General features: G+C 35.2%; 1 protein-coding gene across 1 annotated transcript; it reads left to right on the forward strand.

Moving 5' to 3' along the window:
• The first annotated feature begins 26473 nt into the window (after positions 1–26473).
• On the forward strand, positions 26474–46879 carry LOC149166179 (F-box/kelch-repeat protein At2g44130-like). Its single transcript, XM_089430084.1, has 4 exons — positions 26474–26593; positions 26720–26836; positions 27036–27071; positions 45770–46879. The coding sequence occupies exons 1-4, from the start codon at positions 26474–26476 to the stop codon at positions 46877–46879; spliced, it is 1383 nt and encodes a 460-aa protein (XP_089286210.1).
• Positions 46880–72089: the final 25210 nt, after the last annotated feature.

Consider the following 72089-nt stretch of genomic DNA (forward strand, 5'->3'; position numbering starts at 1 on the left):
GGTTTGGGTCTTTCATGCCGAGTTTGGGTCGAATTAGAAGATGATTAGCTATGGAATTGGGGTAAAACTTGTAACAAACATAACTTTCTTAGTTTTTGGCCAAATGAGGTGTATAAAGAACCCCAGATGGGGGTTTTTAAAAGTTCTCGATCAATTGGAGACATTTTTTTCATTCTTAGAACTGTAAATTCATGTAAACACATATCTTTGAGCATCAAGAGGCCCTCCACTAGAAGCTGAACCAAGAGATGTAGCCTAAGAGAGGGGTCAAATCATTTATCATGTTTGTTGTTATGTGTTTACGATATCATTTATTGTATCTGTTTGGATGTTGATTGTGTTTAAAAATCACTTTTTTAATGTGTTTAGTAACTTGATCCTTTACCCAAAACACATATACATTTTCATTTGTAATTTATTCAAATTTTCAATTACAGATCATTTATTGTATTTTTTTCCATAGATGAGCAGAGTAGATGAGAGTTGATAGGGAGAGAGAAACTAAAGAGATTTTTTTCACTATAGTAGCCCACATACTATATGTCTCACTTCTTTGTACTTGCATCCATTTCTATTCAAGTAGAGGGTGAAGCAACCTCATCTTCTAGCTAGATTTTCTCATGAAAATGTTTCCCATGTCATATCTTGTGTTATTGTGGTTTTGAGTGATTTTTCTATTTGTTAATTATAATTTGCATGAATACACAGTAAAAAAATATAATAGATCTCAAAATCTATAAAGGTGTAAACCCTCAAAGTGTAGATTTTAGATTCTCCATTATAATTTAATAAATATACTATGGTCAAGTGTCTAATTGAATATCCATGGTAGCTTATGAATCAATGTATCATAAAGCTAAGGCATGATATATTAATATATGACTCTCTCATTCAAAATTCTAGTTTGATGGTAATAAAATTTAAATCTACTTTTGAAATCAATCCTATTACTAGATCTCTCAACTAAAACCATAACCATATATGTGTCAAGATAGAAAATTTAAATATACCTAACAACGATTCACTCTATGCAGATAGAGTATGATAATGAACAACGTTTAAGAAACGTGCACGCACGCACACAGACTTGAACTAAGGCACAAATAGTAAGATTTATGATTAGGCTTCTCAATAAATCTACCTAGAAATAATAGACTCATTTACAATGTATCTAAATGTTCATGTTAATCTATATTTAGAATTCATATCCATATTAAAACTAAACCACATATGCTTTCATTTCCGGAAATAAGTTGAATATATGACATTTTCTTTGATCTATATTTAAAGTCATATCCATATTAAAATTAAACCCATATGCTTTTATTTATAAAAATACAAGTTGAATATATGAAAATTTCTTTTAACAAATGAAATGCTAGACTAAACAAAGTGCAACTGAAATAAATATAAACATACAAAGCACATACAAAAATCCACACAAAACCATAACACATAGATTTAACGTGGTTCACCCAACCAATCTGGGCCACGTCCACTAGAACAAAGACATCGGCAATCTTATTATTCAAAGGAGATTACAACAAATCTAATAATTCACACATGCTCTCAGCTCTCCCCTGTTTTCTCTACTTTCTCTACACACTCTTACAATCCTCTACGGGATTACATTTCTATATAGCTGGAGGATAAAACTGAATCATAAATTCCCTCACAACAAATATAGGATGCATTAAATCCTCCTCAAAAAATACTGGAGCTAATACAACAACTAATCCTATTGTTGTCACATACATGAGATTTCTGCCCAATTTAATAAAACCGAAAATCTCAACAATATCCACCTTGACAACAATTAGCCTGATACCTTGTTCATTTATTATTTTTATATTTTCTGCAAGCCAAGAGAAGCCAGACACCAACATAACTTCTCTAACAAAACTGGTTTCGTGAACATGTCTGCACAGTTTTCCTTTGTATGCACCTTTTCAAGAGAAACACTCCTTTCAGTGATAACCTGTCTTACAAAATGGTACTTGATTGGTATATGCTTTGATTTACTATGATAGGCTGGATTCTTAGCCAAATGAATTGCACTTTGACTATCAAAAAATAATTTTATGTTGTCTTGTAACCTCCCAAACTCACCAATCAAACCTTTCAACCAAATCGCTTCTTTGCAAGCATGTTAAGTAGCTATGTATTCTGCTTCAGTAGTAGATAAAGCAACAATATTTTGTAGCTTGGACATCCAACTAATAGCTCCGCCTGCAAGAGTAAATACATACCCTGAAGTTGACCTCCTCTTATCCAAATCCCCTGCAAAATCGGAATGAACATATCCGCAAACAAATTCACTACTTTTATTATAAGTGATACAATAATCACCTGTGCCTCTTAAATACTGAAGCACCCATTTCACTGCTGACCAGTGTTCTTTACTTGGAATTGCCATATACCTACTGACAACCCCAACTGCATGTGAAATATCTGGTCGAGTACAAACCATCGCATACATCAAACATCCTACTACATTGGCATATGGAATTCGAGACATATATTCCTTTTCTTCATCTGTATTAGGACATAAACTGGAAGAAAGCTTAAAATGGGAAGCTAAAGGGACTGACACAGGCTTCACATTGTTCATACCAAACCTCAAGAGTATTTTCTCAACATACTTCTGTTGTGATAGCCACAACTTACCATTGCTCCTGTCTCTGAAAATCTCCATGCCCAAAATCTGTCTTGCTGCTCCCAGATCTTTCATATCAAATGTCCTTGCCATCTGAGCCTTTAACCTATTGATTTCCACTATGCTTTTGCTTGATAAAAGCATATCATCAACATATAATACTAAGATAATGAACATGCCATCATTTAATTGCTTAAAATAAACACAATGATCATATTCACTTCTTATATATTTCTGACTCAACATGAAAGAATCAAACTTCTTGTACCATTGCCAAGGCGACTGCTTCAGACCATTCAATGATTTCTTGAGCCCATAGACAAATTTCTTATTGCAATGCTAAACAAACCCTTCAGGTTGTTCCATGCAAATTTCCTCATCTAAGTCTCCATGTAAAAATGTAGTCTTAACATCTAGTTGCTGCAATTCTAAATCAAGCAAAGTGACTAATGCTAACGCAATTCTAATTGAAACTATTTTAACAACTGGTGAAAAAATCTCATGAAAGGAAATGCCTGCTTTCTGAGAAAAACCTTTTGCGACCAGCCTAGCTTTGTACCTGTCCTCAGTATCATTCACACCCCGTTTCAACTTGAAAACCCATTCACATACCACAATTTTCCTGTCTTTTGGAATTTCAACCAAATCCCATGTGCCATTCTTGTGTAATTCCATCATCTCATCCTTCATAGCTTCATTCCACTTTTCACTTTTAGAACCTTCTACTACTTCCTGATAACGCAAAGGTTCATCATCATTAGCGGTTAAAGCAACTGAAGTAACATAATCATCATACCTTCTAGGAGGACGTTTAATTCTCGTGGACCTCCTTAAAGATGTTTCTGGTGCTTCCACAATTGGCTGACTACCATCTGTAGGAACTTCTTCATGATCAGCGTCTGAGACCTGTTCATGATCTACATCTGAACCCTATTCATGATGGACATCTGAACCCTGTTCATGATCTGATTCTGAAACCTGTTCATGACTAGTATCTGAACTATGGTCATCATGGCTATCATCAGAAGTGCTTTCAAACTAAATGTGCTGAAAATCAGATACATCATCCAGTTTCAATCTATTATCTACATCTAATTGTACAAGAGAGGATTCATTAAACTTTACATCTCCGTTGATGATGATCTTGCGGGTAGTAGGATCCCACAATCTATATCCCTTTGTTCCATCACCATATCCAATCAAGATATACCGTTTTGACTTTGGATCTAATTTAGTTCGTTGATGTTTAGGGACTAGAGCATATGCATCACAACCAAACACTCTGAGTTTAGAATAATCACAAGGGTGACCTTTCCATACCTCTTGAGGAATCTTGCAACATATCACCATGGATGGTGATTGATTTATCACATAACAAGTTGTAGCCCATGCTTCTGTCCACAATTCCTTCTGCAAACTGGCGTTACTCAACATACTCCTTGTTCTCTCTAAAAGAGTCATATTCATGCGTTCAACAACTCCATTTTGCTGAGCAGTATAAACAGTGGTCTTATGTCTCTCGATCCCTACATCCTTGCAATAGTTTTCAAACTCCTTGGAAGTAAACTCACCACCATTGTCAGTTTTTAAACATTTTATAGTTCTACCAGTGATGTTTTCTACCAATGCTCTAAATTGTTTGAAAACTATATACACATCAGACTTCTTATTTAACATGTAGACCCACACTTTCCTAGAGAAATCATCAATAAACGATACAAAATATGGTGAGCCACCATATGAAGTTGTAGGGGCTGGACCCCAAACATCTGAATGGATATAATCAAGTATTTCTCTACTAGTATGTTTGCCTGTTTTAAACTTTTTTCTTACTTTGTTTTCCAAACAGACAATGTTTACAGAAATCTAACTGTCTAGACTTTAGATCTGGAAGTAACTAGCGATCAGCCAAACATTTTAACCCTCTTTCGTTCATATGGCCAAACCTTTGATGCCATAAGCGAATGGAACTATTGTCATGTTCAGACACCATAGACACATGATCTGACCCTGTTCTTCCTTTTAACTGAAATAGATTTCCTACCTTCTTAGCTTTCATTACTAGTAAAATACCTTTGTAAATTTTCATAACTCCACCTTGAATTACAGTTTTATATCCATTTATGTCAAGTGCTCCTAGTAAAATTGGATTTTTCCTTAAATATGGTACATTTCTAACATCAGTTAACATTTTGTTGTCCCATCAAACATTTGCAGCTGTATACTTCCTATTCCCACAATATTACACGCGACATCATTACCCATGTACACAACTCCATCATTAATTGATCTATACGTCTTAAACCATTACCTATGAATACACATGTGGTTTGATGCACTAGAATCTAATAGCCAATGTTGATCATGATTTGACAAATTAACTGATAACACTTCATCACTCATACCTGAACCAGATGCCGAACCTGTATCTGTCGTGATTGCTACCAGCTTCGCTGTCAAAGAGTCTTCTTTGGATGCTTGTTGTCTCTTCCAACAGTCCTTCTTCAAATGTCTCGATTTGCCACAAAACCAGCACTTTACCTTACTCTTCTTCCCTTTTGATTTTGATCGTGAGTCGCTGTGCTTACTAGAGTGTCTTTCTCTCAAACGACCTCTAGCCAACATCGCTTCTGATGTAGATGTGTTGGAATTTGACCTCTTCGTTGTCTCTTCGGACAACAAAGCTCCAACAATATCATCAAATTCAAGGGTTTCTGATATACTTAGACTGATAGAAGTAACAAAATGATCCCATGACTCGAGCAATGAGTACAATAAATTTATAGCTTTATCTTTTGATTCAAATTTTACTTCTATACTTTCTAATTGCACCATGAGAGTATTAAAGACATTCAGATGATCAGTAATAGTTGTACCTTCCTTCATACACAGACTGTATAATTGTTTCTTAAGAAGAATCCTATTGGTCGAGGATATTTTTTTGTACAGCTTCTCCAGCTTTGTCCACAAACCAACAACAGTTTTCTCCGACACGATGTTAAACAAAACATCATCCGCCAAACACAGTCAAATACCGCTCAGAGCTCTTCCATCCAATTCATTTCATTCATCATCTGTCATGGGATAAGGTTGTTTGGATCTTCCCAACAACGCCTTCGCCATGCCTTGTTGCACAACTAGATCGCGCATCTTCACTTTCTAGATCTCGAAGTTATTTTTTCCATTAAACTTCTCGGTCTCAAAACGAGCACTTTGAGTTTTTTCCATGTTGTATCAAACAAACAATCTCCGATTTTTGAATTAAAAAATTCCTCTGTCTACCGTGTAATCACAATTTTAAAAGAAAAAAACCAAAATTGCAAGTTTACCAGAGGGAAAGTCTGCCAGAAGCTCCTAGACAGTGAAAAAACCACGCCTAAAACACACCCACTGCCTAGCGCTTTGCTGACAGCCGATCAACCACGCTAGAGGAAAATTCATATAAGTGTCGCAAAAATGGCGCGCTTAATCCCATCGATTTCGCGCCAATCTGAACATTGGATCTCTGGCGCGAGTATTAGACTCAGATCTGCGCCAATTGGTGTGCCTGTTCAAAAATAAAACATGCCAACCCGTTCTGCTAGAAATTGGTGCAACCGTCTCTACTAAAACCGCGCCAATCGCTGAAACTCCACCTTCAGTCGGTCTCTCACGTGCACCAGCTCCACAACCAGAGACTTGTAGGTTATGTTCCCTCCACGCTCCGCTGCGCCACTCTGATACCACTTGTTAGACTAAACAAAGCGTAGTTAAAATAAATATAAACATACACAGCACATACAAAAACCACACAAAACCATAACACAGAGATTTAACGTGGTTCACCCAACCAATCTGGGCTACGTCCACCAGAACAGAGGCATCAACAATCTTATTATTCAAAGGAGATTACAACAAATCTAATAATTCACACATGCTGTCAGCTCTCCCCTATTTTCTCTACTTTTTCTACACACTCTTACAATCCTCTACGAGATTACATTTCTATATAGCTGGAGCATAAATCTAAATCATAAATTCCCTCACAACAAATATAGGATGCATTAACTCCTCCTCAAAAAATACTGGAGCTAATATAGCAACTAATCCTATTGTTGTCACATACATGAGATTTCTACCCAATTTAATAAAACCGAAAATCTCAACATGAAAGTCGAATAAAATCTAAATGTGCTTCTACAACTCAACTTGGAAAAATGTTATCACCTAAATAAAGAATATGCCATCATATTTCTATATAAAATAAAATTCCATACACATAACAAATAATAGTAGAAACACTATATGTTACCCTAAGATGAGTTTCTAGAAACAGAGAACATTTAGAATGTAGGTGCAAGTCTAATGTTGGAAGCTAAAATTTGGATCCACATTTTCTAGAATTGTCCAATTAGAATGAAAAATTATATATATATATATATATATATATATATATATATATATATAATCTTAAACAAATTAAAAACTAATCGAGAACATCTTTACTCCAAAAATCAAGCTATAATATTCATATTACAATATATTATACTTCGTCATATTAATATGCTAATATCTATCCATTTAAATCAACATTATAACTCAGTTTGAGATGACAAAAACATATAAATAATACTATTATAAAAATGTTATATTAGTAAGTAGTAGTATTATATTTTTATAATAAAAATATATAGGAATCGATAATATGGTGGGTTGAGATTTATTTAAATAATTTTTATAATAAAATGTATGGCCATTTTATTTCTTTATTTTCATACTGTTATTTTAAATTAAAAAATAAAATAAATTAGGTGTTTGTTAGGATAAAAATATTTAGAGTAGTTTTCAAGTGTGATTTTTTAAGGTTTTTTAGGTTTTTAATTAAAAAATTGTTGCAAAATCTTGATTTATGTTATTTAAACTGGTTTTTTAATGTATATATGGATTCAACTCTCTCACAAAACCCGACAAGACGCTTAAATTATGAAGAATTAACTTATAAAACTTGTTATTTCAATAAATCTCTACAAAATCCTACCTAAAATCAAAAAATAAACCGAAAACCTTCCCAAAAAAACACTTGCAAGATTCACTTTTTTAACATCCACTCCATTAAAGCTTAGTGACTTTGCAAGTATAGGTGTTGAACTGTTTCGGTCTTTCTATATTCATCTCAACGCTCCTTGCGTTCCAACCAATTGATAATTACTCCGCGGCACCGTGTAAATCATTAAACCGCACGAACAACATTGTAACACAATGTAACCGGCGTCATATTTTGTTTCATTTCCGGTAAAACCCAAGAGCCCTCGTAGGTCAAGCAGTTTGGCACTGCTGAGACGGGACGGAACTATTCTTAATCTTCTCGACAACCTCATTCGATAGTGCTTGCTCAGAGTTCCATATAAATCGCACTCTGACCTCAAAGCCGTCTGCAAAAAATGGAAAGATATAGCGAGTAGTGCAGTGTTTTATAAGCACAATTGTGCTCTCGAATGAGTGAACATTTGATCTATATAAGATAACGAAAGATAAGATAAAGATAATATATATATATATATAATTTTACTATAGTAATAAATGAATTTAATAAAAATGTTAAGAATATATTTATTTATTTAAATTTGGTAACTATATAAAATTACTCATATATAATATTTTAATTGTTAGAGATTTTTGTAATAGTAGTATGTAATATGTGTGATCTCTATAATTACAAAGTGTTATTTTGGAAATATTTAACAATATAATCAATTTTGGAAGTTTTCAATCACTCAATTTTTTTATTTTTATTTTTAATTTTATTATTATCATAATTCCAAAGATAATCATTCTATCCCCTTATAAAAGTGGAATACCTATCTTGAAAAGTTATATGACTCCACGAAGCTATGGACAACATCATTAGCACTCATATTAAGGAAATCATATTTTCTCTTGAGGGCATTGAGTTTGGAATTAACAAAAATGCTAGCGGGAAAAACTAAAGATATTGAAGGACACCAAGCTAAGATCTTAAAGCTAGGAAAATTTATCCTCATTCCTCATCTCCATAAACTTCTCAGTTTGGCTGTAAAGCATGGCTTCCTCACGCTGTGGACGCAAAGCTTTATTGTGCCTATCATTAAAAATGGGGAGAAAATTGTTCCCTCTAACAACAGGACAATTATGGTTAGCCATATCTTAGCCAAACATTATGGTCTCATTCTAGATAAGAAGATTAGCCACTATCTTGAAAGTCATAGTAAAAGAGCTAAAGGGAAAACTAGTTTTAAAATATGCCACTCGACTATCAACCACCTTGTCACTCTTAGGATCATTGTCGAGGAATAACAATAAAATTGATATCTTTTGTTGCTTTGTGGACATTAGAAAAGCCCTTAAGATTGTTCCTCACGATAAGCTTTGGAAAAGACTTAATCAGATAATGATTCCTCTAAAGTTGAACACTGTCATGATTTTCCTCTACGAGATGGTTGTTTCCAAGCCTAAGATGAACCAAGGGTGGTGTAAATATATTAAATGCAATATCGAGGTTAAGCAAGGGTGTTCCCTTTCCCCTACCCTTTTCGGTATTTACATCAATAAGCTGGAGTGTTTGGAGATCGCGGAGTGTAAGGGGACCCAGCTTGCTGGTATTATCATTACTCTTCTTCTCTACATTGATGATATCCTTCCTCTTGATAGAATCCATGAGGAATGGACAAGCAACTCAAGACTCTTCATGACTATTGCTCCATGATGGGTATAACGGATAATATCGACAAGACTAAAATCACGATAATTAAATCCAAAAAGATCACCCATGGAAAGTTCGTCTATGATAACAATCACTTGGATCAGGTCTCTTCTTATAAATATTTGGGTATTTAAATTCCTCACAGGCTCAACTAGAATTACAACATTAAGAAAAGGATCATTGAAGGTTGGAAAACTTATTATGAGTTTGAAAATAATTGCAAGGCTATCGATCTTTATATTTGGAATAAAACAAGGTTCCTCTTTGAGACCCTCATCACCCCTATTGTCCTATACGATTGTGAAGTCTCGGGTTGCAGTATATCCAGAGAGTCATCGAGAAAGATTAAGATGCTTCAGAATCAGTTCATAACCTACATTCTCAAGATCAAAGCAAATACTCCCTATCTTATTGCCCTATCCAAAGATGGCCTCTCCCTTATTGAAAGGAGGGCTATGTTTAAGTATCTAATGTATAAGAAGAAGCTTTACAACATGGAATTCGAGAGGCTTCTAACTTTATTAAAAAACCCCACCCCACCTTCACTTCAAGCGTGGGTGGCATAAGGATGCCCACTCTTGGCTCAACCATTGTGGATAAATGACAAGATCATCTTCGGAAGCAAGGATAGTTTCAAAGATACTATCACCTCAAACTTTAAGAATAAGGTCTAGGACAATAAGGATATGGAGGGTAAAAGGAAGCTGAGATATTATAAGGAGGTAACCAAATCGACCCTTGAGAATCAGAATTATCTTTCTGTTTTGGCCATCTCGAAGAAAAAGACAAACATCGCTAATATTAAAACTAATTCTCATGAGCTTTGAAGTGAAATTTGGTAGTGGTCTAGTTCCAAGGCTCCATGGGACGATATAATTTTTCAGCTTTGCGATACTAAGATGGCAGAGGATGATAAACACTTTCTTTTAGATTTTCCGACCCTTACTCACATCCACTCTCATTTCCCTCACATATATAACACTTCCAATCCTCTTGACTTGTTAAGTCAACCCAACTATAGTTGTCTTGGTGTGCTTCTTTCCCTTTTTTTTTAGCATAGAAATAAGATTCTAAAGAATTACAATTAGATTGTTATTTTTCTTAAGGTCTAATAGACTGCATTGGTCTTAGTGGACATTAATCATCATCATGATCAATATTTATAAAATGTTAACTAGAATTTTCACCAAATGTTGCAAAGGAAACACCGTAAGGAATAAATTGAGGAACAAGGCATAAATTGAGTAACAATCACAAAATTGGAATGGGAAAATCTAAATAATATGTAGAGATGGTTAAGGTTTATTGTGTTTCTTCATATAGTCGATGCTAGCAATTTTTTATATCATGAATCTATTGCTAATAAAGCAAACATTAAATACCAAATGAGATACATGAAGCTAGAGATTTCTTATGAAAACATTAGAGCTCAAGAAATACATCAATTAACCAGACGATATCAACTATTTTTCCAAAAACACGCTCAAGAGATGCATCAATTAACCAGAAGATATCAACTGTATGAGTTAGTACTACATGGAAGGAAGATAAAAGATGAGAAAACATGGTATTGTCAGTAACTGTCACTTGTCGATCTTCTTGGCCAGCTCGTCAGAATTATTACATTAAAACCTTGGTGGCTACCTGGTTCTCATAAATTCTAAAATTTTAATTCATAGAAGAAAGCATAATAGATGGTCTGATTCACCATCAAGGACATCAAACAAGAACACATTTCTTGAAATTTGGAGCTTGGAGCATAGAATGAAACCTTTAGGTTTCAAACTACACTCCTTTCTCTCCAAAGTAATTTCGGTCCATGAACCCTTCGCCATGATCAACCGCCACAATCTCTTGGTTGATGATACCATGAATATTAGTGAGAATGACCAATAAGTGAAATTTGCGATATTGTGTAGAGAATCTGGATTTTGTCATATTACATATATGATTATTTTTATACCCAGTCATTAAGAATATAGGTAGAGAGACCAGCTTAGTTTCTATATACAAATGAAGCAAGCTATGGGTGGCTCCAAAGTGCAGAGGAGATATAAAATGGAGCACCCCTCTAATATCCCATATATTAAAAATAAACGTACACGACGGTAGATATTACATAACCAACTGAGCTAGCGCATTTGGATATGAGTTAGTACTACGTGGAAGGAAGATAAAAGATCAAAAAGCATGGCACTATGGGTAACTATCACTTGTCGATCTTCTTGGCTAGCTCGTCAAATGTCTTACATCAAAATCTTGGTAGCTACCTAGTTCTCATATATTTTAAAAATTTAATTCATAGAAGCAAGCATAATAGATGTTCTGATTCACCATCAAGGACATCAGACAAGAACACATTTCTTGAAACTCGAGGCATGGAGCATAGAATGAAATCTTTAGGTTTCAAACTAGGCTCCTGTCTTGGCAAAGTAATCTGTCAATGAACCCTTAGCCATGATCAACCCCCACAATCTCTTGCTTGATGTATGATTCAAGAAAAGAAAAAATCCATCCTTGAGCTTCTATTAATTTAGACAATAAGTTGGAAACCATATAAAATTCTATTAATTAAAATAGATTTATTTTATTTAGAAGAAATAATTCGTTTTTTCATATGTTTTTTCCAATAAACTATTTTCACCTTGTGCCATTTCAAAAGTTCAAAAAAATTAAAATATAAAACTACTCTTTTACAACTTCTTATCATTTAGTACATTAAGAAAGAATAACTCCACCTATTCATTAATAAAATGGATATCCTTTTTAGATTGAAAATACAACTAATAAGACTAATATCTATAAATAAAATTATAAAAAAATTTTAAAAATTAAGTTTTGATTCGTGAACTTTGATTCATGTTAATATCTTCTATGCTGGTTATGCTTTTATGTTCTTTTTGCTCAAAAAATCCCTAATTAAGGTGGTTCTATGCTTATGAAAACAACAGTAGTTGGACACTTAGTATCTATTTATCATAATTAACATATTTCAAAGTTCAAACTACATTTGATGAAGGATGTGTTGGTTGTGGGGAAGGATTTTGGAGTAGTTGTTGCATATTATTTAGATCTGTGTTATCCAGATCGAGTGAAAGGAATTGCAATGCTAGGTATACCTTACTTGAATCCTAGAGGACTAGATAAATGGGACTCAACTCTTAAAGGCATCTATTTTAGACATTGGCAGGTACGTTTTCTCCCCTCTGTGCTTAAAATATGCATTGAACAATGAAATTTGTATCATAATCCAGGTTCTTCTTTAAATAATGATAGCAACCCTCATGGAATTTTTTGAATGTCTCCTTTTGATTCATTATTATACGAACTCAGGAGAGGATTAGCAAATCTTGGGTGTTTTGATGTAAAAAAAGTGGTACGGAATATATACATACTCTTTTCTCCAATAGTGAAGTTCCCATGGCAGAAGATGGTAAGGTGGTAATGGATCTCTATGATCCTTCCAAATAATTGCCATCATGGTTCAGTGAGGATGACCTTCAAATGTATTCAATCCTGTATGATAAATATGGTTTTGAGTTCTCTATGCAAGTCCCATACCTTTGCAACAAAAGGTAAACCATTCTTTTCCCATTGCTTTCATTTCATTATAAGTCGCCATAAACTTATAGATACTCAAGTTTGATATTTGTTTTGAACATTTAATTTAATTTATAGAGATCCTAGGAGATTGACCCAATTCAGTGAATGCACTATTCAAGCTCCTTCCCTTGTGATTATGGGTACCAAGGATTATTTTATGAAAATGCTGGGAGTGGAGTATCATGTCAATAGTGAGATGCTAAAGTCTACTATGCCCAATCTAGAGATCATTTTTTTCCAGAAGGAAACCATTTTGTTGAGGAAAAGTTCCAGAGGAAGTGAATAAACTTCTCCTTGGCTTTCTGAATCGGGAGAGGCTTGGCAGATCTTGGGCGTTTTGATGTAAAAATAGCGGTAATGAATATATATACTCTTTTCTATAGTAGTGAACTGCCTGTGGTAGAAGAAGGTAAGGACGTAATGGATCTATATGATCCTTCGAAACCATTGCCACCATGGTTCACTGAGGATGATCTTCCGATGTATTCAAGCCTGTATGAGAAATTTGGTTTTGTGTTCCCTATGCAAGTCCCATACCTTTGCAGTAAAAGGTAAAGCTTGGTTTTCCTTTGCTTTCATTTCATTATAAATCACCATAAACTTACAGATACTCAAGTTTGATCTTCATTTTAAATGTTTAATTTACAAGGATCCTAAGAGATTAACCCTTTCAATGAACGCACTATTCAGGCTCCCTCCCTTTCGATCATGGGTACCAAGGATTATTTTTTAAGATTTCTAGGAGTGTAGTTTTATGTCAATAGTGAGATGCTAAAGTCTGTTGTGTCCAATCTAGAGATCTTTTTTTTTTCCCAAAAGGAAGCCATTTTGTCTAGGAACAATTTCCAGAGGAAGTGAATAAACTTCTCCTTGGCTTTTTGAAATAGCTTCCAGAGGAAGTGAATAAACTTCTTCTTACCTTTCTGAATCATCACCTATGAGTGGATATCAATCAAAGCAAAACATTTAAGGCACAGAGTATTAATATTGGAACATTGATATTAGAAAAGCATTCAAGGTACCAGGCTTCAAATAAGCATATAGATTCTCTCTGTAATTAGAGCATGGGCTTAATAATGTGCATTTTTTTTTCAAAATTTTATCTTATATTGTGTCTTTACTCTTATGAAATCACATAAAAAATACTTGTATGCATATCAGTTGGATGTCTAAATCACATCTGGAAATTTTATTATTTCGCATTACTTCATCTGAATCAGAAATAAATTGAATGCATAAAATAGAATAGCAATTTGTATGTAGTGTGTACAGAAGAACAGAAAATTGTATGGATATTCTCAGTTTAGGGTCACAGATGAGAAAAATGATAAATTTGTATTCATAGAATAAAATTTTTAATGTATATCCTCAGTTTTGGGTCACAATATGTTGCTTCTCAGTTGTGCATCACAATATGCTACTAAGTTGAGATTCAGCCCAGAAACCCGTTGAGTAATAACGAGATTAATAAAAGAAACAACAACATTTACACACAAAACAATTACCAAATTACTTAAATAGTTGAGGGGAGAATGGGATTTAGTCCATTTATGCATAGAACAACAACATACCTACCCTCATTGGATGCGGGTATTAACCTTTTTAGGGTTTCAACAAGAAAGCACAACCGAGCACTGAACTGTTTATTACAAAAACCAAAAATAATGGGATCTGCATGTGCTGGGCACTACAAGGCCAAAAGAACATTTCCCAAAGGGGTTTGGATTATATTTTCAAATTCTGGGTTTTTTCCAATCAGATCCGATCCAGAGGTCTGTGATTCCATCTTCTCTGCCAAAAGGCTTTGGTAATGCTCACATATATTCACATATATATAATCAGATCATGTTAGGAACTGCCATTATCTGATGGATAATATGAATGACACATAATTGAATCGCAAGACAAGAATAATATTAGCCCCTCAAAACTTTAGATGTCAGTATGGAAATGGAATGTGATTTGTTACAAAAACAACAAACTTGATATACACTTCTTCAGGCAACAACTAGTGTTTAGTTTCCAGCTCCTCACAAATTTTCATCTCCAACACAATTTCAAATTCTAAATTCAATTTCTCAACCATGCTCTGATGTTTATTGTCTGTTGCATGTTATTTTTGTCTTCTAGCTTTTCACAGAATGTGGTGTGGCTTAATTCCTAAATATTTCAAAGAAAGATTTGCTTAAATTTTTTTTACATAAAGATTCCTTGCGCCTTTTAGGAGGGAAAAAATAATACTGAATCCTAAAACATAAACTACATCTATTTACCCTGAATCGGTAGGGAGTGTGGAACTAAAATACCAATAATTTTCTTACCAAACAAATGAATGATTAGATTAATCACTTTGATATCCTCTCCTTAGTGCACTAATATTTTCAGTTTGGGTGGACACATGCACTATCAACTCCATAGTATCATTTATATTTGGACCAATATCAACATGTTCTAGATCAAGGTACAAACTAAGACAAAACATTGAATCCTCAATATGACTTTGGGGTGTGTGATGAGGATCAAGAGTATTTATTTAAGCTAAATTAGCTTCATCCCAGTCAAATTCATCATCACATGGTGGAATATGTCTTCTAACATGTTCTTGAGACACACGAGGGTAAATATCTAGATCACCATATTTTTCCTTTGCCTGTTGGATAAACATTCTATCAACTACCAAGCTTTTTTTCACTGAAGCAAGGCTTTGTTGTAATGAAGTCACATTATTCTACCATATTTTCTTAATGGAGGCTAGTTAAACATCATACATTGACCACCGAGTTTTTTATTGATGTATTTTTTCGCATAAGATAGCGTTTTCATGTTCTTTTTCTTTCAAAATTGTCTCTGCATCCAGGACACGACTTTCAAGATCTGAAATGAAATAAGGTTGACCCTTGAATATCTTCTTGTCTTCCAAATCATTCTCAGAGGATTGCGATAACAAAACAGATTTAAAAAAAAAAATCAAAGATCAAAACCATGATTTTCTATTAAATTGTATACCTTACTCGGAGCTTGAAATCCAGATATACCAAACTTTTGTAGTAACTAGAAAAGCCAACTCGTACCTACACTTCTAACGCCTGTAAATTTTGAGTTACTTTTGGTAGATATAGTACCCTTTCCATTTCTTTAACTTTGGTATCGATTTTTGTTTCCTAAATTCTCTATTTTCTAGTACAAACTTAAGCACTCTGCATCAGATGCCAAAGCTTGTGGGTACTAAAATTATTGAAAAAAAAACTGCCTTAAACTCCCATCTGTATTCCATTGATGATCCACTTTCTAATTTAGATTTCGCTAGCATTTTGGAAATGAGGACTTTATAAATAAGCTCCTTATGTGAAGCAGCAACCATGGACTCCTGTAATAAACAACAACAACAATGACAAGACCAACAATGCAGATAAATTTTCAGATTAATTCTGGAAATATTTAACAACATAAGAAGAAAATCAATACATCTAGTAACACAAGAGAGACATGACATAGATGAAATTCATTTTATAATTCCAATAAGATTACCAAAAATAATTCATTTTACAAGTGGATACGAAAACACTTAAGCAAGCAAGCATATCAGTGTTACAGACAATCAACCATTATGTAAAAATTACTTCTACTACATCTTTTATGCTTACTTACATCTACTGATGTTGGTTGTGTGTTTCATATACAAGACAATTTTCACCTTATTTGTGTCTTATAACTTCTCACAAAATGTGGTGTGTCTTGCTTCCCAAATACTGCAAAGAAAGACTCACCTAAAACAATTTTATTTAAAAATTCCTTGCACCTTTTAGGACGGAAAACTTAAGCACTCTACATCAAATGCCAAAACCTGTAAGTACTAAAATTATTGAAAAACAAAACTTCCTTAAACTTATATATCTATATTCCATTGATGATCCACTTTCTAATTTAGATTCCACCAAAATTTTGGAAATGAGAACTTTATAAATAGACTCCTTATGTGAAGAAGTAACCATGGACTCCTGCAATAAATAGCAACAACAATGACAAAACCAACAACGTAAATAACTTTTCAGATTATATCTAGAAATATTTAACACCAAAAGAAGAAAATTAATACATCTAGTAACATGAGAGAGACATGAAAGAGATAAAATCCATTTTATAAGTCCAAGAAGATGACCAAAAATAATTCATTTTACAAGTGGCTACCAGAACACTTAAGCAAGCAAGCATATCAATGTTCAAGCCAATCAACCATTATGTAAAAATTATTACTACTACAAATTTTATGCTTTCTTACATCTACTTTGAACCAAAAGAATTAGATTTCATGTCCCAACCTCTTTAAATGGGCACTGAACCAACTACAAACCAATTTATCTACATTTCGATGAAATGCACACACACCAACCTCTTTAAATGGGCACTAAACTAACTACAAACAACATTATCTATATTTTGATGATATGCACACCCACCACTCGACACTTCCCCTCATTCTGAGGATGGTAACCAAGTTTAACCAACCAATTGCAATTTTGGCAAACTAATCCAATAGAGACATCGAACGACACCCATGACATTTACAAAGGCAGTCAGCCTAGAGACTTGACTCTGCAACCTCACACTTGCGATTCATAGCACTTTAACCACATGAACTAACTCATTAGGTCAAAATCACCTATAATTGTTATTATTCTCTTTCATATTCTTTGTAATATTATGCTTATGCTAAAAATATATCTGCAATGATTGCTAATTTCAAGTGCACGTTGTCTCCATGTACTTATGGTCAAGAATTTATCTTCTCCCCTTACATTCATGCATTGCACTTCGTTGGTGCAAATTCTTCATCATGAAATTGTTCATGGAACACCTCCATGGATTCATAGAATAGCCCCACTGAAAATTTTACTCCAAAAATAAATATGATGTATTGGATACAAGGATGCATCGAAGTTCGATAGCTGAAAAGGTCAAATCAACTAGGAAAGTTAATAGCAGAGATCTTAAATCATAACATCTCAATATAGAGAAGTTGACTCACACTATTATTATCTTCCAGAAAACCTGCTTGGTTTGAGTGAACCTACCTCAGTAGCTCAGAATGTTGTAGTGTCTTAGCAGTCTATTGGCTTCTCTCAACTCACTCAAATAGGCACCATGAGTTGTTGAATAATAGTGCATATCAGTAACCTCACCTGCAAACAAAATTTGCAGAGGCATGCTACTAGTTTGATCCTCTGCATATGGCAATGTCTCAGCCAATATATCAATATCATCCCCTGTTGAGCCCACAGGAACATAGGTATAAGACGCCCAAAACGATTTTATATAAAAATTCATTGCACCTTTTAGGAGGGAAAACTAGTAGTGAATCCTAAAAGATATACTGCATCTATTTACCCTAAATCAATAGGGCATGTGGAACTAAAATACCAAGAATTCTCATGCCAAACAAATGAATGATTAAATTAGTCACTTTGATATCCTCTCCTCAGTGCACTAATATTTCCAATTTGGGTGGACACATCCACTATCAACTCCACAGTATCATTCATATTTGGACTGCAATATAAAATGCTAATGGGATTTGTGGCTAATGGTGGGTTTGGATAGTAGATTTTCTCATTGTCATTTATAGGAAAACCAGTGTCAGAGTGCTCATTTTTTCAACAATCATCTCTAACAAAATGTGAAGTAACAACTATACTAGGCAAGATGAGCTTTCATATAATTGTAATGTGTTAGCATTGGTCCCATGAATAGGTGTATATATTTTGTACAAAGTCCTTTGAGTTTCCATCCTCTATGGATTCTCCCAAAAATTATGGTCTTCAATTAGATCTCCCACCTAAAAACAAAGCTAATACATAGTAAAACCCATGTTAAGGATGCCCATTTCTAAGGCGTTCCTTCAGTGCATTTGGTGTCAAGAGGTCACATTCACTATTTCAAATTAGTTTTTTGTGTGAGGATCTCAGTTTAGAAAAATGACTATCAAACTACAAGTACCCACAAAAATATTAGTATATGCAACATTTATCAATTAACCAGACTCCGATCTAAAAATTTAGCATGCAGATACTACCCAATCGACCAGAATACATGAAGAGAACCTTAAACAAACAACATTCATCACCTACTCAGGGCTTCAGATGGGAATTTCTTTTATAGACTGATCAACTTACTAGAATTACTGTTGCACTTTCTTCATCCATAAAAGCCACTTGAAAAAGCTTGAAAATAAACTCTTTGTAAGTGCCATTGTTAACAAAAATATTTGCAGTGGAGGCCCTCAGCCTAATAACCATTTTAGCTGGGCTTCGAAGGAAAATAGTTGAGTCCAAAAATGATGACAATTTAATTCCCTATATACAAAAGCATGAATTAGGTGTTGAGAATGGTTAGAAATACGAACTGAAGATGTATATAACTCATTCTATAAAAAATGAACAGAAGAGACAGAGGTATAAGGTTCACCTCAAAGTTTCTTACAATTTCAATCCACTGCATGCTCGTTTTGAGAGAGGAACTAACCACGAGAGAGAAAATAACCAGAGGTCCCAGAATGGGGGTGTTGGCTTTGAAGGCTTGGGTATTGATGCAATGCATGACCTGGATACTGAACTTGAGTCCCATCTAATAGATAGAATCAAAAATGGGTTTGAAGCCTTAGCCACCAAAAGTGGAGGGCCACTGTGCAGGGTTTGGAATAGGGTGCCCCCATTCATCTATCAAATCATGCCTTAGAGAACTCACCGACACTCCCTTTTCCCGTTTCCTGTACCACAAGAAATCCACCACCGCATACTACAACTGCTTCCCTATTAGCTTCCACCCACATTTTTGAAAACCAAATAAATGACTACCTGCCTGCCCTCCATAATAAAGGGTTTCTAGTTACCTCATATCTGATGCAAAGCAATTCCTTGGCCATGATTTATGCATTATCCATAAATTCATCCTTCACTATAATCCAAGACAACGAATCGTAATGAACAAGCTTAGTGTTAGATGAAAGCAATGGAGCCACCAAACCATGTTGAAAGAATTGCAAATTGGATTATGGTTAGTAGTGCAAATCAAGATTTAGTTGTAGCATCGAACGGTGGAAAAACATTTAATTTTCTAGCAATGATATGTCGGTCAGGATTATGACAAAAAGGCAGTTGGGGGAGATGATTTCAGAGAGTAACGCCTTATGACGTAATTATTATTTTAATTATTTTACATAGTTTTGAAGTTCATCATTAAATAAAGTTTTACTTAAATGATATTTAGATATTTAAAGCATAAGAATAAGATGTTTTATTTAAATAAAATAATTAATAATGTTTAACCCAATAGTTTATATTTTTTCATTTTATTTATTTTTTTAATTTAATATTTTTTAATTAAAAATTAAATTTGTAAAATATATGCTATCAAATTATTTTGTAATATTAAATTTTTAAAATTATTTTCTATTTAAATTTAATAGCTATTAAGGTTAATTTAATTTTCAACTTTTAAACATTTATTTCTACATCATATATTAAAATATTTATAAATTTATGATAAATTAAAATATTTACAAATGAATAAATGTGATGAATTAATATTTTCTAAATTCAAATTATATATATATATATATATATATATATATATATATATATATATATATATAATTCTATTTTTTAATTAATCTTATGTGATAATATCTGCTTGACACTGTCAAAGAATTTGGTTACTCTTAATGAAATGGAATCAAAAATAAAAATAATTATACAATATATTCCAAAATATTAATATTAATTACACGTAAAGAACATTAATTCCTCTCCAATCTTTATAAGGCTCTCGCTTGATTTGATGTCAAAATGTTTGTTGTTTATATATATATATATTTGTCAAAGATTTCAACCCGATATTGTTTCATGATCAAAAGATATATTTGGGTGCTAAAATAATTGAAAATTCTAGATTATTAACAAAACAGTTGAGGAAAGGGAAGGGTCCCATCATCTCAAATGTGAAATAAGTAGATGGACAACTCCAAAAGAAGAGTGGGAAGAAAGAATCTACATATTTTGTAGGAAATGAGAGGTTGAAACATAATGACACTACATCATGGATTGTTCAGCTTATGAGGATATTCGTAGTTAGTTTAAAAACATTCTGAAGGTGGATTGTTTGAGCAATTTGTTCGAGGAAGCGAGCGTTATCAAAAATGCGAATTTCTTGGTCAAGATTCATGACAAGAGAGTAGACTTAGAGAAAAGTCTGATGTTATGGTGGGTTGGAGTCCTAGGTACCTTGGACTGCGTGGTCTCATGGATGTCATTAACATCCCTTCATTCATTCAAATTCATAAGAAGATTACCAGATGTGACCTGGGTGGTGGAGGTAGCGTCACATGCAATTGAAAAAGATCAAAATCGAGGATTGGAAAATGTATTATGGTTTTGGACAAGATTAAGTTTCAAGGAGTTATATTGTCATGTCTATGAGATTACCCATGTCTTTTTTTTTTAAGTTTGGTAGGACTACATCTTCATCATGTCCAAAAGATTTCTAAACAAAGGTATTTGACTCTGCAACCATGAGATATAATTTTTTGGTACATGGCGTTGGAGGGTGGCGCCACAATCCAGTGGAGGAGATTCTGTAAAATGGCACGGGTCTGATATTCTGTTTGTTGGCCTCCATGGATACGGAGCTCACAACGGTTGGTACCATGGCTATTATGTGTTTTTAGTCGGAGCTGCTTATGATAATTGATGCACTTGGATTGCGGTTGCAATTTTTATTGCTTAGTTATTGTCTTTGTTTTGGAAATCTCACTTCGGCTCTGTGTATGGGTAATGTGCTCAGAGTTGATCCACATCTTGGTGCTATTTACTATTTCCATCTATATATTATATCATATTTTCACGACTCATTTCTCATCGTTCCATAGGCATCCTGATGCAACCGGGCATTGAATCTTTATTCTGTCATTGTATACCTAACTCTCCTGAGGGGTTTTCTAGACTGGTTTTTAGTAGGTATTCCACTCCAAAGCTCTCCAATCCATTTTATATCTCTCAACCATGCAAGCAGTTTGGATTTCCTCTGGGTGATATATGGTGGTTTTATGGAGCTTAACTCTTACGATTTCTAGGATGTATGTATTGGGTTCTCTTGTACATTTCTTTCGTTGTGCTCTGTTTCACTTGGTATTGGCAGCACTGTATTTCCCTTCTTAATTTTCCGGTAATTCCCCGTTAATTTGGGGTGGTAGGTGGCTATATTTCATCCCATTGAATATGACACATGCCATATCTCGGATCTGCCTTTTATTTTCTGCGGGTTACCTTGGCTTTCATTCCATCCAGAACTAGATTAATTATCATCTAACATTCCTTTCATTACCTATTTCGGGAGTTGGTTTGACGAGGTTTCCATAAGGGGTTTTAGTCACATCTATGCCCACCACTTGAGGTTTGTGTATATTGTGAGTTTTCACTAGGATGCGTCATGTGCTTTAATATATTTGGCACATTTTCCTATCTGTTGCATCTACCATCTATTTATAGAATTTATTTCGCACTCGGCTATCTGGCATGGTTTTCCGGGTTGGGGGGAGTGACTTTATTGTGGGGTCTCATTGTCTTGGGCACGTCGGCACAAGAGGGTTTCATAAAAGCCACCATGGAGGCTGAGTCACACAAGTATAATCTTCATGGGGGTGGTCTTGTGGCATTACGTAATCTTTTGATGGTTGGCACACAATTTTAGGGAAAGTGTCTGCGTTAGGTGGTGATCAAGCACCCTTATTCGTGGGGTGGCACTCATGCAAATCATGTAAGGTGATTTGGCCATCGGTTTGTTTTATTAGAACTACATCTCCACCACCTACTGTGGTTTTTGAATTTGAGAAGCTGAGTGATTGCATTACTAGCCTGCAAAAACATGCCCTTGTTGGGCATTGGCATATCTCTGATAAAAGTGATTCAAACACACATTCTTGGATTGCGCAGAAGTGGAAGACCATGTTGGGTTACATGCCGATGATTCTAATGCTGCTTTGGGGCTGGTATAGCTTCCACTTCTTGAGTCAGGAAGACATACAAAAGATTAAATGTATTACATGGATTGATGGGCATAACTTCCTGAAACTTCATTCCTTGTTTATTGGGTTCAATTCTCTTAATAACACCCCACAAAATAAATTAATTTGGGTGAAGTTACCTGTCTTGCCTATTGAGTTATGGATGAAACAGGCTTTGGAGAAAATTGGTAATCTGATTGGGAAATTCAAATATGTTGATCCTCGGTGCTTAGGGGCCCTTGATAAATAAGTAGCATGGATACTAATTGAAAAAGAATATCAGGGGGAGGCAGGGTGGGGCAGGAGGAGGTGCGGTCTTCCCGGAACATATTGGTTTACATTAGGGGGAGACAAGCCTCACTCAGAGGTTGCACTACTGGGGAGTTCCCTTTCGTTGCTCCTTATGCCATCATACGGGACATATTGTGGAAAATTTCTCTCGGTTTAGGGGTGGCATAAATTATGGTCGAAACTATATGGGGGCGTCGAACAAGTTGCAACAAGCTGCCACATATCTTCAAGGTCATAATGCACATCGAAAATCAGGTAGAGTTCATGGATCTGATCCTTCAGATTACTCTGTACATAGTTCTTCACATGATGACATATCCCCTGTCAACCTTCAATTATCCTCCTTCTCTAAGAAATCTGATCCACCTGGATTTTGTTGTTTTGGTCTGTCCATTCCTCCTCCATCCTAGGTTTTTTCTTCTCCTGGTCATGTTACTCCCAAGTTGTATCCATCACATGATGTACCTTCCACATCATTTGCTACCTATATACCATCTCCTTCGCGTGCTCCTAAAACTTAGGGTCCTCGCATTAGTAGTAGCCCTCCTATCACCCCACGGACCTCGCCTACCAACTCTGTGGGTAGCAATTTCGAATGATTACTTAACTGGAAAACTCTTAACCTTTGGTCTCTTACCATACATAAGACTCTCATTATTTCTTCTCCTCATATCGGCCCTACCTCAGTGGGGAACATCACTGTCTGACGTAAAGGCAACCACAGAAGCTGCTTATCCAAACTAGATCTAGGATAGACTTCTAATTCTAAAGTGTCCTCATAGAGGAAAATTAAAGTCCAAGGATGCTCTTGGAAATAGTCTTATTGCATATATATTCTCGTTATGAATCTACTGCAACTTGAATGGACCAAAATGGATTTTGGATGATGAAGTTATCGCGGAAAGAAGGTTGTCTTGCCCCTTTGAAAATGAGGCAAATTCTTATGAAAATGGCCTAAAAGGCTCATTGAAGAAATTGCATCAGAAAAGGCCAAGGGAAGGACTTAATGCAAGAGGTAGGTTGCACCCGATATCGAGACCCCAGGCAGAGTGATATGTGATTGAATCAGCGAGTGGGGTGATCGGTGATCAGAGGAGAAGAGGCACAGACCCTGTAGATGTGATACATGAGGTGGGATATCGGAGATCTGCAAATCGGCTGGTCGGCGGATTAGTAGTTAGTATAACCAAAGGGAAGACCCTTGTGTCATTGCAACGACGATATTGCGACATGCGATAAAGCGATGGGCCGACATGAGATTGCACGTGGACCGTTGGATCGGGTGCGTAGATCAATGGTCAAGATTCAATCAGGGTGATCAGCGATCGGGAAATTGGCAAATCCCCGATACAAAGGGCCATTACATTCACTATGTGACTTATGATAGCAATATATCGATAACGGCTGAACCTGATGGGTTTATAGACCCAACTTCATAAGTTTAGAAATCCGGGAATGCGGGATTTCTGTGTATTTCCTGTGTATTGGTTTTTTTCGGCCAATACGCCATGCGATTGTGATTTGCGATGGAATGGTAGACCCGATAGTATTTAAGTGTGATCCTGTATTATGTGAAGTTCAGTAAAATGCTCCACGATGTGTTTTAATGAGTTTTGGCTGTGTATTTCCATTATGTGTCTATTTCAGGAATTATGCAGGAGAAAGGTTGCCTGTGTATTTCCCATTGTAAAACCAACCCCCATTCTCCTTGCCATGCTATAAGTGGGTGTTTGTAACAAGAATGCATTATAGAATGCGTAGAACTAGATGGCCAGATGTAGAGCCACAGAGCCAGAGGGACCAGACACAGAGGCATAGAGCCAGAGGGACCAGATGTAGAGCCACAGGGAGTAGAGGAAGTCACATAGCCATAGATGAATCATTACACGCAGAGGAATGAACAGGAAATTTTAGAGCCCGAAGAATGCCCAACAAAAATCCAGAGAACATGATTGAGAGGCATCACAAAGAGTTTTTGGGAGGTAGTTGGAAGATTGCTGAGAGTCTCTTGGAGGTAGAACGAACTACAGAGGCACGCAGAGCCAAGAAAAGATTGCTGAGAGAGCGTCAAGAGTTTTGGAGTCACTTGGAGGTCGAGTGAACCAAAGAGCTCAATTAATAGCAACAAAAATTTTCCAAGGTCACTAGAAGGTTGCTGAGAATGTGCATAGCGGCTCAGAGATAACATGGAGAGTAGAATTGACAGAGGTTCACTTGGAGGTCGAGTGAACTCAGAAGCTCATGAGAGCCAGACCCAGAGAGCTCATAGCAGACTTATAAGAGCCATGGAGCCGTAATGAAGTTGTAGAACAACAAAGAGATCAAATGATCAAGCTATTGTTGGTGTCCAAAGTGTGCTGGAGATAGAAGAAGGAGTTCCAGAAACAATTAACAGAATTCTGAGGGAGTCAGAGAAGCGAGAAGCTCAAGACGCTTAGAGCACTGACTGAAGGAGTCAAGCCTAGAGAAGCCTATATCTGTTTGTGGAGTAAGGACATACAATTGTAAGATGGTAATCTAAACCCATAGCTTTAGTTGTAAACCAATGGAGTTAAGCGTGGAGTTTGTAAAAGAATTTAAGACATAATCCCAGATAACATAGTTGAGTTGACTAGAGCTCAAGGAGACATAGCTCAAGAGGTTTGGGTGAAATCCATATTATATTGTTATCTCATGTGTTTGTTGTTTCTCTGTTTTATTTACTATTATGTGTGTTTTACATCAACATAAGAAAATATACATAAGCACTTGAACAATTAAAAACAAACATAAGCATACACCTATTTTTAAATATTTTTAATTTTGCAATTGGTTAATCATAAGGTCTTGGAAATATATAAGCTTTGGGGTGGGAGATGTTCTTGTAAGGTTGACAAGAAGCCTTTAGTGCCCCATTTCAGATCAGCTTTCATTTTAGAGTTCATGCAAGTCAGAATACATCTCATTACCATATAGATAATTCACTTACCTATGTACCTATTGCTGATATTCCATCCACTCGAACCCTTGGAGCACGAATGCCCACACAGGATGTGCCATGACTATTATCTTATCTCTTAATATCCAGGGTTTGGGAAGCCCCACAAAATTCCTAGCTCTCGAGCATTTATTTCTCTCTATACATCCCTATGTCATTTTACTTCAAGAAACCATGGATTCGGGTCCTCATGTTGTTGATTATTTCCAGAAAATGTTCTCGCATTATTACATCATTGCTACAACTGTAGATGGACATTCTGGTGGTCTTGTGATTTTACAGGATCCACTCTGGGTTTGGGCAACAACCTTTTCTTTCTTGGCTAGCATCTTGATTGAGGCATGTCTTCACAGGCAACCAGAATGTATCCATATTCTAAACCTATATGGTCCATATATGAACATAATTATTTTTTGGCAGGCTTTGTTTGTTTATGGTATTATGAACCTCATATCTCTAATTGTCTGGGGGATTTCAACTGTACAGTTGGTCTGGATGAAGTATGGGGGAGGACTAGAAAAATGGATTCAATTGCAGGTATGATCTGTGAGGCAATTATTGAACATAATTTCATTGATATATGCCCATCAAAGGTTGTCCCCACTTGGGATAACAGTAGAAAAGGGGAGGTATACATTGTGAGAAGACTGGATCATTTCATTCTACATGAGACTTTGATGGAGCGCCTGGGTAATGTATATTCAGATGTTATGAGTAATTTTCTCTCTGATTGTAGACCTATAGTCTTGCATTTGCAGGTAGGGATTCACAGGTATGGACTTCCATTTAAATTCAACCGACCCTACATTGATGATCAATATTTTAATGATATTGTACACAAGATATGTAACATATTTTGGCTAAGCTGGATGTTCTCAAATGGCATGAAAAAATATGGCAAAGACAAAAGGCACTAGCTCAGCAGAAGCAACTCAGGGACATACAACATGAACTGGATTCCCTACTCCCCTGGATGTCCTCACATTCTCTTCATGAGAATATCAATTGTCCCGTACAAGCACTTGTAATAAGAAAAAGGACATTTTAGTAGTTATTGAAGCCTCTTGGCACTTTAGGAGTCAGGGAATATGGATTAAGGAAGGAGACAGTAATACAAATTTTTTTCATCGATATGAGAATCATCAATGCAATATCAATTCTATATGGGAAATATATGAAGGGGATGGAAGGTGTTTCCAAAGACAGGGGGACATAAGTGGTGTTGTTGTTGCACATTTCCACAGTTCACATGATCATAAAGGAGCAGATGAGGCAAGAGATCTATTATGGGTCGTTGAACTTTTTCCAACTATGTTTGATGTGAAAGCAAATGAAAACTTTTTTAAAGAGGTCACTGAAGATGAAATACTCGAGGTATTAAAATCCTTTGTGAAGTATAAAAGCTCAGGTCTGGATGGGTGTTCAGTCGAGATATCTACCCACTTTTTTAATATATTTAGAAATGATCTCTTGAAGATGGTGGACGAATCAAGATTCAGGGGGGATATCCATTCACACATAAATTCAACACATATTTTGCTTATCCCTAAGAAATATCCACCTTCAACAATTAGTGATTTCAGACCTATCTCGCTTCGCAATCTTATCTATAAGATTATCCCCAAAATCATAATTGTTTGAATGAGGTGCATTTCATCAAAGTTTATTTCACCAGAACAATTTGGGTTTTCACCGCATTGCCAAATATATGACGCAGTTGCTATAGCACAAGAGAGTATGCATTCCATCTACACAAAGCACATAAAAGATAACATTATGAAGGTAGATCTGAGAAAAGCTTATGACTGCATAGTTTGGGGTTATTTGAGACAGGTCCTATTCAAAATTACTTTACAACCCAGATATGTGAATTGGGTTATTGCTTGTGTCTTGAATATAAACTACGTTGTAATTGTTAATAGATTTCTAACTCACTTTTTTCGGGCTCGACATGGGTTGCATTAGGGATGTTCACTATCTCCCCTCCTATTCATATTATCTACACATCAAAAAAGCAGTGGAGGAAGAACACATACAGGCACTAGTATTGGGTATCAATATCAAAATTTCTCATAGCTTTTTTGTTGATGATGTGCTTATTACGAAAATGATGAATCGTCTTACAAAGCTGAATATTCTCTACATTTTTAACAAATTTGCTATTGCATCTGGCTTGAGTATGAATCTCCATAAATCTATTGTATATCATGATTTTGGCGATATGGATATCATTGAATATATCAAAAATATTTGGGGCATTGATGCAAAACCAATGTTGCGTGGTAAGCAATATCTTGGATATCGCATTAAACCATATTGCTATAGGAACTCATATTGGAAATGGCTAGTTGATCATTTCTTCAAATTGGTTGCTCGATGGGAATTCCATTGTCTGTCTCTAGGGGGTCATGTGATTCGCACACAGATTTTTCTTGCACAATTTGGGGTTTATTGGGCGCATTTATATCAGATCGCGATGGCCATTATACATAGCATTAATCGTATCATAGCCAACTTTATATGGACTAGTTGCAATGATCACCACAAAATTCACTTAACCAAACTGTCTCATATTGCACATCCAAAAAATATGGAGGATGGGGTATAATGAATTTAAAATCCTTTCAAATTTCACTACGGATGAAATCACCTTGGCATAGCATATTCAGATCTGGTATATGGAGCAAAGTGATAAAACATAAATATATGAAGAATCGAGAATTTATATTTTGGTATCGGAAACACAACATTTGTTTATCATGGGGATCGACTATCTGGAATAGTTTGCAAAAGGCGTCACCTTACTTCATACAGCAATTGGTGTGGAGTATGGGACCGGGACACTTGATTATTATTGGGGTGGACAGGATACTAGGTGCCAGTGGGGACTACTACTTTCCTAAAACTTTACTGACATTTCTTTACAATCATAGTATCTTTTTATGGAATCAATTGACTAACACATGGAGGGATATATATATCTATATCTATATATATATATATATATATATATATATATATATATATATATATATATATATATATATATATATATATATATATATATATATATATATATATATATATATATATATATATATATCCTACATTGGAAACTTCACATGAGTTGGGAATGGAGGGAAACCTAGCTACGATATGGAAGCATGTTTGTGCAAGCTATAAAGATTTGGGTATATGGCAGGAGGAACACCGAGATAAAATGATGTGGGTAGGGACGATGAAGGTGGAAAACATATGTGTGGAAGATGTATATACGACTTTATATGGAGGCGATGACAACAATATGGAGAACTCGACTCTTACTAGCCTCTAGAGCTATCAAATTCCTATTAAAATCATCTGTTTCTCATGGTTAGTATACCACAATAAGAATCTCACATGGGAGAATTTGCAAAAGCGCCAATGGCACGGGCCTAGTATATGTATGATTTGCAAATAAGAGGTGGAGGATAATGACCATATGTTTCTCAAATGTCAAAAGGTGATCTAGGTATGGATTAAATTAACTATACATTTTGGTTTTCCATATCATCAATATCAGGACATTGCAGATTGTATGGGCTGGTAGAATAAACAAAAACCTACCTAGAGAACCATTCCACACTTTTTCTTCTGGACCATTTGGAAATGGAGAAATAAGCATATATTTTAGAATAAGATAGAGGATTTTGATCTAATACGTGAAAAAATTATCTCTTTATATCCTCTATATCCTTCACGTGATAGTAATTCAAAAAAAATCCAAAAAAGGAGTATCTATTCACACATGGAATTTCGGACTGCTTATTTTGATGTTGTGGCTCAAAATAATATATGCGACTCTGGTTTCTGGATAGTTATATCAATGGAAATATAATACAAAGCTCAATGAAATGATGTCCTGGGAACAAATATCAAGGCATGGGCTATGGCTCTTTGGGGAATGTTGTGTCTTATAAAATTTCTCAATATCCCTGAGATCCATATTTATGGGGATTCAAAGATTATATTGGATCATGTAAAAGGAAAGGCTCAGATTAAACAACCAACACTACATGGTTGGTTAAGGAGAATACAATGTCTTTGGAATCAACTTGGGAAGCCTTCAATCAGTCATATTAGTAGAGAACATAATTATATTGCACATGAGCTCTCAAAAAAAGGACTACAAGGTATCGAGGGAGATGTGCAGATGGATATAATCATAGAAGACAAGAGGATTAGCATGGTGGAGTACATGTTTCCAGGATAGTATATGCATATAGTTTATATTTTTTTGTATAATAGTTTTGTTTTTTGTATGGTATAGGGATCAACATCAGATGGTGTCTTATAATTACAAGAAATACTAAGTATATGGGTTGTTATGCTTTCATCACTAGCTTCCTGTAGGAGTTAGTGATTTTGAATTATCTTTTATATACCTGTTGTTGCTCTCTCACAACTCTTATCTAGTTCTCTCAACATTGATATGTACGTGACTGTATATGGTTTTTATTTGGGATCTGGCTGAACATTCTCACAGGATTGTTTGGATATTTTGATAATCCCTGTTAAACATGCTAATATAATGTACATGGCCCATCTGATCAATCTATATATATATTTTTTCATGCTGAAAAAAGATAGTGCCCCTACAATGAAAAAGTCTAAAAATCGACCATTGGAAAATGTATTGTGGTGTGGTTTTAGATGAGGTTATGGGGCAAGGTGATTGGAAATAGATGATTCTATTATGTTTATTTTGGAATTGAATATTAAAAATCAGCCATTAGAGAATGTATTGTGGTGTGGCTTTAGATGAGGTAGAGATGCGAGGTGTTTGGAAACAAATGAGTCTATTGTGTTTATTTTCGAATTGAATATTTACTGTTTCAATTTAATTTTAATATATTATTAAATGTAATAATTAATTAGGTAAATAGTAGGATTTCACTTGCATAGAATATTGCTAGTGTCACATATAAATTAAAAGTTGAAATTTATTTTTGAAGTAGGTTAGGTTTTTTTCTTTTTATAAAAAATAATTAATTAGAAAAATGATATATGAACAGATGCTATAAGTTACAATATTTTGGGAGTGCTTATTATATTGGTAAAGGATGCTATTTTAATAATCTCTATTTACATATTAAGAATCTCTTTAATAAAATGTGGATAAATTTCTCTAGTTAAAAGTCTTGTTATATGTTTTTTTTAATGTATATATGCTTAACTTATATATTAATTATTTTTATCATTAATAACAAAAACAATAATTTTAAATAAAGTTATAATCTAGTTAATTCTTATTGTTTCTTTGATTTTAGCAATTTGAACAAATATTTATTATGGATTGATGGTTGTAAACATTTACCTTAATTTATACGGTTGCACTACTTAAAATATATATTAATATAAGTAAAAAGTGTGTGTGTGTGTGTGCGTGTCTATATATATATATATATATATATATATATATATATATATATATTGTTGCAATCACGATTATCGTTACACCAAAAAATATAGGTGTTAGTAAATGGACACATCACCAAAGTTAACGAATCCTTGAGAGGCAGTTAAGAACATGTCACAAAACACACAAGGAGCATTGGATTATCTAATGCCCAACATATATATATATATATATATATATATATATATATATATATATATATATATATATATATATATATATATACGATCTAAAATCAATTAAAATATATAATAAATTGAGGATAGTAATCATCCAACATTGCTACATGTCATGATTCACTAGCTTTTTTTTTACAATTCTAGCATAGCCTTTTGTTTAGCTATGTTTTTGTATGTCAAGGTTTGTGTACAACCAACTCATTTACTTGAGTTTTTTATATGATTTTTCATTTAGAAGATGCTTTAGTAATAGGAGTTTTTGGTTACGATACTGAGAAGGAGGGTGAATCAGTAGTGTAACCAAATTATACAACCTTTCCAAATTAACCTTTTTAAGCTATTTGAAAATCATTCATGTAATCAACATCATAAATTAATCATGTGAAACAACATAATCATGAAGAAACACATGCAAATATAAATACATCAATCCTATTATTTATTCCTTTTGTAGAGATAAGTTACAACTTGATATTTCATCACTCCTTACAAGCTTTTACATGTAGGTTTCTTAGACTACAACTTAAATGAAGATAACTCTCCCTAATTTATGAATTACCACTGAAAGGGGCTACTACGCTTGATTTATCAGCTACCACTGAAAGGAGCTTTTGTACATGATTTATCATTTACCAATGAAAGGAGCTACTACCAAAATTTTATCAACTATCACTAGAAGGAGTAGCCATCCTCGATTTATCAATTGCTACTAAAAGGAACTCCTACCCATGATATATTACAAACCACTACTAGAAGGAGTTATAACCACTAAAATGCAAGCTACCACATGCTAACCATGTCGATCCATATTTCATACTATTTTCAAACTAATACCAACAAGAATTTTACAAAAAAAATAGTTGGATCTCTCTCACAACTCAATGCATTCCTTGCATAGATAAAATCTTTTCTTTTCTCTTAGACACCACCAAAATCACATATCTCAACACCTCTTCTTCCATAAATACACCTTCCAGAAACACTATTCACTATATTTTGACCTTTTTGCATACAACGAAAACCCATGATCACAAATCTCACCAATATCACCAATGCATTATTTTCATTCTTAAACACATTTCAAACACCAAATCTAATGCACTCACACCCTAATCCATCTCTGATTTGGTGATTCAATATGATGAAAGGGATGAAGACAAAAGGGAAGGGGAGCTTCTCGCAATGAGTGGAAATAGGGGCATGATAAAAAGTAATTGTATCCTTCAACTAAACTTCATATTAATGGATATTTTGATTAGGGAGTTCAAAAATTGAAGCCATCAACAAATTCATTCTTTACAAGATGGAACGGACACAATTGTGGGTCGCATCGTACGAATATAAGAGGAGAAAATGGGAGAGTGGCTAGAAAGAATTCAAACAGTTGAATGGTAGAAGCATGCCTTATACTAACCATTTAAAATAAAATATGTCAATGATATGTCCTAACAATTGGGTTATTGATCAAGTCAAAGAGAAATATGGTGCATCTGGTCATTACCCGCATGTTGAAGATGATGCGCTAAAAAAAGGGATTGATTGGACCAAATAAGTAATTATAATCACTTTGTATATTGTTTTAACTTCATAATGCACCTTTGAATTGTAACATATATATATATATATATATATATATATATATATATATATATATATATATATATATATATAATTTTTAATTATGTTCAAGTTATTAGACACATGACACTATGATTTTTTCAAATTTTTATATATGCATTTGTTCCCATCGATGTGGGAATATGCACATAATTTTCACATGAAGGATGCCGATGATGGATGCATGACACAATATTGTGGAGTGGAATTTGAGTTCAATCAATGTAGTTGTGTTAGCCATTGTGATCAAGACCTAATGTAGTGAATGTTACGTTATGTTGGAAAGATACAAGAGATCGTTCAAGTGGATTTTTCTTCACTCCAATGTATTATTTTTAAGTGCAAGTGGTGGGACACCTTTGATCGGAATAATGTAAAGGAAGGTCGTGATACTGGGATAATATTCATCAATTCTATAAGTATGTGGCATGAAGCTAGGGACCCTTACATTTTTCCAAAACACTGCAACCATGTGTCTTTTTATCCATTTTTCTTGTATATGGATTGTTGGTTCATATTAAGACACGACCCTAGATCAGAACATATTTTTAAGAACAACATTGTTATCATGCCAAGCAAGGAAGATAATCAAGTAGGTGAGAATGGAGAGTGATATGTACTTGTGTTATTCTATCATTCATACTATTGTTGTATGTTTTTGTTCTCTTTATTTCATTAATTATATTATTCTTTTTATTCTTTTTGTTGCCATTTTATAATATAATTGGTAATATTAACCAACGAATTTACAATTTTTTTTGTAGTGGAAGCATTTTTACGCTTAAAATTAAGTATTTCTAGTTGTGTATAATATCTATGAAAATAAGGATTCGAGTTCACAACTCTTCTCAAACGGAAAAATGAGAAGAAAATAATGAATTTAGAAATAACATTGAATACCTAGTCTTGATTTATATTCTTATTGGTTTGCTAATTAGTTTACATGTTTTTTCTTCTTGTTTAATTTAAAATCAATATAAATAATCATGTAGTGATAACTAGACTATAAGGACCTTAAAAAGGAAAAAATATGTATTAATATGTAAGATAAAACTCTTAACATGAGAGGTAAAGTCATGTTTACTATATTTAAATTATAGTTCTTGAAACATTATGTAAACTAAAAGGAGGTATTATGCATGTATAAAATGTTGATTAAATCTTTTTATGGACCATAAGAGAAATGAATGAGACTAAAAGGAGGTATTATGCATGCATAAAATGTTGATTACATCATTTTATGTACCATAAGAGAAATAAACCGGCTTACATGGATGCATTAGAGGTTTTAATATTTTCTTCATGGATAATGGAACAATTGTTACTTTTCTTTTCAATGGTAATTATAAACAAAATTTTAATTAATAAATATTTTATTTCTAAGAATTAAATGATAAATAATGTGATGGTGATTAAACTACATTTGGTTGACTTTCAAATAGACTTTGTGATGCATTTTTCTTTCCTATTTATAGTATGTAAAATAAATAATTATTTTGATGTATTTATAAGTAAATCATTTAAAGTAGACATTCCATTATCATTGTAGACATGATGTAATATTATCTAGGAGAAATGCGAAAAGAAGAATTTTACTGACTGTATCGTGATAAGTATGTGGAAAATATAATATTTTTTGAGTTGCTTATTAAGAAATAATCAAATATATTATTTGTCAAAAGTTTAAATCCAATATAGTATCATTTTTGTATTATTTAACTCATATTTATTATTAATTATTAAAAAGAGTTCAATTTAAACCAGTGTAATACCAAATAAAGAGCCAAAACAACAATAAAATGTTATATCTTTATTACTAGAAAATTTTCACTTGCCCCTTTAAGGGAGAACTTTCAATAGAGAAAATCTCCAACTACAAGTAACTTCACAAACCTTATTTTATATTTCTTAGATCCTCATCTTTAGAGAGAGAAATTTATAATTTATATAGGTAAGAATTGCTACAAATAATAAATTTAAATTTCTTGAAGATCCCATATATCTAGTAATAAAATATTTTTTTATAAAAATATAATTTTTTAAGTTATACTAAATATAAATGAATTATAAAAAATTCTAACTAAAGTTTTTCAAATTTAACAATACACTAAACTTTATAAACCGATATTGAATTTGTTAAATTGTATTTTTTATTATTTTTTATTAGTATTTTATATTAAAAATTGAGTGAGTTACACGTGATCATCTTAATAAGAACTAAATAAATTATTTTACCTTTAATTATTTTTTCCTTGTGAGTATTGAATATTCTACTAATTAAGTTAGATTGAATGAATAAACTAACCAATAGAAAAATATTTATCGTAATTTTATAATCATAGTTTCAACCATACTAGAATATGTAATTTATAAAAATATATTGCGTTTTTTAAAACTAAGTGGTTTTCCATGGAATTTCACATATAAAAGTTTGATATAAGTTCACGAAAACATAATCTACAATAAAAATTATTTCATAAAAATAAACATCATGATGATAACCATATAACAAACATAAGCACCATCTAAGATACACATTTGAATTCACTACCATCATCTATATACATACACCTATAACACATATAAACACCATTAGATATCACGCTAATCTATAATCTAACAGGGCATCATCATCGTGATCACATCTAACAAAACACCAACATTTTAATCTAGCATCGTCATCACACACTTCCTTAAATTAATATACATCTTATGCCAAAAACTTCTAACACATACACATTTATATGCAAGCACATTAAATGAACATATCTAAAATGACCTAACAATATACACATCAACTCCAACATACAAATTAAGTACACGAACATGAAATATATATATATATATATATATATATAAACAAGTCAAATAAATCTATGGTCAATTCAAATAACTACAATGAAATATCTCATACAACAAATGTAGTACTGCCAACCTCGTCTGCAGTCGAAGACAATGGATGGTCAGCTACTACCTCAACCTTTTTCAAACTCTAAGGTGGAGGAGGAGATACTAGTTGGTCTTAAACATAAGATGATGGGTGGTCAACTACAACCTCAGCGTGGTCTCATGAAGTGTGAGGTGGAGGAGGAGGTGGATGGTATGGTCTCTCAAGAGAAGCATAAGGTAGATCCTCTAGCTCTGGCACCTCATCATCAGGTGACTAAGGAAGTGTGTTGGGTCTTGAAATTGTCATTCATTTCCATTACACCTTCACTATTGTGTCGATTATATCACCATCATTTCACCTCCATTTCAATACTATGTCACTACATTCATCCCACTTTCATTATCATTGGGCCACATTTATGTTTTTCAAAAATTTATTAATTCTTAGCCATTTTAAGTGAATTTGTGGCTTTAGAAAATAATGTGCGCATTCTTATACCTAACAAGTGGGTTGATATAGTTGACATGCGTAGGTCAAAATGAGGCTTCTAGAAGACCTTTATGTGGCACCCTAAGGCAAAATTCGAATTTGAGTAGAGGGAATCATGGGATCATGAAGATATGTGTCACATCTCCTAATTGTATTGAAACTCTAAGAAGACATGTGTCTTATCAATTCCTATTTTGATGAGGACTCTAGAGGTATGGGGAGAGATTCATGGAATCTCCTTAATGAGATGGCTTCTTATCTTTTTGTATAAATAGAAGATATCTCTCCTTCATTTGTTAGCTTAGCTTTTTAGTTCTAAAGCTTGTATATTTTTGGTAGCTCTTTAGCTTGGAGTTTGTAGTTCTTCGTTGATGGATTTGGAAATATTTAGAGAGCTTTGTTGTACTTTGTAATTTTGAAGAATTTGAATAAAGATTTGATGTTCTCAAAATGGAAGGAGATGTGAAGTAGATGTCGTGGAGCACATTAAAATGTAAGGTAGAGTAGATATTGTTTTGAGGTTTTGCTTTGACTTCATTCAAGTATGTCATTTTATTGCTTTCAAGTTTCATCGTTTAGATTTTCCAATCATGCAATTTTAATTCATGCAAGTGTCTTCAACCAGTTGATTGTAGATTTATCTAACTTTGTAATTTATGTTTGACAAAATATTCCAAGAAAGTAGTCTTCCTATTTTCCGATTGGTGAATTGGAGCATAGAGAACACAGTAGATTAGTTTTTCTTTACATGTTCTTGCTTTCGGTTGATTGTAGATTTATCTAACTATGTAATTTATGCTTGACAAAATATTCCAAGAAAGTAGTCTTCCTATTTTCTGATTGGTGAATTGGAGCATAGAGAACACAATAGATTAGTTTTTCTTTACATGTTCTTGCTTTTTCCTTAGTAGGATACTCATTACATAAGTTCATGTCTCATGGAGTCTTTTTAGTTCCTTAAGAACGAAATTGGCGATATGTGAAGTTATGAATGGGACTTGATTTTTTTTTCTTTCTTTCTTTTCTTAGATATTTTGCCGACATAGATTAATCTAACTATTCAAAGTTTTGATTTGTTTCATTTTCTCTTTTCTTTAGAAACAAGATTCTAACAAAAGAAACAAAACCCCAAAAAACAACATAAACTATAAAACAACGAAGTAAGAAAAAAGGTTAACTAAGCACATATGGTGCACCACACTTCATCAATTTTCGATACCTGGATTGATAATTTATGTAGAGTAATTTAGGACACTAAATTCACTAGACAAGGTGTACTATCAGATGGATCATTGACACCCTAATGGCCATGATTCAATGGGGTTGTACTACTAGAAGCATCATCACCACCCTCATAATCATGATCACGATCACCACTCTCATCATCTTGATCATGATCACCAACCTCATCATCATGATCACCACCCCCATCTGACATATTTGTCGATGCATGCCCTTCATCCCTGATCGTTGTGACTAACCTACTATATTTGATGATATGACACGTAAGAGCCATTATATGACACTGAAAGTCCCTATAGAGATCTATGAACCTCGAATCAACACTGATATCTTGAGCCCTTGTAGGGAGGAATCCCTCTTCAACCAAAAATCATCTATCATAGTAGTCCATTTGAAATCAGAAACTATCCTTAGATCCCTAGATGCCCACACCACCTTGAGGATGTGCCTCACCCTCTCCAGCCTTGCCCATCTCCTCATGTCCTCTATCTCGTGGGGAAGGAGGCATGGCCCCATCTAATGTGTCGATGTCTACAAAATATATAGTACACAACAATAATTATGCAATTTCATTAAATAATTTAGTACACAATTTAAAGAACATGCTACAATAAATTTTATTCTAATTAATTAAAACAATAAAATGAAACTAGATTAACTTAATGAAAACACTAATATTACCTCTATCATCTAGAAGCTCATTTGGTGTGAAGAGGATGTTGAGACACTATCTCTAATCAATCTCCGTGTATAGAAATACCAATGGATGAAATGCATGGTCATCATCACTAGCGAGTAGTATTAGTGCCTCAATGAAAATCCTATCCAGATGCTTTGGAAGTCCCCCCTTGGGCATCATCTACCCGCACATGTGCATCTAGACCTTATTGATTAGCCTAAGAGGGCGATGGTAAAATGTAGTCCTCGTCTCTAGAAACCTCTCAAAAAATAAATAAAAACTATCTGAAGTGAAAGGGAAGGTCACCCTCCCATGTCTGAACCCATGACATCTATCTAAATCGATACAAAAATGCCTAAAATAAATGGCAGACCATCTAATACAATGTGGCACTTGAATCAAAGAATCGACATAATACAAAACATGGAACTAATGTCCTTCTCATGACCAAAGTGTGAGTGGTAGTGACTAATAATGAGAGGGACCTAACTTCATGTGCAGTTAAAGATGAAATTAGTATTTTTCCACTAGATACCTAAAAATATACTGGACGGACCACATGAGGCTAGACATATCTTTGAGTGTATGCAAGCTGACTCTCAGCTGTAAGTTACAACCCCATGGGGGACATCAGGGAACTAGGTAAAATCCTCCCCTCTTCTGGATAGGCCAGTGATAAAGTGTATTTCCTCCTTAGATGGCACGTACCACACCCCAGGATGAATATGGAAGCCCTACTCTTGGGCACTCCATTGATGGAATCAGATGTGCGAATAGGATAGAGTGAGCCTTGAAGGAGGTATCCTCCTCATAGTACTTAAGGAGGCCTACATTCCTTAAGACTACTCGGGTTGCTATAGTAAAAGGGCGATAGTATAAAACCCTCTCCCTCTCTCTGGCCTCCAATGGTTAGAACATATTGTCTAGGTCTTCCAGTTTCGCCTACTCCTGATCTTGCTCTCTCTATTGACGTTTCTACTACATCACTGACATATAAAATACTTCAACCTCATACATAAAATACATTTCTGTTACTAAATGGAAGATGCATTGATAAATATGGAAACATAACTTTCAATTAAAATAAAATCATCGATGTGCCCAAAACATAATCATGCACCGTCTCACTGAGATGTCGAACTACCAGGAAATATCCTAGCATTCAATGAACAAAACATACAATTCAAGTCACAAAATGATGAGAACTAGAACTGTTGTACTTTAGTTCCAAGGAGAATCGAATCACTGCAGAAAAACGAGCAACTCATTCTAAGGAAAGAAATTGGAGGCAATAAGCGAATACACTCAACATAAAGCTTAGATTCCAAGAAAGAAACCCCAAATACTACCACTGAGGAAGAAATGTCCATTGTAACTTCCACTCCCAACACTCGAGGTTAGCGGAAAGTGGAAAAAAATAAAGGTGGGAAAGCATAGATAGTTTATAAATGATTGTTAATTTAGGTCCTGTGTATCAGGACAAGTTTATACAACATATGCTATTTTAGCATCTACAACATGTAATTTTTCTCAATATGAATAAAATTACCATTTTTCCATTGGAAAAAATAATCATGCACCGTCTTTGATGCGTTATCAAACAAAAATGAACCAGCATAAGTGTGCACATACGTATGACACACTGTTGTTGGTTAACAAAATTAATTTTCCATTTGGTGTGTCACACTTATGCACCATTGTGTACGTATAACCTTTTTGCACCAGCAAAAAATACTCATGTTATTGAATGCAATAAACTATAGCTATACTTTTAAATATTATTTTTGTAGTGCGTTTGGTAAATATAAACATACCAAGCGTAACACAAAAATTTTAAGCACCGACCTACAATTTATAGCTCTCCTAGCTCATTTTCATAAACAAAGTACATTGAAACAATTGTGGTGCGTTATACTCACACATTGAACTATGGTGCACCTTGTAAATTTATAGGGTGCATCGCTATCAATGCGAGCTGAATATATCAGGTGTACCACACAGAGAGTTTTTATTTTTTTAAAAACAATGGAAATTTTAAGCTAATTTGTAATCCTAATATACCAAAAGATTAAGTTAGAGAGAACATATGCATTTCTTGGAATATTTCTCATTGAGGAGGCATTATGAACACATAATCGAGAAAAAAAAAATTACCACGATTCGAAAAAAATTGAAAGTGAGGCATTGAGCATGGTACGGAAGGATGGTGCTGAAGAGAAGCCTATTGTGAGGGTGCTTGCATGAGGAAAGAGTGGCACTGTAGTTGGTAAAAATGTAATATATGGCCAAGATTTCTTTTTAAGTTAACCCTCCTCTTGTGCATTACTATAAACATAGCAGTGTGGAAGATATCCAAGAGCATTGTGCTTTTTTAAAATTAAAAAATCTATAACGATGCATTATAATATAGGTACCACAGGATTATTTTGTTTGACTATAGCATCTCTCTTTGAAAAAAAATTAAAAACTGCCTATTTTTGCTCCTTAGGATACACCCAGAGCATTTTAATACATTTACAACACCGGTGTGTCATTGTAAAATAGTCGCTTATTTAAATTAAAATACTTTAGCAGTTCTCCTTCTTGGTATGCACTCGGGTGTTTGATTGCATGAAGGGAAATGATGCTTCAGGTGTATATAACACCAACAATTTTTAAAAGTTAACCTTTCTCCAATGTTATTGACTATTTAAGCACTGGTGTGTTGTCTTATTTAGCTCAACATGCTTTTTTAGTTTTATAAAAATAAATTTCCCACAATGGACCATGTTCTATGTGGAATTGGTGATTATATAGATAGAAAAGCATCGGTGCATTTGTAGATTGAAGGCGTACCATTGAAAAAATATCAGCTAAGACATCTACCTACTCACCTCTATAAGTGAACTTGGCTACAAAAATATTTTTGGGCTATTTTTGTATGGGGCTTCCACAGAAACCTCCACTAGAATGTATTTTCCTTATAGTGGGATGGATATGAAAAGTGTGTTGTTTCCCTTAGAAAAACTAGCTTGGTTGTTAGAAAGTAGACTTGTAAGTTATGCTCTGAACCAGAAGGAGGAGGAAAACGCAAGAGGATAGAAAGCCTTTGAAGATTTTGTGAAACAAGGATATCTAGAACTACCTTTCCAACAAGGAATCCTTTCAAAATATTGCATGTGGGAAAATATTTGAATTCTAAATAACCCCCCTAAAATAAATATATTTCTCTATGTGTTTTGGAGCCAATGGAGCCAGCATCCCAACAATTCGACTTACTCAGCTTGGGGATAGTCTAGAGGGCTAGACCAAAAATTTTGTGGAGATAAGGATACAGGTGTCATAAGCTGGAATCCCATTCAGGAAGTTAGGGGATTGATAGCAGAGGTCAGACCAGAACTTTGGGTCCATTTCCAAGAGGATTTGTAAGCAGATTCTAGTTTTCTGAGTTTTGTAGTTGTCACTGAAGCTGGGCTCCAAGGGGGTCGAATTTCATAAGTCTAAACTATCCAAATTCCTTCTTGGGTTTTTCTTGTATTTCTCAGAGGAGTACATGGTTAAAATTTTAGAATTTTTCAGATGCTATTCAGGCCTGAAATCCTAATTCTTATAGTAGGGTGAATTGTTAGTTAGTTAGAGAATTGGCAGCATTTTGTGTGTTCAAATTTGACTTGGAGATAGGCAAAACACTTTCTAGGTTTTCTTGGGTTTTAGTCAAAGAGATTGAGGTTGAGTTTGCAACATTTTCTAAGCATTGGAGGTCAAGTTTCTTACAGTCCCATTTTCAGCGAGCAGTGTATTTTTGTCGATAGTGCAAAGCAATAGAGGAGTAGTCATTTCTAGCATTTGAGATCATTGTATTATCAGCTGGGTTCTATCACGCTTGCCATTAAGACAAGCCCAGTTTCATTCCTCCATACTATTGTACTTACTCCATTGATTAATAAAATGGCTTAGGTGGTTCTTAGTTCTGGAGTTTTTATGAGCATTTGTTGATTGTTTAAAATTTATGTGTTGTAAATCATTTTTGGTTTGCATATCACTGTTTATTTAAGTTTGGAACATTGCAAAGTGTGTCAGCCCATTTCTCCTATCCAAAATTCTTTCATATTCTCTAGTCTAATACTTAAGATCTAGATGGTATGGAAAATAAAGGAACCTTCCTAACAAGCGGAGAAATGATTATTGACGGAAATAGAACTTTTTCCCCATCCATGAAATCTTTATTTCAAACGGATAATAATTGGTTTAAGGTGCATGGCAACATCCATTGCAAAATTCAACTTGTTTGTTGGAAGCTTATGTGATGAAATTCCCACAATAATTTCATATTCTCTTATATAATTTGAATTGAATGGAGGATAAAGATTTGAAAAATGATCTTCTCTTATAAAATTTGATTTTTCTGGAATGTAAAGTTTTGAAATTTTTAGGAGTATCTCAAAAGAGTTCACTTTCTAAAATTTTAAACTATTATTGAATTTAATGTACCTTATACTTTTAATGTAACTTTCATAATACAAATTATCATTTAAATAATTAAAAAAAATATTTTAGCCATATTTATTCATATTAGAAACTCATTTCTAAAATCTCATTTCTTGAATTTGAGCCTTCCAATAACGTCTTAATTGTCAGAATCATTCCAAGACAATTTTGAATATTTTATTTCTATTCCTAAGCTATCCAAATCAATTTTGAATATTTTATTTCTATTCCTAAGCTACCCATAAATGGGAATAGAGGGAACAAATTTAAAGAAAAAAAAACTAAGAATGGTTCTATGGAACTATGGCCTTAATAAAATATTAACTCAACTATTCATCATAATTATATATAGAGAGAAAGAAATAAAAACATTTTAAAGAGGTGATAACTTAAAATATAAAGGAAAAACAATGTATAAACTTCAATAAACTTTTTTCAACCAACATACTTTCCATAAACTTTAACAATCCCATCATTATTTAGAGATATTAACTCAACTATTCATCAAAATTATATATAAAAAGAAAGAAATAAAGACATTTTAAAGAGGCGATAACTTCAAATATAAAGGAGAAACAATGTGTAAACTTCTCTAAACTGTTTTCAACCAACATACTTTCCATAAACTTTAACAATCCCATCGTTATTTCCAGACAGATACCTTATCACATAAACAATAAAATCTCAAATATTAACTCTATATTTCAAAAATTAATTTAATATCTTAAATGCTAATTTAATATTTTAAATAATTTTAACTTTAAAATTATATTGTTATTACTAATACATATCATATTTAAATGAAAATTTGCAATTTTTTATTCTGTATATTTTGAATGGTAAATTTTAAGTAAATGGAATTTAGTAGTATTCTAGTTTAATATAATCAACTTATATAATTAAAGCATTTGCACTTAAAATTCAATTAAAATAAATTGCTGGTTATAAAATTCCAAAATAAAATAATATATTAAAATATGAGTTTAATAAAATTTAAACAGTAATTTATAATCAATTTAGATTTGATTTAATTAGTACTTACCATATGCTAAGAGTATATAATGTTTTTCACTCTAAAAAAAGTTTTCACAAGAGATTTGATCCTCTAGATGCTTGGTATATTAAGAATTAAAATTGATCTAAATCGATTTAAGTATTAACTATTAATTACAATTACAGTTGTAATGATTAATTTTATGTTTTCTATTAAATTTAAATTTTATTTTTATATGTAATTTGACAAGTGTGTTATTTTTAATGATTGAGAATACTTGCACAGTGACACACATAGTCTTCACAGTGCATTCGCTGGCCAACAAACTGTACTCTGGGGCAATTTCACCCGGGTGTAATCTTATTTTATTAAAATTTATTATGTTTCTAAATCAACTTAGACTAAAGATTGGTGTAGCTGAATCTCCATACAAAACCCTTGTGATTTTAATAACTTAAATACCCGTAAGTATTACTCTCAAACCATAACTTGTTAGTAATATCAAAACTCATATTATATAACAAATATTTTTTTAATTAATTTATATTTATATTTTAATATAATTTAATTAATCAAAATATATTAATCATTATAATTATTTCACCCACCCACACCCACACCAAGCGATAAAAACTTAATCAGTGAATAACATTCCAATATCTTGACTATAACAAAAAATAAATATAAATATAGTTTTAAAATATATCGGTCAAATTTTAACTTGTTAGTAATATCAAAACTCATATTGTATAACAAATATTTTTTTAATTAATTTATATTTATATTTTAATATAATTTAATTAATCAAAATATATTAATCATTATAATTATTTCACCCACCCACACCCACACCCACACCAAGCGATAAAAACTTAATCAGTGAATAACATTCCAATATCTTGACTATAACAAAAAATAAATATAAATATGGCTTTAAAATATATCGGTCAAATTTTATTTTAAAATTTAAAATAATTAGGTCAAAGCATCTCTCACAGTCTACATTTTCATGTGTCTAAAAAGTTCATTAAATGCTCAGTGGCACTTCAAAGGTTTATATTTGGATAATTCTATTGAGGTGAAAGCCATTTTACGCGTTCACATTTGTTATAATGCGAAGAAAACTTCCCAATCTTTAACCTTTTTAACGTTCAAATCTTTAACGCTTTAACGTTCAAATCTTTAACGGTCACTTCTTGATTAAAGCGAAATGAATTTTTACTTTTGTTCTGGTAAACTATATATACCACCCTCCTTTTCGAGCGATTCTTAATTTCTTCACGGCACCCTTATTAAGCGATACTTATTTTCTCCACGGCAACCTGCAAATCATTAAACAGGATGAACGCCATGGTAACACAAATGCTTCATTTTTCTTTTGTCATTCTGATAATACAGTGATGTTGTAAAGAATTGTTAGTCACGACTCATTTGGTTTCCTTTTTTTGATTTCAGGTAAACCCCGAGAACCCGCGGAGGTCAAAGAGGTTGGCACTGCTGAGACAGGATGGAACTATTCATAATCTTCCCGACGACGTCATTAGACAGTGCTTGCTCAGAGTTCCATATAAATCGCACTCCAACCTCAAAGCTGTGTGCAAAAAATGGAAAGATATAGTGAGTAGTCCAGGGTTTTATAAGGACCGGCTGACCTCTGCAACGAGTGACCACTTGATCTGTATGATTACGTATTTCAAACTTCCAATACCAGGCACGAAATCTAAGCAGAGTACCTGCAGAGTAATAGTGTTCGACCCTCTCAGGCGCACCTGGGAAATGCTGCGTCCCATTCCGGACTTACCTACTGAACTTCCATTCCATTATCACTGCGTTTGTAAGTGCGTTTGTGTTAATGGGAAGCTGGTTATCATGGGCGGAATACATCCGACAAACTTGGAAACGATGAGCAGAGTTTATATTTTTGATTTCGTGTCTGCCAAATGGCGCCGAGGAGCCGACATGCCCACAACAAGGACCGGCTTCGCCTGCGCTGTATCTTCTACCACCGGGCTTATTTACGTTGCGGGTGGGAGACGCAGCCCAAATGATCATATGCTCGCAGCAGCAGAGGCTTACAATGTGGAAGAAGACAAGTGGGAAATTTTGCCTCCAATGAGCCAAGAAGTGGGCGACTGTCATGGAGTTTTTCTTGGAGAAAATTTCTTTGTATTCGGCGATGGAAACAATGCAGAAATTTATGATCCAAAGACGGGCGTGTGGAGACGAGTGGAGGATATGTGGACATTCGTGCAATCGTTCAAGTCGTTGTCGTTAGTTGCTTCTGGGCACCTATATACCTTCACTGAACAACACTTGATAAAATACTTGCTGAAATATGATGCAGAGGACAACAATTGGGCTATCGAAACTGCTATTCCCATAAAATTTTCTGGTTCTGCGTGCACCGCAGAGTGGCGCGGCGATATTTTTTTGAGTAAACGTTATGATTTTCTGATTCGTCAGGCTTGTTGTATGTTAAACCCGTCAACTCACGAGTTCATTGAATTCCACGTACCTGAAAAGTTTAAGGGCGTAGTTATAGCCGTTGCAAACGTGGAGATATGATATTGTCCGTCGTATTTGTATTATGGATCTATTCGTCAAACCTATGGAGATGTGATATTATCCGTCATATTTGTATTATCGATCTATTCACCAAACGTATGTTTTACATCGTAATTTTTTTTAATATAGATTTCTTTTGGCTTAAACGCAATCAGAATAGAAATCTGAGGGGCATTCTTATCTGTCAATCAATTTCTTTTTAAAAATGTATTTTCTCCTCAGCTTTGATATTTATTTTTACTATTGTGTTGTTTTTATATTAAATATTTATTTTATTCCTGGTCTTGTTTTTATATTAAATATGTTTTTTTTAATATTAAATTTGTATGTAGAAAATTTGAAAAGAGATTTTTTTAGATATTTGAATGGTGTATATTACACCATTTACATTTGCAGTTTCAATCTGAAATTATACTTATACAAAACATTAAAATGTAAGGTAATTAAATTATTTGAGTTTTTTTTTGTTAAATTTATATTAATTATTAGCTAAAAATATCAAAGTATCAAGATAAACTAGGAAATAGTTATGTCTCCACTAGATTAAACTATAAAAGAAACTAGAGAAAATTTAACCAAAATAAAACCAACTGTTGAAATAAACAAGCCTATCACCTACTTGTCTACAAATAAAAGTGCTACAGTAATAGATCATAAAAAATCAAGAATATGGGGAAGTTACTAGAGTAGGATCCTTCACATTGGAGTAGCTATATGTTTTAAATAGCATGAGAGAATGTCAATAAAATGTCAATACATCCATCATTTTTCTCTTTCACAATCGTGCCCATGATATTTTTTATCTTCCAATGATGGGTAATGGAGTTAGGACATTTGTTTTAGTGTGTCACTGGTGTGACCAAAGTCAAGAACGGAGTGGGCTAACTCCTTCAGGATTTTAGAATCAGAGAAAGGGATCTCTAATGGAGAGGCATTCAAGATGGCGAACCTCATCACAAATATTGGAAGGTAGAGAAATTTGACATATGGTTACAACCTCTAATGCTAGAGGCAACTTCTACCTTAGGGAGATTGACAACTGGCACATCGGTGATTTCACATGAACTCCGAAGGCATGGTGCTCGAGAGACGTAAAAAGTTGTTAAAAAAGACAAGACTCAACACATTAGTGGAGGAGATATAGATAGTGAGTATCCCAAGAATAAGACCGAAACAAGAATTAATAGTTGCTAGCACACCACAAGTCATTAAGCCAAAAACTAGGAAATGTTGTATGCCAACCAACCATTAAATTCAGGACCAAAGCGTATGTTAATAGAGTTAGGTGTCTCCAGAAGTACCTTAATGTAATTATCACAAATTGTCCAAACCTTCAAATGGTGCAATGCGTGAAGATGGGAAGGTCTCTTAAATAATAAGAAAAACAACTGGCTCTCCTCAAGGTCACAATGTCTAAACATAAGTCCCATCAAACCATCCTAGACCAAGCCATGACATAAATAAAAACAAACCACCACAACACCACATGATTAAGGAAAAATTAGAAAATAAGTCCTAGATATTACAAGTAATCAAGTGTGCACATACCCATTCATTCCATAGATTGTATAAGACCGCAAAATAAATGCCACCTTTGGGGGGGGGGGGGAAGCGACCATATTACACCATAAAAGACACAAATAAAAAATGTTGTTGAAGCTAGAGTGAACACTTGTCATCTTGATAAAATAAAGAAATAATGTTATTATAGTTTTGCGTGGGGCCACTAGCCATGTTGTCCCCCTCTTAAATGTTTTGTGAGGGTTGGGGTGGCTACTTGAATACTTTTTAACCATAATATTTTTTTAATTATATATATATGACATTAAAACATAGATATTGAAATATTTTATTTATGTATCAAGTTTTCCATATTAAAAATGATTTAGTACTATTAAAATATTTATAAATGTAGATATATATTACTTAATATTCCATCGTGAAATATTTTATATTTTGTTGTTATTAATATTTTTAAAACTAGCACAACCACATTAATAAGTATGGTTGATATAAGTCAATAGACATCAATTGATATGGATTCAATATTAATATTAATAATGATATTTATAATAAATATAATAATAATTATATAATAAAATATTATTATCATTATACCATAAATATAGAATAATTATAACAATTATAATGACAATTTATAATAATTATTATTGCATTCTAATAAAATGATAACATTATTGATATTATCAATAATATAATAAATATTGATATTATTAACTGAAGAGATTATTAATATTATAAACCCAAGAAATTTATATTATAACCCAAGGGATTTATATTAAGCCCTAGTATTAATACTATAAACCTTATCAATAATATTATACTCTAGGAATATGAATGCTTAGATTAATAAACATAAGGGATTGGTACTAAAAACTGAGGCAAATAATATTAAACCCGAGGGAATAATATTGTAAACCTAAGATAGATATTATAAACCCTAAAAAAAGCATCCTTGACCATGGCTGACCATGCTTGATTTTCATATTGAGACAACCTTTGTCATAATGTGATGTTGGACCATGGTTGACCTTGATTGATTTTCATATTAAGAGAATCTTTGTCACGATGTGATGTGGGACAATAAACCTAAGGGATGGGTACTAAAAACCGAGGAAAATAATATTAAACTCGAGGGAATAATATTGTAAACCTAAGATAGATATTATAAACCCTAAAAAAAGCATCCTTGACCATGGCTGACCATGCTTGATTTTCATATTGAGACAACCTTTTTCATAATGTGATGTTGGACAATGGTTGACCTTGATTGATTTTCATATTAAGAGAATCTTTGTCACAATGTGATGTGGGACACTTGTTGACCATGGTTGAGCATGGTTGAACATGGATGACTATGGTTGACACAATGTGACATTGGACCATGAGACAATGTTTGTCACAATGTGACCATGATTATTGACCATGATTGACCATGGTTGACCATGATTGAACATTGTTCACCATGGTAGATATTTACCACAATGCGATGTTGGACCATGGTGGAACATGGTTGACGATAGTTAACCATGATTTATGTTCATATTGATATATGATTTGTCATAATGTGACATTGGACAATGGTTGATGATGGTTTACCATGATTGACCATGATAAACTGTGGTTGACTATGATTGGATTTCATATTTAGATAATATTTGTCACAATGCAATGTTTGACCATTGTTGACTATGGTTGACCATGGTTGATTTTAATATTGAGACAATATTTTCCACAATGTCACGTTGGACCGCGGTTTCCCACGATTGACCATCACTGATGATGATTGACAATGGTTGAACATGGATAATTTTCATATTGAGACAACCTTCATCACAATGTGAGGTTGGACGATCATTATAAACCCAAGGGATTTGTATTTAGCCCTAGGATCAATATTATAAATCTTTTGGATAATATTATATCCTAGGAATGTGAATCCTTAGATTAATAAAGCCAACAAATTTTTATCATAAACCCAAGGGAATAATAAGCCCGAGGCATTAATACTAAAAAATGAAGGGACTATAAACCCACGGGAATAATATTTATCCAATGGATTAACATTATAGGTACTAGGTATATAAACCATAAAATAAACATGGTTGACCATAGTTGATTTTCATCTCGAGACAATCTTTGTCACAATGTAATGTTGGACAATGACTAACCATGATTGATTTTCACATCGAGAAAATCCTATGATAAAGAGTAAGATAAATATTATAAACTAAGTTATATAAACCCTATGATAAATGTTATAAATGCTAAAATAAGCATGGTTCAACATGGTTGACCATGATCGATCATGGTTGATTTACAAATTGAGACAATCTTGACATAATATGAAATTGTACCATGGTTCACCATGATTAATTTTCATATTGAGATAATATTTGTCATAATGCAATGTTGGACCATGGTTAACCATGGTCGATCATGGTTGACCATTAAGGACTATGATTTACCATAGTTTATTATTACTGAACATGGTTTATTTTCATATTGAGACAATATTTGTCACAATGTGATGTTGGACCATGATTGGCCATGGTTTCCCAAGGTTAACGATTGATGACCATAGTTGATTTTCCTATAGAGACAACATTTGTCACAATGAAAATCTGGATGATAGTTAACCATTATTATAAACTGAAGGGATTTATATTAAACCCTAGGATTAATATGTTATGAAACCAACTCCAGAAAAGATAGAAAATATAGATCAACGCCTTAGAATTCAGCCTCTTCGAGGGGGAAACCTCCTTTACATTACATAAATGAACAATTCTTGGATGATTCAAATGACAAAACCTCCTTTCTATATATAGGAGTCTAAGGAGTCACAATATAATCCAACCGACCTAACAATAATAATATAAAGCCACAAAAATAACAATAGCGGGATTCTATGGGGCACAGTAATAACAATATGGGGGCAATAGGGGCACAACAATATTAATAAGGGGTATAACTACAATAGTAATTGGGTAATCACTAGTATTATGGGGACCCAACATGCCCCTCTCCTTCAAAAAAGTGTTGTCCTCAACGCTTGAGTAGTTCTAGATACTTCTGCATAAAATTCTCATTCTCCCATGCAGAATATTTAGTGGATAAGTTCTTCCACTTAATAAGATACTCTGAAATCGATCGATTCCGTAGCTATCGAGTTCTTGTTTCTATGACTTCTTTCGCTTCCAATATAATTTTTCCTTCCTCATCAAGTTCTGGCAATATTGTTTGAACTGGAAGCTTGCCACCTATAACCTTCTTTAGACATGAAACATGGAAAACTGGGTGCAATCAAGAAGCTGCAGGAAGCTCCCATTTGTATGCCATAGTACCAATCTTTTACAACACCTTGTACGGACCATAATACTTTGGTGATAATTTATTATCCTTCTTAGCTTGCTTGCGGGACATTTGCTTATATGGTTGTAGTTGTAGGAATACTCAATCACCTACATCAAAACTTCTTTCACTACGATGTTGATATGCCTATTGTTTCATTCTATTCGGTGCCAACACGAGGTTATCCTTTAAGAGTTGGAGGACTTGTTGTTGATGTTCAATGTGATGTCCCACTGCCTGGACCTTAGAATTTTCTCTTAAATATGATGTGATGGATGGTGGTTGATACCCCTAAAGTGCCATAAATGGGGTCATTTTTGTTGTTGCATGGAAGGAAGTGTTATACCTCCATTCAGCCAGAGGCAACCATTTGACCCATTGTGTCTGTTTATCAAATACAAAGCAACGAAGATATCCTTCCAAACATTTGTTTACTATCTCAGTTTGTCCATCAGATTGAGGATGATAAGATGAGCTATGAGCTAACTGAGTACCAAGACAATAAAATAATTTTGTCCAAAAATTTCCAGTGAAAACGGGATCTCTGTCACTTACAATAATCTTTTTGTTTCCATGTAGCTTTTGAATTATTTCCATAAATGCAGTAGAAACTGTACTGGATTTAGATGAATGTGATAATGCAAAAAAGTGTACATACTTGGTAAGTATGTCAACTACCACCATGATGACACTCTTTCCCTCAGACTTAGGTAAACCTGTGATAAAATCCATTGAAACCTTCTCACATCATTAGCTTGGAATGGATAAAGGTTGTAATAGTCCCGGTGTCTTAATTGTTTCAACTTTATTTTTTTGGCAAACCAAACATTTTGCCACAAACTTTTGAATATCTGAGTTAAGGCCATCCCAAAAAAATTCCCTCTTAACCCTGTGGTAAGTTTTTAAAAATCCCGAGTGCCCTCCTAAGGGAGAAGTGTGCAATTCCATAAAAATCTTTTGTTTTAGCTGGGAATTCTTACAGAGGTATAAGCGATATTTGTACCATAATCAATCATTTTTCCAGCTAAATGTATCAAACGTACTGGAATCTTGTTGTAACTTTCGAATAAGTTCCCACACTTCTTCGTCATTCTTCCACTCCTCCCTTGCTTCATTTATCCAATCTAGTTGGATAATAGAAATGGCACACAACAATGCTTGCACATCCTCATCCTTTCTTGAGAGTGCATCTGCCACCACATTTTGCTTCCCTTTTTTGTAGATGATTTCAAAGTCATAACCCAACATCTTTTTGACCCACTTTTGTTCCTCTTCAGAGGATAATCTTTGTTCTAAAAAGTATGTAAGGCTATCATGATCCATTTTTACCTTGAAGTGTCTTCCCATTAGGTAGGGTCGCCATTTCTTAAGTGCATGGAGTATTGCCAACATTTCCTTCTCATAAATAGCTTTTATTAAAAACTTTCCCTTGATTGGACGACTTTCAAAAGCAATGGGTCTTTCATCTTGCATTAGAACAACACCAATTCCATTTCCTGAAGCATCACATTCCACAATAAAGGTTTTTGTGAAGTCCGGTGTAGCTAAGACAAGTGCTTGGCACATTGCCTCTTTAAGATGTTCAAAGGCCTTTGTTGCTTCCGGAGTCCATGAAAATGCATCTTTCTTCAATAATGTTGTTAGAGGTGATGCTATTCTCCCATAATTCTTAACAAACTTGCGATAATACCCTGTCAACCCGAGAAATCCTCGCAGATGCTTTATGGATGTGGGGATTTTCCATTCCTTAATGGATTTAATTTTGTTAGGGTCTACCTTAACTCCTTCATGAGATACAATATGACCCAGATATTCCACCTCCTGGACTCCAAAGAAACATTTGGATCTTTTGCATATAATTGTTTCTCGTCCAATAGTTGTAGCACTCTGTCAACATGTTCAACATGATCCTTCCAAGACTTGTTGTAGATTAGTATATCATCAAAAAATACTAACACAAATTTTCTAAGGAATGGTTTGAAAATTGAATTCATCAAACCTTGAAATGTTGAAGGTGCATTGGTAAGGCCAAAAGGCATGACAAAAAATTCATAATGACCCTCATGAGTTCTAAATGTTGTTTTTGGAATGTCTTCAATCTTCATTCTGATTTGATGATATCCTGAACGAATATCCAACTTGGTGAAGTAAATTGATCCATGCAATTCATCCAGTAATTCATCAATGACAGGAATGGGGAACTTATCTTTAATAGTGAGCTTGTTGAGCTCCCTATAATCCGAACACATGCGCCATGATCCATCCTTCTTGTGCACCAATACTACTGGAGCAGAGAAAGAACTTTGACTTGGTTGAATTATACCAGCCTCTAGCATTTCTGCAACCATACATTCAATTTCACTCTTTTGGACATAGGGATATCTGTACGGCCTGATGTTTGGAGGAACACTTCCTGAAATTAGATGAATAGCATGATCATGATCACGCATAGGTGGGAGACCTTTGGGAGTCTCAAATACCTTGGAATGATTGTCCAAGACTTTTTGGAGATCTGGAGAAATAGATGATTCCGATGTGGAAACATCTAGCGAACATAATTGTGCAATTACACCTCTTTTCTCCTTTTTTAGAAGCTTTGTCATACCATTAGAGCTGATTATCTTTCCCGGTTTCCCTGCAATACCCCTTAATTCAACTTCCTTTCCTTCCGTAGAAAATTTGATGAAAATTTCTTGAAAATTAAAAGCTATTGTACCCAAGGATTGTAGCCATTGGACTCCTAGTACAACATGAGCACCTCCCATTGGAATGGAAAGCATTGGGCTAGTCAATACATATTCTCCCATGGATAGCTTGATATTATGGCACTTTCCAGAGAAATTTATTGTTCCTCCATTTGCAATCATCACTTGACACTCTGGTGCTGGATATAGGAAGCAATTCAATTCTTTTGCTACCTTACAATGAATAAAATTGTGGGTTCTTCCTGAATCAATCAACACTATTACCTTTTTCTTTTTGATTTGTGCTTCTATCTTGATGGTTTGAGGAGTGGTAATTCCCGCCAATGCATTACAAGATATGGTCGGATTTATTTGTTCTTCATATAGGCTTTGTTCTTGGAGTATATCCTCTTCTTTTGACCTTTCTTGCTCCTTTTCTTCTTCCTCTTCACAATCTATGTAGATAATTTATTCTCGGCACACTTATGACCTTTAGTGTATTTGCTATCACAACTGTAACAAAGCCCTTTTACTCTTTTTTCTTCCAATTGTTGTGGTCTCAAACTTATAGGTTGTGGAAGAGTAGGGGCAACAACACTTCCGTCTTTATAGTTGTGAGTGGTATGCTTCTTGGTTGCCATAATTTTGCTTTGCATTTTTCTTGCTAACCTAAATGCCTTCTCTAATGAATTAGGTTCCCAAAGGTGAGCATCATGTTGGATATTATCCTTTAAAGACCCTATGAACACATGAATCCTATGCTCCTCTAGAATATATTTTACCCTTATGTTCAATTTTTGGAACTCCTCAATGTGCTCCATTATTGAACCCTTTTGTTTGAGACTTATCAATTGGCTAAAAAAAGTGTTGCTTTTTTTATCCTCATAATGTGCTATCAATTATTCTGTAAAAATTGCCCAAGTGATAAATTGTTTACGAAATCAAAGCCATTGATACCATACAAACTGATTTGGTTCCAAATATAAAGTTTTCATACGTACCTTTTGTGTGTTTTGCACATTATTGAGATCGAATAATTGCTCCATCTGTAGTATCCATGTTGCGGGATCCTTGCCATCAAACTTCCTCATATCGATTTTTGGAATATGGTGGGTCTTTGATCCAACATTAGAGTCTATCGAATCATGATTAACATTTCTTTTGTTCTCATCATGAGTTTCCTTTACTACCCTTTCACCATTAGTGACCCTTTCTTGTAGCAACTTTTTCAATTCTTCCATGTCTGTCTTCAAATCTGTCTTCAAATCATCCATCTTAGCTTCTACGCCTTTATTTAAAACATCCATCTGAGCTTCTATATCTTTATTTAAACCACCCATCTTAGATTCTGTTCCTTTTTGTGCAAGTGACACTTGTTTCACTTGGTCTCGTAATTTTGCTATATCATGTTGCATTTCTTCCTCTTCTTCATAAGTCATGCTAGAGCTTTCAGGTTGCTTACTATTTTTTTGCATTTTCCTTCCTCGGGTCATCAATTACCGATAATAATGCTTTACTACGCCCTTTGAATTCCTTCAGACCAAGCTTACGCAAAAATTTTAAAAAAAACTACACACATTTTTTCACTTTGTAGAAGCCTGATATTGAATCTGATGTATCTCTGTAATTTCGAATCATCCAGTTCTGAAATTGTGACCTGTAGTAGCCTTTTGTGTCCTCTTTCCAATGCCACTAGTCTAATCGAAATTGGATTGTCCAAGAAAGTGTTATGCACAATCTCCCGCAATGACCTGATTGTAGACTAGTTCAGTAGAGTGAACTTGTATGAAGTTCCACGTTTCACTGTTTCGACATTTGACTCTAAACAATATATACAAGAAAACTACAGTCTATCCTCTTTGTGTACCTTCTTGTGAAATTTCAATCCGATGCTTAGAAATAAAGATATGACGATTCTCCTCAGGTCACGTGTTTTGAATGTAATTCAGTAGTATGCAAAAAGACGAACTTCCTCAGATCATATCTCCACAAATATAGCGCAAAAAGCTCTGAAATTTGGACCTGAGGTTCAGCGCGATTTCGACTCAAATGGGTTTTTTTTGTAACATCTGAAACATCGCAGAGAAAAATTTATAGCGAAAATTCCATGATGACCTGTTTCGAGCAGCGAAACCCTAGAATCCAAAGCTCTGATACCAAATGTTATGAAACCAACTCAAGAAAAGATAGAAAATATAGATCAACGCCTTAGAATTCAGCCTCTTCGAGGGGGCAACCTCCTTTACATCACATAAATGAACAATTCTTAGATGATTCAAATGACAAAACCTCCTTTCTATATATAGGAGTCTAAGGAGTCACAATATAATCCAACCGACCTAACAATAATAATATAAAGCCACAAAAATAACAATAGAGGGATTCTATGGGGCACAGTAATAATAGTATGGGGGCAATAGGGTCACAACAATATTAATAAGCGGTATAAATACAATAGTAATGGGGTAATCACTAGTATTATGGGGACCCAACATAATATTATAAACGCTATGAATAATAATAGACCCTAGAAATATGAACTCGTATATTAATAAACCCAAGGGATTGATGATGAGGCTCATCAATAGGTATAGCATAAGGGTAATAATGCCATTTTCTATCTTTAGAACTATCTCTTTCTCACATTCATTTATGTTTTTGTTATATTATGCTTAGTCAGAGGGGTAAGAGAGTTTTTGCTATATCATGTGGCCTAATATGGTTTAAATGTATGAAATTGAGCTTTTCTAGATGAGTTCAATGAAATATTTCACAGTGGAGAGTAGGGATATATTATAGGAGGTTATTCACCTCCTCAACTTCCTTAATCAGAAAAAATCATCATGCTCTCTCTCATTATCTTGAGGTCATTGGCACCCAATCAAGATCCACCCTTCTCGAGTGTTGGGAGACAAGCATTCCTATTTTTTAGGGAGTTGTTAGTAGCTACCATCTTGTATAAATAAACATGGAAAATATCTCATTAGGAATCAAACTTTTCTTTCAGCTAGGAAGCTATCGAGCTTAAGAACTTGCTACTATTATTTTTTACTCATTATGTGATGTATTTGAAATTGATGCAATGACAATGAGATGTTTCTTATTGGTTAATCACCGAGTTAGTTATAGAGGGTTCAATTTCTTGGGTTTGGGCCCAACCCTAGTGGCTTAGGTCCCTCTTATGTATTGATATTTATTTTGATCTTATATTTCTTATTAGTCTTCTACATTTCATTACAAAATAACCCCTGAAAATCTTGTGATTGCAAGCTCTATCTCATCTCTCCCATGGGAACATGAATGGAACAATCTACAATCACAATTGTTAAGGGGTAAATTCCCCTAGGGTCTTTGGGTTGATACCCTAGCAGATCAGAGGTTATTTACAAAGAGAAACACACATTCCATACAACCATGATGCTAATATAAACAAACTATATGAAAAAGGGGTGCACCTGAGGCTCCTTCATTTGAGAAGATCTAGTTAGGGTCCAAACCCTCTCTGAGTTCGTTTTAGTCCTTCAACCTACAAAATAAACAATTCCAGAAAGTACAATAGTATATTGACCAAGCATCATAAAGAAATCATCTTCATAACATAAGGAAAGGTAGTTAGTTATATGATTAGAAACAACCATTCACATATGAATTATAAAATTGACATCATGAACATGAATAAGATTTCTATCAGGAATGAGAAAAGTGTTTCTTTTATTATAAATAACTAAAGTACAGAAAGGAATGATTTCACCTGATTCGTCCTTTCGCGGGCTCCAAGTATAACCATCCTCTGGATTTGTCCAGTCTCAAGCCTTCAACAAACTACTTCCATGACTTACTCCATGATCTCTCAAGTAGAAAAACATCATCACACAAGGAAACAAGGGTTTCCTATAAGTGGGAGAAGTGTTGGGAGCACAAGGATCTTCGGACCTGGTCAAGGAAAATCTCAGCACAGTGATATTTCTCTCTATTCTCTCCTCCTTTAGGCCTTCATATTGAAGCCTTTTTATACTTCTCCCAAAGTAGTTTTTTAGTTGGGAATTCGATGGGAACAGTTAGGCCACGGGCACTAATAGGTAATCAACAGGTAAAACTCACGATATCCACTCGAAATTAAGGAGTTTTAATTTCTTTAAGTGTTTTAAGACATATATGTTGGTTGGGTATACACAGACCTGCGTACACACGTGTTTAGCTCAGGGAAATGTTGCGTATAGGGAGTAAAACACTATTTTTGAATATTTTGACTAGGTCTGGAAGGAGGGGTTGCCCTAGGCCATGAGTGCAACATCACAAACATCAAGATTGATGTTTGGAGCTATAACAGATGCCCCCTAATATATGAGGTCAGAAGCAGTACATGATGGCCGAAATGTATTAAGCATGTTCATGGAAAGGAAATATACCAAAAACTGATAAGGACTTCACCAGAGGTTAGCCTGCCAAGCCACAAAAGGAGATCAGAAAGAAACACTTTTTGAGGCGGGCATACCCATGCCCAGAGAAAGTAAATCATGTCATATCACATACAAGCCGATCCACTAGGTATACAAGTATAAAGAACTGGAAAATACATAATGGATGATCTGATCATGATCGAACAAGTACATGTCTGAATATCACATATAAGAATGTCAATGATGCTAAAGAATGAACTGGATCACTGATATCAAAGACTGATCACAAAAGGTACCAAATGAACATGATGGAGTAGGATGGTACTACACTGCAAACTCAGGTGCCAACATATAGAATGTTTCCATGAATGACTGCAACATATAAGGTAGAGTGGTATCAACTAGCAGCAACAGGAACTGTTAAGTGACTCAATGAATGTTGATGCAACCTGAGGTATTCACTGACCTCCGTTGTACATTTCTGCACTATGGGAATAAATGATCTGGAGTCAACCATGTGAGAAATCATTTGATTACCGGTCATTGATGTATACTATTAACAAATGCGAGACTACTCATTGATAATGATAATGAGCGTCAAGGTACCCAGTACAATCTAACAAGTGTGAATAGATGAGCTGGAGTCAAACACCCATCAGAATCTATCAATCAGGAGACAATGATGGTTTCCCACTATCGATAGTGAAGGATCTACCACTAATGGCTGCAAACCCCAAGGTACTGCCAAATGTACTCTAGATCTTTTCCCCAGAGTAATGTGTCGTAGTCGATAGGGAAGGATCCGCTAGAAGGAAGGCATTAAGGGATCCTTCATCAATCTAGCATGAGTGTAACATGTAGGCCAATAATGTGGAAGGAATCAGACGAAAAAGATGTAGTAACCCAACCAAAGCACGTTTCCGGTGTACACAAGATGTGGCTAGCGCAGGACAGAAACCCTATGAACCAACCAATAATGAAAGCTGAGATAGAGGCAAGGTATCCACCAATAGGGTCAAATGGAAACCAAGGTACTGCATGAATCCCAATGTGTGCTAATGTAAGCTGATGTCGAACACAAGGGAAACCAATTAGTCAAAGACACATGATACTGATCGATGTTGAGCACAAGGTGACCTATCAATAATTAAAATAGGGCCAGGGTGCAGCTCTAGACCTGTCCTCAGAGAAATATGTCGTCGTCGATAAGGACAAGACCCACGAGCAAGAAGTCAATGGGGACCTTCTCAAACCAGCTGAGTAGAGGACCAGTATAGCTGATGTGATGATAGACATGATACTAACAACTAGGAATAGCCGACTAAAAACTAAGTCAAGAGACACCGCAGAGACACCGACTCAGGCTAACTTCCCTTGAACAAAAGCACGACTCAATGTGACTATGTGGCAACATATGACGACTCTGTATAAGTTCGTCATGCAGAAGGCACGAACGAATCCTCCATATTATTGGAATAGATAACCAATCGGGGGAGGATTGACTCAATAAAAAGGTTAAGACGTGCCTAGGTCAAACTAAATCCTACCCAAACAGAGGAGACTTTGCTTTGAGTGCTTTTTTCAAGGGCGACATGACTGACTCTAACTACCAACAATAAGTGGAAATATTGTCCTGTTCCCGCTCTTTTTTTGGAATATATAATTTTTTTGTTTTTTTCTTTAAGCTGGAAAAGGAATAAAAGAATGCTATAGTACAGTGGAAAGAATGAGTGTCGGTGAAATAGATGATCTAGTTCCTGGGATTGGAACATTCCTATGCTCAATGCAAGGAGGTGAAAACTGGTCAAAGACACTCAAAGGTGTGTTCCTTCCACAGATCAAGGTGTGTCAAGTTGCAGAAGGAAAGGGCATGCAAGTTTGATTTCATAGTAGTCATGGTCAAAAGTTGGCTTAAACATGAGTCCAAGTGAAGCCGGCTTAAAGCCAAGAGGGTGCAAATGGTCAAAATGCAATGTAGTAGTACAACTCAACACAAAGGATCCTCTAGGGTATAAGGCCAGAACGAAGCGAAGAAGCAAAGAGGAATGAGTGTTCATCGCATAAGTCATGGTGGGACTATAGAGGACTCCCGAGCCTACGAAGATCGGAGTAGCATGGACAAAAAATGTTAGTAAGGTGCTAACTACCATGCCCATGAAAAGGATGGCTCTACCATCATGTCATGATTTTAACAAAAACGGCAACTGAAGGTGGCTTAGGAACCATAACACGATGGATTGACCCTATGGAAACTGTATTGGCAGATGGAGGCTAGTATGCATAATGCAACGGAAAAATGGCTTGCCTAACCTATATGCTAGTAAGAAAGGATACCTGCCATGATGGGTCAGCAGTCATGGAATCGACTTGAAACTGTCAAAAAACGTCCAAAATGTCTTGAAAATCAAACCATTCTCGACATTCTAAGCTCACAAGTCAAAAGTTACATGAGACCAAACAAAATCAAGTTTTGAATTTTTTTTTGCATTTTCAAAGCCTATAAAATAGTTTTTGGACTCACCATTTTCACCATTTGAGTTTGAGAGCAGAGGAGAGGAGCAAAGGAAGAAAATTTTTCCATACGACAAATTCAACCTGTTACACTAAAAAATGTCACCTTGACTACTTACAGTTAGTATGGCTCAAATCAACAGTCATGCTACCCTCTTAGGCAAAGTCTCTATGCCTCTGTTATCCATCTCAAACTCAAAGAGAGAGAAAGTCTTGTAAAAACTATGTTTATCTCTGGGGTCGCAGGTTCTCTCTAGCCTTACCTGCGGGGACGCAGGTCTTGTTCACAAAAAATGCGTCCATGGACACTCTGTATGTTAAAGGACAGGTGCGTCCTCCTGTAAAAGGCAAAATGCGCAAGTTTTATCTTGAGAAAGTTACTTGTGGTTACTTCTAGAACATTCTAGAGGTCGGTTTGATGAAATGGATGCGCCTCCAGTTGGTTCATGTATCTCTATTAAGAGGGGACTTATCCCATCAATAAGGGAGCTATCCCACCCATAGAGGGGGATGATCCCATTGATAGTGGACCTGAATAACCTCTTTACAGCACTATAAATAAAGGCATTGAGCCAGAAGGAGAAGAGGTTGGAGCTATACATTTTCTTTGGGTAAATGCTGCAGGATTTAGGTCTTCCATTAGAACCTTTGTGAGGAGAGATTGTCTTTACATGATTCTACTTGGAAGTGGGTGAGCTTTGTCAAAGTAGAGGAAAACACTTGATGGACCCTGGGAGGAACTTGCACAACACCAAGGCCAGGTTGTAAGAGTTTCTTTGTTTCGTTATTAATACAAACTGGTTTATTTTTCTCAATAGCTTGTGTCAATGAGTTATTTCATGTGTTCCTTGGTCTGCATGTTGAATGTATGTTTTATTATATGAAATACAAGTGCTCGGTAATTGTTTGATTGTTTGTGGTTGCAGGAATTGACTTGAAGGAAGAGCTCATCCGGATTGGCAAGGACGAACTACAACAATAGCGTTTTGGAATAAGGTAAGCCTAAACACTTGTACTTTTCATGTTGTAAAAGGTAGATTTAGAGAAAGATCACTCCATTTTGTCTTGTTTGTTGCTAGCGAGTTTATACTCCTAGGGAGGTCAGTTGTGTCCGCACCCTTGACCGATTCCGTGTGACAAATTGGCGACTCCACTGGGGAATCCATTAATGAGAGAGTCTTTTCCTTTATATGAACTTTGCTTTGAGAAAATCATTTTTATTTTCTGGTTTTTGACTGTGAGAATTAGTATTTGGGTGGCTTAGCTTTAGATTTAGTTAGTTTTGGTTTTTCTTTCTTTTTCCAGAAGGACGCACCCTCTCAGTCTGCACAGTGCGTCCTTGGACGCGCTGTTGCCGTCTGCACAGAGCGGGCCCGCACCTGTGACAACGGGTGGCCTGCGTCTTCCTGTAAAAGTTAAGAAAATTCCATTTTGCCTTAAATTGCTTTTAGATTTTGGTTTTTCTTAGTGTTTTCTGCCCAGATCCTTTAGTACCCTGTCAAGAATTCTCACCTGAACTGGTTTTGTAAGCTTTGAGTGTTTTAGTGGATTTCAACGAAGTTTAGACCTAGGGTTTGATTTTTGGATAGGTTCTGTAGTGACTTTGAGCGTAGAAAGTTGTCCAGCCTTAGATCTCTCTGGTTAGTCAACCTTCTTAGAAGTTGGACCTGTCGTAAAGTCTCCTTGTTTGAGCAGCTTGCCATTTAAGTTGTTTTGGGTCAAATTTCGAATTGCTTGTTTATAAAGTATTGATTTCCATTTTACAAAAAGGACAAAAAGATTAGAATTTTGTTTTGACTAGTTTTTGGTTCTGCAATAAGCTAGTCCTTGATTTGATTGTGATCAAGTAAAACACCTTAGAATAATCATTGTTAGTTTTGACCTTGTTAGAATTGCTTAGAATAAATTTGCCTTTAGTTTGCTTATGAGTGAATTTTCATAGATTTTGATAGTTCTTAAAGATTTCTTTTGGTTATATTAGTTTTATTTGCTTTATTAAAAGAAAAATACAAAAACATCTTCTTTAAAAAGTCTTGTTTCAAGTAGCTTTTCGTTTTTTAAAGAAGAAAAGAGTTTTTTCGTGCATGTAAAGAGAAGTTATGTTTTTATGTTTGGAAAAGAAAATCGAATTGTTTCTTTGATTGTCTTCAATTAAGAAGTTGCGTTTATAAAGATTGCATTCTCTCAACTTTTTAGTTAAAACAATTCATCGAAAAAGCAAAGTAGTGGATAAATCATCCTAGGTGCATTTTGTAGTGGTTTTGAGTCGAGTCAACACACCACAAGTTTCACTTCCATCACCTTTTGACTTAAAGAACAACCTTAAAAGTAACGCTTAAATTAAAATTGAACTAGTAACTTTTATTTTTTAGGGTTCTGAAGCACCAACATAGCTTAGGCTAGGGTCTTGGAGTAGGTGAGTACTTAACTCTCCAAGACTATAAAACCAAACAGTTAGTCTATCTTGAGTAGAACAAATCCAATTGTTTCAGTTACATTCTGGGAAAGCTCCTCTTAAAGGAGAAGCACGAGCTCGTGTCCGAACCAGTGAGGGGATCATTCCTCCCTCATTGGGAACGACGCCAGACAGTACGTATTAAAAACGGTAAACCTCGGATTAACCATTGTCGAGGAGCCAGGGGTCACTTATCGGTAAACCTTGGATTACTGTCAAGGAGCCGGTAAGGGGATTGAGCTTGTTACTCTGCCCTTGCGTGCTGTCAGAGTTTAGACTGTTCCCCCAGGTGTAATTGTTGTGATTGGTAACCTTAGTGGCCATAATATCTAGGATTCTATCCAAGGTGACGGTGGAGGGAAGGTCCCACTGTACCTGGAGCAGACGTCGGCTATACTCACTTGGATTTTCTGGGGGGTACGCTTCACTTCGAGACGGTTAAAGTGGAGGTACTTGGTCCAGTCTATTCATTAAGCAGGTTGTCGGCATAACTGTTCCACCCGCCATTTCTGTACTGAATCCTGCGAGGTTGGGCCTAATCACCAACTAGCGCTTTTGGTCCGGAAGATACTGTTTGTGTGTGCTTTGACACTCTAGATTATTTAGGCGTGTGCTTCAACTTTGTTTGGTTCTTTAGAAGACTTAGGTGGTTTGATTTGAAATTTTTTACTTTGTTTTTGTGTGTTGTAATTAAAAATCATTAATTGTGGCGGAATTACTGAGACGGTCCCGTCGAATTGGGGGCCAGTCTCCTGAAATTGTCACCGGATTAGATTTATTAAGAAAACTCCGTCAATCGCGGGGTGAATCTTCTGAAGACAGTCCGGGTAATTTAGAGGGTTTAAAGGTCCTTGTAACTCCTCCTAGTGGCAGTAGAGTAGGTTCACCTGAAGAAGGAGAATCTTCCTTGGTAGTCCATCCAGATTACCAAAGTTTAGAAACAGGTTACAATCCCGAAGCTGTTACAGTTTCCGAGCTTCCTGGTAGTTTTTCATCTGCCAGTGAAACAGGCGAAGAACCTGAAATTTCTGAACCTGTTACTCCAACTCCTAGTGTTCCTGATTCACCAAGAATAGAAAGAATTGTCACCGAAAACATTCCTGTTGGGTTAATTGCTATAGAAGAACTTGTTCCAGAGGAAGAAATAGGCGTTTCTGATTCTGAAGATATAATTACCCTTGATTTAAGGGAGCGTGAATCCATCTTTTACAGTCCTCCTAGGAGTGAACCTTGGTACCTTGCATTAACCAATTTTTTAGACAACTCAGTAGGTTTTTCTACACCTCGTACTCCTTTTCCACCCGGAGGAATTCATAATCCTGTAAATATGTCTGGTCCGTCATCTGTGTTTACGCAAAGCCCTGAATCATTTTTACATGGTGGTCCTTCTGTTCCGGCTGGGTATCAATCACTTTCTGGTACCTTTGTGGGAGCATCTCCTCAACCCATTGATCATGGGTTATTAGTTGGAAATAGTGGTAATGTACCATTGAGTATAGGTGATGTTTATATGATGTCAAGTTCAACTCCCGTTAACCAACCTCAAGGTGGCCAATTACCGCCTGGGGGGCAACCTTCGTTAATGCCTGGGGGGCAACCTCAAGGTGCTTCATTCGTGTCTGGGGGGCAACCTCAAGGGTATCAACCCCAAGGGTATCAACCCCAAGGGTATCAACCCCAGCCTCAATATGTACCCCAAAGTCAACCTCAGTATCAATATCAACCTCAAGGATGGCAACCTCAAGGATGGCAACCTCAAGGGTATCAACCCCAAGGATATCAACCTCAAGGATACCAACCTCAAGGTCATGGTCAACCCCAGTATTCGTATTTACCTCAAGGTTATCAACCTATGGGTCAATACCCTGGTCAAAGTTATCAACCACCTCAAGGGCAATCATATGGGACTGCACTTTACAGTTATCAACCCTATCCTCAATACGGCTATGGATCTCAGTATCCTCAACCTGTTACGAGTCAGTACCCCGGATTGTTAACATGGGATCCGTCACAGGGTCAACAGATGTTGCAGCCAAGTATACAGTCAGCACCTCAAGCAGGACAACCTGTAGTTCCTGGTCCACCCCAGCAACCGCAACCTGTCCAGTCAAGTGTTCAGACCCCTGTAACTTCGGTAGTTACTCAACCGCCAATTGCACCTGGTACTCCACCTCACACGGCTGCAGCAACTACCGCTACATCTACCATGCTTACTTCTGGAGTATCGGCAGCTCCGGTTTCTACAGTCCCTGTAACCACTCCTCAGACATCTGTTCCGTTGTCTGGACCTACAGTCCAAACCACAGTCCAGATGCCTGTAGGACCACCTGGTACAAGTACGGTTGTTACTACTCAACCTCAATTTGTTCAACCTCCGTACCAGGGACCGTATCAACCTGCGCAAGCTGCCCAACAACCAGCTTACCAGTATCAACCGTATCCTGGGTACACTTATCAACAACCTCAGCAACCCCAGTACGGTCCGGTTAATCCTAGTTTTCCAGGAGGATATAATATCCCCAATGCGATTCCGTGTGACAGAAAAGACTCTTCTCATCAATGGAAACTATCCCCAGTGGAGTCGCCAATTTGTCACACGGAATTGGTCAAGGGTGCGGACACGACTGACCTTCCTAGAAGTCTAAGACATTCTAATGACAAACAAGACAAAATGGAGTGATCTTTCTCTAAATACACCTTTTACAACATGAAGATTACAAGTGTTTAGGCTTACCTTATTCCAAAACGCTGTTGTTGTAGTTTGTCCTTGCCAATCCGGATGAGCTCCTCCTTCAAGTCAATTCCTGCAACCACAAACAATCAAACAATTACCAAGCACTTGCATTTCATATAATAAAACATATATTCAACATGCAGACCAAGGAACACATGAAATAACTCATTAACACAAGCTATTGAGAAAAATAAACCAGTTTGTATTAATAACGAAACAAAGAAACTCTTACAACCTGGCCTTGGTGTTGTGCAAGTTCCTCCCAGGGTCCATCAAGTGTTTTCCTCTACTTTGACAAAGCTCACCCACTTCCAAGTAGAATCATGTAAAGACAATCTCTCCTCACAAAGGTTCTAATGGAAGACCTAAATCCTGCAGCATTTACCCAAAGAAAATGTATAGCTCCAACCTCCCCTCCTTCTGGCTCAATGCCTTTATTTATAGTGCTGTAAAGAGGTTATTCAGGTCCACTATCAATGGGATCATCCCCCTCTATGGGTGGGATAGCTCCCTTATTGATGGGATAAGTCCCCTCTTAATAGAGATACATGAACCAACTGGAGGCGCATCCATTTCATCAAACCGACCTCTAGAATGTTCTAGAAGTAACCACAAGTAACTTTTTCAAGATAAAACTTGCGCATTTTGCCTTTTACAGAAGGACGCACCTGTCCTTTAACATACAGAGCGTCCATGGACGCAGTTTTTGTGAACATGACCTGCGTCCCCGCAGGTAAGGCTAGAGAGAACCTGCGACCCCAGAGATAAACATAGTTTTTACAAGACTTTCTCTCTTCTTTGAGTTTGAGATGGATAACAGAGGCATAAGACTTGCCTAAGAGGGTAGCATGACTGTTGATTTGAGCCATACTAACCGTAAGTAGTCAAGGTGACATTTTTTAGTGTAACAGATTGCCCCCTAAAGTGCGAAGCCTGGAATAGATTGGTATTTTGTAATTCTAGGAAGGGTGAAGCGCTTTATCATTTCAAGGATTGACTTGTGGATGACCTGGTTAGAACCTGCAATTTTCAACACAAAATACATGTATAAGATTATTTCATCACTGAGGTAGGCATTCCCATACTCAGATTCAAAACTTTAACTAATGGACTAACTATTCTGATACAGGAATGATCTTGCAGTACATCATTTTTATAGACTTTTGTAGACACAGTATGGACGCAGCCATCTGTTTATGATTAGTCTACATAGACAATGAATACAAAACTCCTCGCAGCCTGGATGGTAGAAACTAGATCCAGGGTCTTCACTTCCACTTCCCGAATTGGTACGATTCTAAACATGTGATTAAATGATTTGATGTCGAACATGTTAGAAACCACTTGATTACCAGTCGATGATGTGAACTGTTAGCAAGTGTGAGAGAGACCATCAGTAATGTCAATGGTTCTCAAAGTACCAAGCACAACCCGTGAAATGTGAATAGATGTTCTGATGTCGAACACTTCACAGAATCCTTTGATCGAAAGTCAATGATGTAAACTGTCGTCAAAGGCGAGAAACCTGCCATTGATGCATGCAGACTTCAAGGTACTGTCGATTCCTAAGTCATCTTTCTAGATAATGTGTCGATGTCGATAGAAAGCGACTCGTTGCAGGCAAGCCTGCAACACGAAATCATTGTTCAAGTTGAAGAAATGTTGCTGTAAGGACTGACTCAGGGATGGTCAAATGGATGATAAGTATTTTGCAGATGAAAGTTTTGCTTGCAGACCTCTTGAACACATAACGACACAACAGATGGTTTGGTGACGAATAACTCAAAGTTGATCCCTGAACCCGGTTAAAGATTTTCAAAGTGATTTGGTCAACTGTGAGGTAAAAGATTTCCCAACCCAGGTGAAATGCAAAAGTGTCGTGTTCAAGAGTGGTAATAAAGTTTCGTTTGAGACAAAAGGTGACAAATAGGTTCATTCTTCTCTCTTTTCCCCCACCATTTCTGGCAAGTACCTCTTTATTTTTATCAAGCTTGAGGAGGATAACATATGCTTGGTTATAAGCTCATCCTTCGGATGAGTCCAACCTAGTTTAAATTCGAACCTTAGGAAGGAGTGGTTCGTTCCTGTTTGTAATTAAACAGGTCCTTTACTGTAAAAGTTTAACGAGCCCAATATAGGAACAACTCGGCGTTTTTCAATTTTAGAGAGTCTGAAAAAACTTAAGGAAACTCCACGTTTGAACTTTTTCGTAAATTTGTGTCCCTCAAGCCCGAAAAAGTATAAAATAATACCTGGGGGAACCGCTTGATCTTGCGACCAAGGAGTACTTTCATAATAGTGTCGTTGACCTGAAAAGTAAAAAGCGATCAAAGACACGTCGTTTTATTTCCTTATCGAGTTTGAAACGACAAAAACCCGGCAATCTTTTCCTGATTTTTCGGTCAGAAAAGAGCTAAAAGGGGACCGTCTTTTAATTCCGTTTTAACGAGTGTAAAAGAGACACTCGGCGATCTTTTCATGTTTTAGGAGTCAGAAAAGGGCTTAAAAGATGACTCTGAGGTTTCACTTTTTCGTAAGTTTTAACGAGTTCGAAAAAGGGATAAAAATGTACTCATGGTTTTCACTTTTTCGTAAATTTTAATGAGTTCGAAAAAGGGATAAAAATGTACTCATATGGCCTACTTTCAATTTAATTTACGAGCAGGAAAAGACAGAAAGGACTCGGCATTTTCATTTGTTTTACGAGAATGAAAGATAGCAAAATAATCTCGAGATTTTCATGAGTTTAACGAGTCTTGAAAATAACTGAAATTGACTCGAGATAGGTTTCATTTTTACAAAAGCTTGAAACAGAGAAAAACTATGCTTCAGAGTAGTTTCATTTTTACACAAGCTTGAAACAGAGATAAAACTGTGCTTGATGCCCCCTAAGCATAACTGCTAGAGTGCATGCCCCCCAGATTCATTTCATTCAACTAAGTACAAGCTGGATGGAATGAAGGTTCATGAACGAGATCATTTGAAAGACTCAACCTAAAACTGTAAGAAAATTATGCAAAAAACTGAAATAACTAACCTAAATACTTAACGTCTATGAGATCTAGTCAATCTCTTGACTCAAATAGAGGAGGATTTGTTTCATTTTTTAACGAGCTTGACACAGGAAAAGAACTATGCTCGGACTCGGTTTCATGTTTACGCAAGCTTGAAACGAAAAACTATGCTTGTTATAAGTTCACATGCCCCCAGCATAATGACGCAAAACGAGGTACATGCCCCCCAAGCTTCATTGCATTCAATGAGGTGGATGGAATGAAGCTTTACTTTCAAGATCTTAGAAAGACTTGTGGGAGTTGTTTCATTTTTTAACGAGCTTGACACAAGACAAGGAACTTTGCTCATAACTACTCTCTACAATCTACCTAACAAAAACTTTACTCTAAAAACCTTGATTCATTTTTTAACGAGCTTGACACAAGACAAGGAACTGTGCTCTAAAAACCTTGATTCATTTTTTAATGAGCTTGACACAAGACAAGGAACTATGCTCTAAAATCCTTGTTTCATTTTTTAACGAGCTTGACACAAGACAAAGAACTATGCTCATGACTACTCTCTACAATCTACCTACTTAACCTACCCTTGTTTCATTTTTTAACGAGCTTGACACAAGACAAGGAACTATGCTCAAAAAGTTCGCATGCCCCCAGCATAATAATGTGAAATGAGGTACATGCCCCCCAGGCTTCATTGCATTCAACCGGCTGGATGAAATGAAGGTTTACTTTCAATATTTAACTTGAAAAGGGAGTTGTTTCATTTTTAAGGAGGTTGACACAAGAAAAGAACTATCCTCATACCTGATTCATTTTTGAACGAGGTTGACTCAGTAACAGGAACTGTCCTCAAACCTGATTCATTTTTTAACGAGGTTGACTCAGTAACAGGAACTATCCTCAAAAACCCTACTTTTTACAATGTACCTAATTAACCTAAAATCTACCTGATTCATTTTTTAATAAGGTTGACTCAGTAAAAGAACTATCCTCAAACACACTGATTCATTTTTTAACGAGGTCGACACAGTAAAAGGAACTTTCCTCGTGGACACCTGTTTCATGTTTTAACGAGGTTGGCACAAGAAAAGGAACTGTCCTCGCATACACTGATTCATTTTTTAACGAGGTTGACACAGTAAAAGGAACTTTCCTCCCGCTCCTTGTTTCATTTTTTAATGAGCTTGACACAAGACAAGGAACTATGCTCATGATTTCCAGTTTCATTTTTTAATGAGGTTGAGACTAGAAGAAACTATCCTCACTACTCCTTGTTTCATTTTTTAGCGAGGTTGATACAAGAAAAAACTATCCTCGCGGACACCTGTTTCATTTTTTAACGAGGTTGACACAGGAAAAGGAATTGTCCTCGCAGACACCTGTTTCATTTTTTAACGAGGTTGGCACAAGAAAAGGAACTGTCCTCGCACCTCACTGATCATGGCTTCCAACTGGAAGAAAGACATGTCAATGGACACACCTTGATCATGGCTTCCAAGAGGTCTTCATCAGAAGGAAGAATACTTCTCGGAAAGGAACTCATGTCAAGAGACTCAAAAGGGATAAGAACATCGTGTTCAAGTAATCCCATAGAGTTTTCCATGTCAATTACCGGATCTAAATCAACAGTGAGAGGCTCACTTACATCGGTAACTGAAAACATGGGACCAGTTGCCACATAATTAACCCGTGGCAGGGTAGATACCACTTTAGAATCAGGAACATTTAGGGGTGTCATATTATTCGTAGCCGAAAAAAGACTAGGGAACGAAAGCTGGTCTATAGTCACAATACTGCCATTGTGAGGGAAAGACATCACGCGAAAGAGTGTCGATACGACAGCTTTCATTGCATAAACATAGTCTCGCCCAAGGAGTAAATTGAAATCCAAGGGACCTCGAACTACCATAAGATCAATACAGACAGTTTTACCTTCCAAGGTAATAGAAAACTTAGGAAGGATCCCTAAAGGCTCACTAATGGTTCTGTTAAAAGCTTTCAGATTCTGGAAAAAGTCATTTGGGCTGACACAACTGGAAAAAGTCATTTGGGCTGACACAACTGACCTCCCTAGGAGTATAAACTCGCTAGCGACAAACAAGACAAAATGGAGTGATATTTCTCTAAATCTACCTTTTACAACATGAAAAGTACAAGTGTTTAGGCTTACCTTATTCCAAAACGCTATTGTTGTAGTTCGTCCTTGCCAATCTGGATGAGCTCTTCCTTCAAGTCAATTCCTGCAACCACAAACAATCAAACAATTACCGAGCACTTGTATTTCATATAATAAAAAATACATAACTAGAAAACTTGTGAAAATAAAAGTACCTCTGTCGTCCCATTGTTCTCCCTGTGGAAGAACCATGTCCGGATCACCTCTGAAATCCATTCCGGCATATGGAAAGTCTTGTATCACAAAAAGCTGGCCCTCTAACCAGTCGAAGTAACTGTCTGAGAATCGAACCACTGCCGCGCCCTCGTCAGGATGCCGGGCCATCACCGCAACCCATCGAATCAGCTTTGGCTGCTGA

Source organism: Pinus tabuliformis, chromosome 5_1 (assembly GCF_031772625.1).
Source record: "Pinus tabuliformis cultivar Carrire ecotype Pingquan chromosome 5_1, CPIR1, whole genome shotgun sequence".
Classification (NCBI taxonomy): Eukaryota; Viridiplantae; Streptophyta; class Pinopsida; order Pinales; family Pinaceae; genus Pinus; species Pinus tabuliformis.

Coding starts and splice junctions, on each gene's coding strand:
- LOC149166179 (XM_089430084.1), top strand. CDS start 26,474: ATGGATTCGGGTCCTCATGTTGTTGATTATTTCCAGAAAATGTTCTCG. Junction 26,594..26,719: donor TTTTACAGGATCCACTCTGG/GTTTGGGCAACA, acceptor ATTTTTTGGCAG/GCTTTGTTTGTTTATGGTAT. Junction 27,072..45,769: donor TTGCAGGTAGGGATTCACAG/GTATGGACTTCC, acceptor TTTTGATTTCAG/GTAAACCCCGAGAACCCGCG.